Source organism: Pipistrellus kuhlii, unplaced genomic scaffold, assembly GCF_014108245.1.
Source record: "Pipistrellus kuhlii isolate mPipKuh1 unplaced genomic scaffold, mPipKuh1.p scaffold_m20_p_10, whole genome shotgun sequence".
NCBI lineage: Eukaryota > Metazoa > Chordata > Mammalia > Chiroptera > Vespertilionidae > Pipistrellus > Pipistrellus kuhlii.
In genome coordinates, this window is record NW_023425405.1 from 32,296,260 (window position 1) to 32,349,399 (window position 53,140).

Sequence of the window (53,140 nt, forward strand, 5' to 3'; positions counted from 1 at the left end):
ATAGAATTCAACTAACTATATATTTCAAGGTATAATTACAAGGTAAGGACAAAATGATTTATGGTTTAGAAGAGGCTGGTAACATAAATAATATAAACAAAAATAGGAATGTCATGGAACTTTACCACCTGCTACAATATTTTATTGAAGGCTTTTAGAAGAATTCAAATAACAGTCAGGTATAATCACTACTCTTACAAGCCAGCCAGTTCAATTATAAAAGTATTTTATAATATATATTTAAGATGCAAACAGTATTGTTTACTATATGTCTATGGATGGAAGTTGAATGGGAAAATATAAACTTTTCCAACTCCATCCAAAGGAATTTTAGTATATCAATCTCATTTTAGATCACATTGTGAAAAATATTAAGTTGAAACAATTTATTAAAATACCCATTTTAAAGTTGCTTTTATTGTATAAAAATGACAAACAATATCTCTGAAAAGTAACTTCTCAGCCTTCTGTAAAATATTCTGAGTAATAAGATAGGAAAATGCCTAGATGAGAACACTTATGTCACTATGTTGCAGTCTGTGTAGTTTTGCATGGCTGATTGATAGTAATTAGTTTGTCAACCTCTATGATTATGAATTGATGTCCAAAAGTAAATTTAACCAATGGTTAAGCCTTTCTACTCAACCAAACATTTCCAAGGAGTCTCTTTGGAATCAATGATGTTAAGATCTGTTTATATAAAGAGCTTGCTTTCTAGCTGATGGATGAAAGATTTTTAAAAAAATTTCCTCTATTGTGGCAAAATATACCATACCACTTACCAATGTCCCTCCCCCAGTCCTTGGCAACCACCATTCTATTTTCTGTCTATGAACTTGACTGCTCCAGGTACTTCATTTAAATAGAATCACAGAGTATTTGCCCTTGTGTCTGGCTTATTTTACTTAGCATGTCTGCAGGATTTATTCACATCTGTAGTTTGTACCAGAATATCATTCCCTTTGAAAGCTGAATAATATTCCATTGTATGTATTATATATATACCATCTTTTATTGGGTTTCTTCCACATTGTAGCTATTTCGAATAATGCAGCTGTGAACAGGGGTACAGAAAGATTCATTCTCATAACCAGCATTCATGCCAGGCATGCAGTGCCCCTCTCCCAGCTTATCCATATTATTTTCTAAAGACAATAAACATTATAAAATTCTCAGTTAACTCCTCTTTAACAAAAAGGAATGTTCTGTTGTTGACAATGAGATGTCTGCTTCATTTAGTGTTTCTGTCTGGGAGCAATGCCTTCCCCAATATAAATTCAGAGCCAGAGCCACAACATTTATTTTTGCAGCAAAAGTATTGAGCCTCACATCATCCTCTTTCCCAATACTATTTCTATGAATCCCCTCAAAAAGATGTATAGGGAAAGAACAAGGCTTTCACCTAGCAAAACATACACAGGCCAAGGAATTCAGATGTTACATAAATGTGTGTTTTTCAGTAGAAGCACTCTATTTTATACTGCATACTGTAACAGGGCAACGCTGAAAAGGGTACATCCTTCTCTGTATGTAAAAGATCCACCCATGTTTTGTGCATCATGAATAATTCTTTCCCCCAGGATGGGTTAATGCTTCTATTTTTGGAAACAGGTTTTTAAATTTAAAATGGCAATTTCTCTTTCAAATAACATAATTATAAGTGATTTTTAAAGTAACTCATGTATGTGTTTGGGTACCTCCTGTCTTTAGCACCATGGTGCCCACTCCAAGCCTCAATCCTCCAAATCTATAGGTGGAACTCTCCTGAACCCTGGCACCCAAGGTGTCCAGGACTACCTCTGTTGACCCCTTCGACTCTGCGGGCAAAGTGAATAAGGGGCACTAGAAGGAGACCGCCAGAGAAAGACTAGGTGAAGTTTATTTAATAACATAATGCAGAATCCGTGTGTGTGTGTGTGTGGGGGTGTGTTTTTTTGTTTGCTTTTTTTATGGTAGGGGCTCCCTCTGCAGAGACCACTACACAACTGAAGACAACTTCAGATTGGAGACCATCCCCAATGCAACCCTGGGAGTCATGTGACCTTGTGCTAAAGGATTCTAAGTCCCTGGTCACCTCTGGCCCACTAAGGGAGCTCTGGGCATCATTGCTCAGTAAATACACGATGACTGACACCATGTGTTTGGTAAATATCTAAATATCTCCCTTCCTAACCTGGCACAGAAGTAAAGGGAGAGAAGGGCTATGGTTGCAACACTCTCTACTGGCTCCTCCCACCCTTCATCTCTGAGGCAACTTCTGAGAATGTTCGCCTTTGGGGGAGCAAATAGCAAACAAGCAACTGGATTAGCAGATAAGACTTCTCTTATTGGAGGTCCATCTGAGCAGTTCCTAGGATTATCACGTTTTCCTAAAGCATTTGTTCCAACAGCGAGACACAGGTGCCACGCTATATCCCTGGAGCTAATCCCTGGGGTGTGTCCTACTTGCTGCAGGCACCTGAGATCCCACCGCAGGGACCCGCGGGGGGGGGGGGGGGGGGGGGGGCAGGTGGGGCGTGGCTTCTGGGCAGGTGGCTGGGCTTGGAGGGAGGAGTCACCAGGCTCGCGCCTCAGTCCCTGAAAAGGTCGGCTGCACCCCAAAAGCGAGGACAAGCAGGGACCCTGAAAGCCGAGGAAGAGAAACAGACTAAGCAAGACCTGCGGGGGTGCCCCATCCTCCCCGCACCCACAGCGGGGGTTCTGCAGGGCTTTTGTCCCTGCTGTGGCAGCAGCGATGCCTGGCGGAGCTTGGGCGCTGGCGCTGGCACTGATGCTCCTTGAGGCGGGGAATGGTCAGCCAGGTAGGGCGCGGGCGGACCAGAGCGCAGGGGCGCTGTCTGGACCTTTGGGGAGGGGGCTTCCCCGTGGCACGTGGGGAATTCCATGCACATTTATGGCTGTATCGGTATTTGTCCCTCGCCGACTTCCGCTGTCCATCCGCTGTCTTTGGTCATTTACAGCCTGGGTGTTCGTTAGTAATCCTTGGGAGGTGGTTATCTCCTCTGCTATAATACTTTAAGATCCCCGGCTCTGTTTTGGTTCCTTTGTTTGCTTCCTGTTGATATCTTGCTCCGTAAAGTCCCTTTAATTTAATATAAGAAACTTTCCCCAGGCTTGTCAGGTATCCTAACAGCATTGGATGGGAATGTTCAGAAGAGAGTTCAGCTCTAAACTGCGCGATTTCTATCCCACTTCCATCCCACAGCCGGGAATAATTAATAAACACCTTATTCCTATCAAAAATCAACAACTTAAGTTTGGTGGTGATATTTTTGTATAGCTGTCAGAATCCGTTCTGCTACCGTACCAGTAAGAGATCTCTATAGAAATAGCGCCTCCCACTTCTTTATCCACGACAAAGAAAAGTTTAAAATACACTGACGTTAAAACAAAATAGACTTTCCACTGAAGACCAAAGTCCAAAGACTGAAGCGCTTCCAGGCTGGAGCTGAAACATCCAAGGCCTCTGGCAGGAGTAGGGCAGAGCAGACCCGTGCTGCGGCTGCCTAAATAAATTCTCCCTCTTCACCACCCCCCAAAGTGGGGATTCCTGTCGGCCTCTGAATTGGCGCCAACCTTCCCACCAACCATCCCAACAGCGGTGCTCTGAAGCCAGGAGCAGATCTGACTCAGTCCTGAAACCAACTCCTCTGGCCATGAACGACGCCTGTGCTGGAGTGTCTTCCTGGCGGCACCTAAGGATGTGGGAGCTGTAGGTTGTGACTAATCGATTGAACGTTACAGCACCCTGTTAGTTGATTATTATTATTATTATCCCTGAAGTTCAGAGAAGTTAAAAGTCACTTTCAAGGCCAGGCAGCCTATGGATGGGAAAGCCTCGGGTGAAGTCCCAGTTGAGGAATGCTGGTGGCAAACTCTCTCTGGATAAGCCTGTTTTTTCAGCCTCAGATGAGCCTTCACTGTTTGTAGATGGAAAGGCAGGAGGGGGTTATTGGTGAGACATTTGTTTGGAAGCCTTCAGTCTTGGGTAGAGGTACAATATGAGGATGAGAGTCTAGAATTAACGATCGTCTTCCCTTATGGGAATACTGTGTGTGTGATTCAGAATTGTGGTAAGAAAGCAAAATAGATTTAGCAAACCAATACCTCTCTATTGGACATTGCTTTCCAAACGTTCGTGTTGTTGCAGAAACCATAATCCTATTTTGAAAGCCAGAAGCTTAATAATTTTTTATTTATCCTTGATTTTGGAGCTTCAAGGTAGTTTTTCTCTTCCCCACATCTTTGGGGAGGTTGTAAGACTTAAAAGTTCACAAATATTCTAAATTAATATAGGGCAATCAATATACCAAAGATTTTATAATTATAACCTCAGATATTATAAAGTTTCTCTCTTTTGGTGTTAAGCATATTCATCTCTTGAAGAATTTAATTATTTTTAACATATTTATCAAACAATTATGAATCTTTAAAAAATGCTAGTCTTGGCCATTGTATTAAACCAAAAAACAATATAATACAAGTTACCTTGTATCTACAAACAAAACTTGAAAACCAAGTGCATATTGTATTATTATATATCTATTATTTGTATCTTGACACATTCTCCCAAAGTATTTGAAATCCAAGTATTGCAGAATCTATTATATAATACTTAGCTGCTTTAAATTATGTTAGGAAGCTGAACCCGTTTGGCTCAAGTGGATAGAGCATTGGTCTGCAGACTGAAGGGTCCCAGGTTCGATTCTGGTCAAGGGCATGTACAATACATTGGTTGCAGGCACATCCCCGGTGGCAGCTGGTCAATGTTTCTCTCTCATTGATGTTTCTAGCTCACTATTCCTCTCCCTTCCTTTCTGTAAACTATCAATAAAATATATTAAAAAAATAATAAATATGTACCTTGGTTGCGGGCACATCCCCGGTAAGGGGTGTGCAGGAGGCAGCTGGTCCATGATTCTCTCTCATCGATGTTTCTAGCTCTCTATTCTGCTCTCTTCCTCTGTGTAAAAAATCAATAAAAAAAATTTTTTTAAAGGAGATTTGGTGGGAGGGGGGAGGAGTGGATTATGACATAACCAATCTCTCTATATAAAAGCCTAATATGCTAATTGTTCCTCTAACCATTCGACGAGAGTCTATGACACACACTGACCACCAGGGGGCAGATGCTCCAACCTGTAGGTAAGCTTGCTGGTGGGGTCCGGCCGATTGGAACTGGGTGAGACAGGGCTGGACACACCTAGAGCCCTCCTGAGGTCTCTCCATGGCCCCGATCATACACCTGTGGGGTCCCTTAGCCTGGCCTGCATCCTCTCACATTCTAGGACCCCTCAGGGGGTGTTGGACAGCTGGTTTCTGCCCAATCCCCATAGGCCAGGCAGAGGGACCCCACCAGTACACAAATCTGTGCACCAGGCCACTAGTTTAAAATATAAGCTATTCTTAATTACATAAATTAAGAAGTTTCCTCTAAATAAATATTAAATAAAAACAAACATATATTCCTGTTTAAATACTATGCATTTTTAGTGTTATTGGTATCATACATCATTCCTACATCCATCACATTTTTAACTTTGCATTAGAAAATAATTCTTCAAAACTGCAAAATCAGAGAACATGTGGGAACTACAGGAGCACTTAGGAAGGAGAAACACTATACAAAATAAAGATGGAGGTATTGACTTTTTCACCAACACAAAATTCTATTGCAAGGAGATCAGAGAAAATATTTCAATAATTCATGCAAACCTCGCCAGTAATATCTGTTTAAACATCTTCCTTAGTTTCTAATCAGGTGCAAAATTCTGGTATTGACAAGATGGTACTGACAAGATCTTAGAACTATTTCAAAGTTACATATACAGCATATCCCCTGATTTCTATCCACACACACTTTATAAAATATTTATGTTAGCAGATTGAGATTATCAAAGCCACGAGAGCCTTTTAGACCAAAATTTTCTTGGGAAATTTAAAACTGATGGAGCAAGATACAAAAGAGAAGAGGAACTTTTGGACTCATTTCTAAAATATTTTACTAAAAAAATTTAGGGAGAAATTTTATCTTTAAAGACAATGCCTTTCATACAGTTTAATTGTTATACAAGCAAATAACAAGGAAGGAAATTACAATAATTTTTATAAACTATACTTGTGAGATTTACTTGCAAGTTAATATCTCTAGTTTTTTGTGCTACTTTTTAAGTTCGGAAACTGATGTTGTTTTATAAACAGTTCTGTAGCATGAAATTATATAATAGAGTTTTATTCAGTTAGATCATTTTTTTTCACAGTGAATACTTTAATAATGACTGAGTTTTTCTTTCACATTTCTATTTCATAGATATCGTCTTTATTATAGTGTTTTCCTTCAACAAATATAATATTTAATGTTTGGAGATTTTCTACCTACAGTGTCAACAAGATACTCTGGTATCCAAATAAGGAAAATTTCTGTGTTTCTTATTATTTGGGAATCAGGAGCCTCAAAGAAGATCTGAATTTCTCAAATTATTCTATTTCCGCTGTCTCCTCTATGCTGTGAATAGGAGATTTCTATTCTCTCTTAGTGGGTTTGAGAGAAAAGGTATCTTCGAGGCCACCTGCTGCTCAGAAAATGATTTCTCTAATATAGGGGTGTCGAACTCAATCAGAGAAGGGGCCAAAATCTAAAATCCAGCCTAAATCACGGGCTGAATGGTTTACTGAACAGTCATAAACTGTCATTGTGATGGAAACGCAGCGGAGTGCAGTGATGACAGCGCGGTGCAGGCCACATTGCAAGGCCTGGCGGGACGGATTTGGCCCGCGGGCCTTGTGTTTGACACATGTGCTCTAATACAACTAAAGAATTCTCCCTTTCTCCTTGGTCTTTTCTTGTTCCTCCCTTAAAACTGTTCCTGTCTATCCTTTCCTGTGCTTAGTAATAAAAAATGACTTCAATAGTCAACTATTAATCAAACTATTTTAACGAAGACCACACTTACATAAAAACACTTATCTTTCCATCCTAGCTCAGGAGTGCTCTCCAGGGGGACACCGGTTACTTGAGAGCCCTCACAGAAGTGTCCATTTTGACTCATTGTTCCTCCAGCAGTCAGCCCCTCAAGACCTGATATGTGACCATTCCCTTGCTGCTGGATGGTATCGATTTGTCATCTTTGACAGACCTGCTGAGATGCCAACCAAATGTGTCGAGGTATTCCAACTCACTAAGAACTGTATGTGCTTGTTCTTACATGTGTTTTTTTTTTTCATGATAGGATTGAATCTTATTGCACCCATTTATTTCCAATGCTGAATTATTATTTTAATTTGGTGTCAAGATTTAATTAATCTGAAGTGTTCCATGTTCCCTTGTGCCATGCCAGCATAGCCAAGGGTTCGGTGAGCCTGATATATTTTTTTTTGGGGGGGGGGGGGGGGGGACGGGAGGAGACGGCGAACGATTTAGAAAAGACAGACAAAGAGATCTGTGCCTGGCTAAGGCCACAGAGAAAGATCCAGATGGCAAGCTGAGCCTTTATTTTATAGCTAGAGGTAAACAAGGTAGTGGTCACCATAGTTACAATGTTCTTGTGAGTTTCACTTGTTTTGACAGCACTTGCTGCATCTCCCACAGCCCATTAGCTACCCAGATAAAGGGGTAGGCTGGGCTGAGGGAACCCCCACTCTGTGCACAAATTTTGTGCACCGGGCCCCTAGTTATGTAATAAAGATAGTAATAGTTTATGCTATGCTCATGCAGTCCACCAAGTGATTTTACCTACAGTATCTTATATAATTTTTACAGCAATTCTAGAATACAGTCAATCATTGCTATTTGCATCATACAGTGCAGGACACATATATTCTTAGACATAACACTCCTAGAGTCACCCAGCTAGCAGGTCAGCCAGCCGTTTTGATCATAGTCATCATTCTCCAATACTCATGTACTTAAATACAAGTAACCCGAAACCTGCTTCTGTTCCTGTCAGTCTTAAATAGAGGCTCATTCTCCTTATTGTAACTTACATTTTGTGAACTATGAAGAAACAGGAATTATTTTCCCTTTTAAGCATGTAACTAATATGAGAAAAACTCAGGAAAGATATTAAAATTTTAAGTTGTGACACTGTAGCTGTCTTATTTTCTCCTTTTCATTTATTTGCTTGCCACATTTGTGACATTTCACTTGCAATAAACTAAAAAATAAACCAGAATTTGAAAGTAAAAACTGAGGAAATTCACTATGTCCTTAAAGATTTGTGTTCTTTTGGTTCTATATTTTAGTTCTTTGGCTAAATTAACTATAACTGATTCCCAAACCTCACACAAAGGTGAAGAACTGGCTCTTTTCCTGGATATCAGCTGTGCCCCATGGGGAAGTGTTCTCTGTCCCCATTCTTTCATACACTCTCCAACCTCGTCAGTCTCAGGACTGCTCTGCTGGAGAACAGACAGAACTTACTTTTTGTCTACAGGACAATAAAAATCTGTGTAAATAAATTTCTATTTATAAGGTTTTAAGTAACTCGTGTGCATTTTAAAAACTTAGAAAATAAAGGACAGGTAATAAAATAGCATTCATTGATAATCCACCTACATATTCTACCATTAACATCTTGCTATTATTCCCTCTATTTTGTTTTGTCAAGTTCGTGCTATATGTTCAGTTACATAACACGATTATTTTCCACTTACAGCTACAGCATTAACATTTTCCTATTACTAAAATTATATAGTTTAAAAATAATATTATGTCACATGTACACCATATTTATTTAAACCATTATCATATGTATGTACTTTCAGACTTTTGCTATAATAAACAATTATGCAATTAGCAAATGTGCATATAAATCATTGTTTGATTTCAGTCTTTTCGAGTTTTTTAAATACATAAATTGTTTTTTTAAATATGCTAATTTTTAATTCTAGTGGCAATAAAAATATTTTTCTAGTATTAAATATTCTCATGTATTCATTAGACATATGTACTTATTCTTTAAATTATGTTTGTGTTTTTTTCCTCATCTGTAATTTTAGGATCTTTAAATGGTTATTAAGTGGTTAAAATACAATAAGAAATATAGTAAGGTAATAATAATAATTAAATGCTATAACAGTCTAAATATAGTGCTATTAAGTAATTTTTCTCTTTAACTCCTTTGTCTTATAATTATTAAATTATTATTTAATATAACTATCAAAATTCCTTTATGATTTTTCTTGCTTTTAAGCATGGGAAAATAATTACATTAATAATTATTGAGACATAACTGTGTATAAGTTGTGCTATATACATTTTTTTATTTACTCTTCACAGCAGTATGAGGTGGGTACTACAATTCACCTAATACAAAAGCAAAGGTGTTTAGTGCCCATGGTCATGCCTTTAGTAAGTGCCCAGTTTTTCCCAAATCATATAGTTTCATATTTTTCCTGGGTTAGTTTTCTATTTAATTCTGTTTTCCATCTGAAACTGGTTTTGATAATCGGCTTCAAGTGAGGCACTAACTTCATTTCCCCCCAATTGCCAACCAATTGTTTTTACCAGATTTCAAACAACCCCTTTCTTCTCCCCTGATTTTTTGATTCCTCCTGAACTATACATTAACTTCTTACATATACTGTTTCCAGCAATTTTTCAAAAAAAATCTCCAGTGTCAGTTCATCTTTGTGCTATATGTTAAGATGATTTCAGACTGACTTATATTATCTTAGAATATACTAAGTTATCTGACACCAAATTTCTCTTGTTGATAATACAAATGCAGCAAATCGAATAAAGGTATTTAAATCAAATAAAATTATATTAATTATGAGGAATCTACCTTTAAGTGTACTATTCCATAAAGTTACTTTTTCTTTTATAGTACAGGTTATTTGATTTAAAAAAAAATATGATTGATAATTAAATATTTTAAAAGTTGTTTTAAAGAAAATGTAAAATCGCTTTATCTGCCAAGTATAAAAATAAAATGAATTTTCAACTTTTGTTTTCTCTGATGCAAAAGATGAACCACTGTGGAACACAGGCTCCAATCTGGCTGTCTCTGAGAGATTCAGAAACAATGCCTGCACCGGGGGAGCTCAAGCAACTGACTGCTTGTGCCACGTGGCAATTTTTGCTGAGCGCTACTAAAGACTGCTGTCTTTTTCACATCCCAGTGTCTGTCAGAAACTGTGGACAATTTTTTGTGTACTTACTACAACCCACTCAGGGGTGTATGGGATATTGTGCAGAAGGTAAGAATACATGGGTAATACACATGAACTGGTAATAGTGGCACAATTTTTTGTGTACGTTGATGAGTTTATGCCATTTTCCAGATGGTTTGTATGGAGCTAATGCAATGCTCAAGAGATTTGATCTACCATGATTGCTCCAGTGAAGCTAAATTTCTGGTTTAAACTGGCCAGCTTTGTTTAGGATTTTTTGCCAAGATCTTAAAATACTAAAAACAGTCAGTTGAAAGCATCAAAGATTAACATACAATAAAAAGCAATAACAAAGGTTAACATACAATAATAATATTTTGCCTCAAAAGCCACAACTCCAGTCTAATCAAGAGCAAATTCATATGTAGGAAACTGAAAATGCTGGAACATACTGGTATAAACCAGTGTTATTAAAGTAGGCAAATACTTGCAAGTAATAATAATTATAAGAGTAACAACTATGAACATTTTCATCCTGTGGTTGTTGGATTTTTCAAACTAGGAAACCCCAAATAACACAGCTACAGCAAAACAGTGGCAAAGAGTATACATACAATTAAAAATTGCAATTAATGGTATGGATAAAAAGATCAAAATTTTCTGTAAATGAGAATACTTGAGGTGAGAAAAAGATGAAATTTATAATGAGGTGTCACCAGAGAAAGCCTCTTTTGAGAAGAGGGCATTAATACTGAGAGTTTGAGGATAAACAACCCAATTGAAAGTCAGATTGGATTAAAAAAAAAAAAATAAGGCCCCAATTACAGACTGCCCAGACAAACCTGGAAAACCAAGGGTCATTTTCTAATGATAAAAGGGTCAATTCAACAACAGGACATAACAATTACAAATCCTTATGTACCTAAAAACAGAGAATCAAAATACATGAAGCAAAACATAGATATTTAAGAATAGACAAATCTACAGTTAATGTGTTGGAAATCAACACCCATCGGATAATAATTAATTGAATATGTAGAAACAAAAACAACAAAAGAGGAAATTACCCTGTTTCCCAGAAAATAAGACAGTGTCTTATATTAATTTTTTCTCCCAAAGTTGCGCTAGGTCTTATTTTCAGGGGATGTTTTATCTTTCCATGCGCTAGGTCTTATTTTCAGAGGATGTCTTATTTTCGGGGAAACACGATAGAAAAAGTATCAGCCAACATGATCCACAAGACCTTTAGAGAAGATTCTACAAAAAAATAACATCAATATTTTTGTAAGTGCACATGAAACATTTACCAAGATAGATCACATCTGGGCCCCAATTTTAAAACGTTAGAATATCACAAAAGTTTGAATTTAATTTAAAGAAAGCCCACCAAATATCTATATTGGAAAAATAAAAAAATTCATAAACAGAAAAAAAACTCAGCCTATACACATAAAGGAACTAGAAGAAAAAGCACAAATAAGACCCTGAGTAGGCAGACAAAAGGAAATAATGATCAGAGTGAAAGCCAATGAAGCAGAATATACAAAACAGAAAATTAAAAAAAAATCAAAAGTTGTTTTTTTGAGAAATTCAATAAAATTAATATTTTAGCAATCTTATCTGTGGAAAAAAAAGATCAGTATCAGGAATAAAAGAGATTCAACTACATTCTACAGATATTACAATGACAAAGAATATAGTGAAGAACTCTGCCAATACATACGACAACTTAAATAAAATGAACAAATTTCTTGAAATACACAGAAAAGCAAAACTAACTCAAAAAATTAGATAACCTATTAAAGAAACTGTTTTTCTAATTAAAATCTATCCTACTAAAAATTAAAACAACAAAACTCTACCATACTCCCCCCAAGTTTACATAGATGGCTTGGGAAATCTTCTAAACATTTAAAAAAGAAAAAAATACCAATTTTTATACACTTCTTTCAGAGAAATAAAGAGAAGTGACTACTAAACTATTGTCAGGTTAGCATTATTCTGAAACTAAAACCAGATATAGGCATTACAGGAAAAGTATGGAATAACATTCCTCAAGAATATAAATGCAAATTACTTAATCATCTATTTCAAAAGTTCAATACTGAAAAAAAGGTCAACCTACAGAATCATTTATAACTCTTTATACTAGCAATAAATAATCAGAAATGTCATGTAAAATATCAATAATATTACCAAACACAGGGTGTCTCCCCAAAAATGTAAACACACTTTGAATAATTATGACTTCCAATGGGTTAAATCTGAAAAGAAAGAAACATTCATCTATCAGCTGTTCAAATGTTTATACATTTTTGGAACACCATATATATGAAATATTTAGCAATAAGTATGGAAAATATGTACAAGAACTATAAAGTTAAAACTATAAAATTTTGCTAACAGAAATTATAGAAGTCATAAAATAATGGAGCAATGACCCATGTTCATGAAATGAAGAGTCAATGTTAAGATGTCAATTCTCTTCAAAATGATTTATGGTTCCAAAACAGTCCTAATCAATATCCCAGCAAGATTTTCGTATGGGAATTGACAAGTTCATACTAAAATTTATATGGAAATAGAAAGTACCCATAATCCCTAAACTACTTTGACAAGAAAAAAAGTTGGTTAATTTACATTATCTGATTGAGACTTATTCTAAAGCTATAGGAATCTACAGAGTGTTGCGTTTGCATCAAGATACACAAATAGGCCAATGGAGAAGAGAGTGTACAGCCATAGCCGGTTCGGCTCAGTGGATAGAGCATCAGCCTGCTGACCAAAGGGTCCTGTGTTCAATTTCAGTCAAGGGCACATACCTGTTGCAGGCTTCTCCCCAGTCCTGGCCCTGGTCAGGGCACCTTCAGGCGGCAACCGATTGATATGGTTTTCTAGCATTGATATTTCTCTTTATCTTTCCTTCTCTCTTCCACTCTTTCTAAAATTAATGGGAAAATATCCTCTGGTGAGGATTAAAACAAAATTAAAAAAATAGTAAAATAAATAAAATTTATTATTTAATACAGACTAACATTTAGAAGACAATATAAGTTATAATTGTTTTAAAATACAACCCCAAATTATCTCAATTTGATTTCATCCTGAAGAAGGGAAAAAATTATTATGAAAAAATAAAATGTTTTAGTCTGTATTAAAATATACTTCTCTAAAGATTTGTCATTTCAAATATATTTATATCTTTATGCTCAATGGATAAATTTAAAAACCTCAACCTTTTACAGCTATTTCTGATGCAAAATTAAACCCATGTGGCCCTGATGAAATAGAAATTGAAGGTGACTGTGTTCGTAAGTATCAGATTTTATTTTTAATAATTTATTTATAAACTAATAATTTCAACAAGTTTTTAAGTTTTGTGATTTAGTTTAGATATTGATTTATGCTAATATTTGACAACTCCTCAGTCTAGTGGATATCAAAAATAAAAATCACTTTATCATGCATTTAAAAAATAGCAGTTGAGTTAGCAAAAATGCAGAACAGGGATGTTCATGCCCTACAAATGTGTATATATTGGTAGTCATTTTATGAGAAAAATTGGCAATTGAAGTTTTTATATTTATATTGGTTATTTGTACTTTTATAATGACATATTTTAAAAAAATTAATTTTCAAGAATTACTTTTCTCATTTTTCAGTTCTTATTTCTAATAATTTCTACAGATAGTCTCTCTGTTTAAAAATAAATTCAACTTCTTCCTAGCTTATTTAAGAAGAAAATTTTACTCAGATACATTTTTAAAATATGAATATATACTAATTAGTCATCTATTATTTCCTTCAAGTTTTAATATGATGATTTGGCTTAATGTCTAAAATGTTTGAAAAAATATTTATTATTTAGATTAATTTGTTATTGGAGTTTTGTAATTTGATATCTAACAAAATAACACTTTAAGATATCTGAAATTACATGTTTCCCCACTCCTTAGCTCACCTTTAGGTTAAATTTCTCAGAATTTTTCAAAATGGACATCACAGAACTAAAAACTAACATTTTAATTATAAAAAATTATCATGTATACCATAGAAAAATATCTCTACATTTTAGGATATTTAAAAAATCTTACTTTTAAAATTTATTACTCAGATATTTTTTCTCTTTTCTGAAACAACAGAACAAATTTAAAAATTTATTTAGGAACATTTCATTATTTTTTATATTTACAAAATCTTTATTGTTGAAAGTATTACATATATCCCTCTCCCTCCTTTTTTAGGAACATTTTAGATTCCCAGATTTAATCTTGCAAATGTCCAGAGATAAATATCTGAGTTTCTGGAGGAATCTTCAAACATTTTTAACACCAAAAAAAAAGAAAAAAGAAAAAAGAAAAAAATGAATAAGACTATTTTTCAACACTGGTGTATTTCACTAAGATAGTATAATCACTCTCATAAGGAACAGCTCTTTCAACCCAGAGTAATAGCAAGTTGAGTTATAAATTATAAGAGTAAAATAGTTAAGTAATTTAATTTACATTATGGTGACCAGTTTTTTTTTGTAACAAAAAATTATAATGTATGTATATATACACAATGGAATATTATGCTGCAGTAAAAAAAAAAAAAAAGGAAGTGTTACCATTTGCAACAGCATAGATGGAGCATTACACTAAGAAAAATAAGCCAGTCAGAGAAAGATAAATATCATATGATCTCAACTCATTTGTGGAATGAACAACATAAACTGATGAATAAGCACAGATCCAGAGATAAGCATCTATCAGACTATCAAACCTCAGAGGAAAGGGAGGGGAGGATGGGGGTAAAGGAGGAGAGATCAACCAAAGGACTCGTATGCATGCATATAAGCCTAACCAACAGACACAGACACTAGGGGAGTGAGTGGGGGTGGGGTGGGAGGAGCAATGTGGGGATAAGGACACATGTAATACCTTAATCTAGGGGTGTCGAACTCAATCAGAGAAGGGGCCAAAATCTAAAATCCAGCCTAAATGGCGGGCTGAATGGTTTACTGAACAGTCATAAACTGTCATTGTGATGGAAACGCAGCAGAGTGCAGTGATGACAGCGCGGTGCGGGCCACATTGCAAGGTCTGGCGGGACGGATTTGGCCCGCGGGCCTTGTGTTTGACACATGTGCCTTAATAAATAAAGAAAAAAAGCAAACAGAAAATATTTTATTTTAAAAATTATAATGTAGAAAACCTTGTTTTGTTTGTTCCATCTTTTAGAAAAGGTAATAGCTGAAAAGGTAAATTACCTTTTTTTGTTCAAAAGCTTGACTTTTCTAGTTAGACATATTCACTATAAATTAATATAAGCTTGATATGCTGAAGAATTTCCCTATCAATATTTATGTGATTATGGATCAAAATAAGAATGTATTATTTTGCTGATTGCTAGAGAATATTTTTCTAAATGTATTTTCTAATATAAAATCCTGAGTTACAGTCTTTGTGAGCTGTTCCCATAAGCCAGTCTCTCTTTTTCAAGATGTCCAACTGCAAATTATTCATTTCTCCCACCAGGACAGCTGTCTGCCTCATTGCCACCACCACCTCCAGGAAGACCCCAGATAGTGGTGGAGCTGATTGAGTCCAGGGTTTTCTGTAGGTGTGCTGTTGATGTTTCCCCTACGAACAACTCCGTGGGATTTATTATAGCTTGGTCTAGGCTTTCTTCTCAAGACGTCAGGGAGGAACTGAAGCAAGAGACCACCATTCAGGCATTCTCTCTGTTAGAAATGGATGGCATAAATCTTAGACTTGGAGATAGGGTATGTTCAAAAGTAGTTGGGTTTTTTTTATTTGCATGAATGTATTGCAAACCTGCATTTTTAAATCCTATCCTAAAAATAGTGTTTGCCCCCATAATATAAAGCACTAATGTTTCTTTTCTTTTTTCCTTGGTAAAAATTTTCATGTGCCAAATCCAGTGATAATTGGATGAGTCAGAAATCTTAGTAACTATGAGTATCTGAATCTAGCAATTTTCTGATTATTATCAATGAACCTTTGTAACTTAATGTCTTTTTCTTAAATTGATATATTTTTATTCTAGAAATGTTTTTATTTTTTCAATGATTATATCACTTATCTTTTAAATATATATTAAATACAAATTCTACAATACTTTAATTTGTTTAGGTTTGAATATTTTATAGAGATAAAATTATTTCTCAATGTTAAGGTTTTTAAAAAATATTTTTATTGTTTATAATATTACAGCTATCTTCCATTTCTACCCCTTTCTCCCCTTCTCCCAGCCCCTACTCACCTTCCAGGTCATCACTACTCTACTGCTCATGTCAATGGCTAAGCAAGTTTTTAAATTATTATCTCTTATGTGTTAGCAAAAATTGAAATTAAGTACTTAAACATAATAATTTACACATATTTTCTCCATAACGTTATTGCTAAATGATTATTTGTTAACTCTATTTATAGATATTCTGTACAGCTTCTATCTTTTTCTTGGAGAAACCACAAGTAAAAAGTTTAGCTACTGAAAGTCAAGAATTTTTTGCAGGCATTAAGGTATGTAGCCATGGGGATGGATCAGAAAGAGTATTCCTCTGGAACTGTATTTTTCATACTTTGATTTGGGGATTCTGGTTATAGAACCTCATCACAATCTGATATTGGGACCTCAGGGTCTGTATTTTTGAATAATAGCCCCAATAATTCTAATGAAGAGCAAATTTTGAGGGCCCCTGTTAATGAACTAAAGTTGGAATATACTTACTTTTTTCCAGAAATAGCTCAAATTAAAATAAAACAAAAGTTCTATCCTCATAATTTATTCCATTGTGTAAGTAAAAGTTAGAATATCAATATTTAGTCAGCATGTATTTTGGGAGGCAGGTGACTAGAGCCTGGCTAGAGTAGAATTGGCCCAGAAATCTAGACTTCATTAATTGCAAAAATTTCAATATCCAAACAGGCAGTGCCTATAGTCACTACTGGTAGCACTGGGGTTCAAGAACTGATAAGCTATTCCAGCAGATGACAGGGAATCCAGAGTGGTAGAAGGAGGGGGCAGTACCACGAGGCCTAGGCAGGCAACTGCTGCGCACCTTCTGAGGTCTCAGCTATAGTCCTGGAGTTTGAGCTGGACTCATCTCTAGTTCAAGAACAAGAAGGGTAAGTGACAGATGGTAAGAATAGGATTCAGTACCAGTTCAAAGGCTGTTCTTGAATAAAGTCCGTTTATACACAACAGGGACCAGGGAAAAGAGTGTGAAGAGTGAACTAACTTGTCAGAGTAGCACAGTCACAGTGGGAGGGGAAGTGGAGCTCAGACCTTGGGAACACAGAACCTTTGGATCTACATTGGTGAGGACACAGCAGACTCTGAGGAACCGCAGTCAGCTCTCAGGAACTGTTTCTAGGCTAACCGAGAGAGTATTCTGTACTAAGAACCATCTGTTATGAAAACTAGCCAAGAACCAAGACAGCATAAAAGCTTCCTGCCTCAAAAAAGGATGCACCCATAAACCAGGATAGAATTCAGTACTCAGCAACTCCAACCATGGAAAGTAGGAGCTGAGAAATAAGCAGAAGGTTGCGATATTTCAGGTGACAATGATGTTTTGATTTATGAGTTAAAAATACTTAATTTCTAATTTATATTAGGGATAATATTAATGCCTAAGGATTAACAGACTCTTCCATTAGTGTGTCAGTAAACATTAGCAAGCAAGTGGAAGGATATAGGAATCTTTGTTTCCTGCATTCTCCAGTGTCCACCACAGAACCAGAATCATTAAGGCAGGCTCCAGATTGACTACAATGTGTTAGAGAACTAAATACCCAACTCAGAGCCGTACAGCAACTCCATGGAATTTTCTGTGTGTTGCTGATGTCTTTAAGGGTTTGGTTTTAATTGATCTTGTGTAATTAAAAAATTCCAGTGCTTACGTTATTTCTACCTGTTTAGAAAAAACACCTTTCAAAATTATTATATCATAGAACTAAATCCCATTTTTACAATACATGACTGCTTTACATATTTTCTTGTATCAGTTACAACCCGAAATGAGTACTATATCAGAAGATGGAAAAGAATATCAGTTGAGGATAGAGAGCACAATTCCTGTCGTTTGTCCTGAATTCAGTGAGCTTGATCAGGAATGTAAAATCTCATTAAGACTGAAAACTGTTGATCAAGGTAATACACTAAATCCATTCAATTTTATTATTGGATTTCAAGTAATAACTAATGCTTTTTTCCTCTAGAAAAAGTCATTGAAGTGTGCTCATAATTCATTGTGTTGCATGTTTACATCAAATTATAGCTCAATCATAACACTGAGCCAAATGTTCTGTGTTAATCAATTGATTACATATTTTGGTTGGTATATCGTAAGAAAAATCCTCAATGTATTTTTTCTTTATAACATAGGTAAAGACCTGCTAGGTTTAAATTTGGCACTGTCTTCCTGTCACGTGGACCTTCTCCAGACAACGTCCTGTGCTAATGGAACCTGTAGCCATGCTCTTGTTTACTACACTGCTGTAACTGATTTCTCCCATGATGGAAACAGAGTTACAGACATTATAGTGGAACCTATAGTTAACGAGGATTTCCTATGGAACAGCTATACTCCAGACAGCATCCAGGTTGACAAATCACAAATATACCTTCAAAACTCAAGTTTTAAAAATGATATGTATATTTTATCACCATTACCTTGAAAACTATTCATTTCAAAAATTTTAAATGCTATTTTAATTTTAAAATAATTTTATTTTCAACAATATGATAAAAATAACTAATTTTTCCCAGATTGCTAAGCAATTTATTATATATATCAATAAATAACATTAATGATACTACTTACTGAAAATATTTTTGTTTTTAAGGTCAGAGTAAAGGATGTCCCAACTGCTTACTGCTATTCATTTACTGACCCACATATAATTACATTTGATGGCAGGTAATTTCCTTAAATTTTTTTTTAATAGTTTGTGTTCCTTTGAATTTTTTAAAATCATAATATTTTATTATTTCTTAGTCCTATACAATGAAAGATTAAAAAGGAAGGTATAGCCCTAACCGGTTTGGCTCAGTGGATAGAGCATCAGCCTGCAGACCAAAGGGTTCCAAGTTCAAATCCGGTCAAGGGTACATACTTTGGTCCTTGGTTGCAGGTTCCTCCCCAGCCCAGACCCTATGCAAGAGGCAACCAATTGATGTGCTTCTCTCACATGGATGTTTCTCTCTGTCTTTCCTTCTCTTCCATTCTCCCTAAAAATTAATGGAAAAATATCCTTGGGTGAGAATTAACCGATAAAAAATTTTAAAATATTTTTTAAAAAGGAAAGCATGCATAGACATCACTGGCTTATTTCAAAATACCAATTTACATGTGTGGGGTGGTTTTTCTTTAAAATCTAGTTCTTAGTAAATATATGAATTAGCTGTGAGACTGAATTTGTAAAAATGAAGGTTCTTACAAATACAATCATTTTATCTTGTCTATTTATTTTTAATAATGATTAAATTTTTTGCTCTAGACATATATACTGCATTGCATTTCTAGGTGATAACTAAAATAATCTTTAAGATTTAAGGCAAGATGATTAAACTAATATGTAATTGTTTTAAAATCTCACTTGTAATTCATGACAAGGTTACTCAGGGAAAAATCTATTGTAGTAATCATGAATACCTGAATAGTACCTCTGGATCTTAAAGTAAAATGGACAAAATTACCCCCAAAAAAAAGGAAAGAAAAAAAAAAAAGTAAGCCATCCTGCTACTACAATATTATCTGCATAGAAGGATTTAAATTCAGTTATACTGTTCTGGAGAATTCATGTTTTTAATAAGTCCCTAAAATGATATGAACACTTCATTATTGTCAAAATTTTCTTCATTATGCAAGGTACACTTATTCTATTTTAAAAAGTATAATGTGATTACTATTAGTAAGATTATACAATGTTAGTGCATAGATGCAGATTCCCTCCAATAATGAACAGTACTCCAAAAGTTCGAACCCGTACACAAAGTTGTAGAAACCAATCCCACAGGCAAGAATCCTTTGTGGTTATAATGAAAAACAGAAGTTTTAAATGGAAGAACCTCAGAAAAGCATAGCGGTGACTAATTTTATCCACTATAATCCAACAAGATCAATTGTGCAACAACAACTAAGTAACAAACCATGCTCTGCATGCTGGGGTGGGGGTTTGGCAGTGATAAGATAAACAGACATACTCTACCTTATCTTTGTATAGATGAAGAGAGATATATACAGTTAATATATAAAATATACAGTGTATCTGAGAAAGATAGGCAGTAGGAAAAAAACAAAGGAGGGATAGAAAGAGAAGGCTGGAAGCAGGGGTTGACAGAGCATTGCTTAGAAGCAGAAGATCAGTGAGAGAGATTTAGGTGTTTATCACTACTTGTCTCCTTCAAGGCTCTACAAAATATATATATATACATACATACTCATGATAAATAAACCTATTAGAAAAATAGATTTTTCATTTTTGCAGCAAAGCGTATTGAATGCATATAAATAAATTGAGCACACATTTTTGGTTTATAACATACTGTTGTGATATTTTATACCAATTCTTCATGCAGTTGGTTTTTGTTATTAGGGTATACGATAATTTCAAGACTGGAACGTTTATGCTTTACAAGAGTATGTCACGTGATTTTGAAGTCCATGTACGCCAATGGGACTGTGGAAGCCTTCACTATCCTGTGTCATGTAACTGCGGGTTTGTTGCCAAAGAAGAAGGTGATGTAGTTACTTTTGATATGTGCGGTGGCCAGCTACATGAATCGCAGCCGTATTTATTTCTAAAGAGCCAACATGAAACCAGCAATATCAAGATAAGTGAATCTTATTTAGGAAGAAAAGTCACAGTATGTATGATTATTAAAAGTATTTTTTCTACAGAATTTGGATTTATTCTGAATCTATTTGCATCTCTATTAATTTAAAAACTATCATTTTCAACATTAGGGTTTTGTGTGCTTTTTTCAAGAAAATACATTTAGAGTAACACTGATCTTATGAGAAGTAAAATTTTTTTCATGTACCACACACAAATTGACAAAACAATAGTTAAAACTGTCAAACTGAACTTCCTTATTTAAAATTTCATTATAACTTGGTGGATGATTCATAGAAATATTCTTGGCAATGCCTAATATGTGATATATTTATTAGCCATACTTGAAATATGTAACTAAGAATAAATATTTGGGAATAGCTAGTCAATTTTTGAAATGAATACAGATGGTCCTACCTCAGAAATAGGCTGGTAGACATGGAAGAGAATAGAAAATCAAGAGACATCAAAGAGTGTATAGTCATTAATTTCCATCACTAATGCACACCAATTAAAATGAGCAAATAATATAAATTCATAAAAGAAATAAAATTGATAAATATGTCCAAAAGTACAAATAACCAATATAAATATAAAAACTTCAATTTCATTAGTGATCAAAGAAATGCAGTTCCTATATTTCTCATATAATACTGGCAAGATTTCCAGAGAACATATGTAATATATGTAATGTATATGTAAACTGAACCCAAGCATGTCATTTTTCAAGAATAAAATAATTAAGGATTGCAGAACCCCACATAATATCTCTCCTTTTGAGAGGGAAAAGTTACAATCAATCAGTGATGAGTAAAAGCATTTAACCAAAACCCCAAATATAGCAATGTCACATAACAGACCCACTTTGTAGTGATGAAAATGTTGGAATAGGTGTGTATTTATTGACAGGAAAGAAATTAATGAAATATAGGAAAGGTTTTCCAAGAATATGCACCAAGACCCTAAAATCAGCCACCTCAGATTGAGTAGCAATATGAAATAGCCTTGCTTTTAAAATAATACCATGTTTTCTAAAAAGAAAAACTGAAATTTTTAAATCTAAAAAATACAAGGGGACCAGAATGGACACAGTCAAGAAACAGGGTGGCATCAACAAAATAGATGTAAGTTTTTAAATGTAAAAACAAAATAAACGGGATAATAGAGTTAGAGGAACAGACATACATGGCGTATCTTCAGTGGTTTTTGAAGAGAGAATTCTCAACATGTACATCCAAGTCCCTGATCCGGGAGGGTGAGACTTCTGTGTGGAGGATCATAGGTGACATAGGCTACTAGGATGATTCAACAAACCCCTTCTCTCATTCCAACTCCCCTAGCAATGTTCTGATTATATCAATAATTTGGCTTCTGATTCTATTTGCCTACTGGCAGTAAGAGAATGCTGATTAGGAATATGTATCCTTCTGGAATTACATTTACAAGTGTAAATCAATTACTCATCAATCTAAGTCTACTATCAGAGACATTACTTGGCAAAATTATACTCAACATAAATAGCTGTTTTAATTGCACAAAATGTCTCATCTAGTTTAAGTTATTTTTAAAAAGAGTTTAAACAAAATATCTCCATAAAAAGACCAATGTGGGAATCAAATTTCAAATCAGCAAAAGGCAAAAACCCATTATTTTCACAGATAGTATTAAGAGGAAAGGTATAGTCTAAGGAAAAGCAATGTTTTATTTTCCTTTTATATTGAGAGAATCAATGAATTTATTTTCTTACATAATAGTTTTTTCATAATCTGCATTGAATATTACTTATTCTTTTTTATAAGTTTATCTTTGTTGTTGAAAGCATTAGATGTCCTCCTTTTTAAAGGACTCCATATTATTTGAAATGACTTCTTTCTGTATTTCAGATCTGGTTTTCTTCTGGAGCCTTTATCCGTGCCGATCTTGGTGATTGGGGCATGAGTCTAACTCTCAGAGCCCCAAGTGTAGATTACAGGAACACTTTGGGACTTTGTGGTACCTTTGATGAAAAACCCGAAAATGATTTCCATGACAAAAATGGGAACAAAATTGATCAAACTTTTAATAGCTGTTTTGCTTTTATTAATGAATGGAGGTAAGAAAGTAAATTAATATTTGACTTAAAACGAGTGATGACTCAATACTCTATTTTTTTGTAAGTCCTTTCCAGGGGTGGGGTGGGGGCTGTTTTTGTTCAAATTACCTTTTTGTTTTCCATCTGGAAGGATTTTCCCAGGAAAAAGCATGTTCGACACAATGCCCATAACTCTACCATCACCTGGAAAACTACCCTATTGTAGCTGCTCCTTGGACACCACTTCACTGTACCCGTCTTCTCATCGTCCGGCCCATGTTTCTCAAGCAGACGTGGCTTCCGACTGCAAAGTCCTCACACGTGTCAAATTCTCTTCCTTGATACCAGAACTGGATGTCACTTCTAAATATATTAACTCAGAAGCTCTTGTCGGAGAGATAAACAAGCATACCTCTCGAGAAGAAAATAATTCAAATTTCTTTCCTCAAGACAAAAAGCACGTGAACCTACCCAAACTGGATTTAAATTTACAAAAATATCCTAAGAATGAGAAACAAGTTGTACCAAAAACTTTGGACAAAGGGGTACAGACACGGGACCAGGACAGACACAGTCAAGAAACAGGGCGGCATCGACAAAACAGATGGAGACGGCAAAGCTTTTATGAGTTTCTTCCTTTGCTTGCTTTCCAGAGTCTCAGCCAGAATGATGCAAAAGAGCTTCCGTATTTTTTCCCTGAGGACCATACTAAGGATGTCCAGCAAGAGTTTGTCCCCACGTGGCCTACGCCCTCTGGCCTCACGGAACACAGCACGTTGGAACTGTGTCAGCGGACGCTAGCCAACTCCAGCCTGGGAAGGCACTGCCTTCCCTTTCTTGGCACGAGACTAGATGGTGTCATAGATATGTGTGTTAAGGATGTTCTCCTAAAAGATGATCTCAGCTGGGCAGGAGCAGGAGTGGCCCTTTTAGAAAACGAATGTGAAAGGAGAATTTTGGAAGAGGGTAAATATAACACAGAAGAATATGGCAAATCGATTGAAGACATTCTCTTAGTGTTAAGATGCCCCAACTTATGCAGCGGCAATGGGCAGTGTATGCAATGGGGATGCATGTGTCCCCCAGGCTTTGGTTCCTATGACTGCAGTGAGTCACGTGGTAAGTAAATACTCTTCAACTGCAATATTGTGAATGTCGTTTAATTATGAAAAATAACTTTGTTCTTTTTACCATCAGTATTTTAGCAGGATTGTAAAGATAATATAGGGAGAAAAACAAATTATATTAACTAATCCTATATGATAAAAGGCTAATATGCAAATTGTCCCTTTGACCAGGAGTTCAACCTGGAATTCAACCAGGAGTTCAACCAGGGGGCAGTGCCAGCTGGCCAACTGCCCACAGCCCCTCCCCCCAGCCGGCCTGATCCAATCGGCCCCAATTGGGGCAGGCTGGCCAGACACCACCTGTGCACAAATTTGTGCACCAGGCCTCTAGTTCATTATTAATTTTCCAAAAGAGTTGCATCTTATTCAGAGTAAAAGGTAAAGCACAGCCCTAGCTGGTTTGGCTCAGGGGATACAGTGTGGCCTGTAGACCAATGGTTTTATTCTGTTTAAGGGTACATATCTGGTTTGCAGGATCGATCCCCAAAGTGGGGTGTGCTTTTCTCCCATTATTGATGTTTCTATCTCTCTCCCCTTCTCTCTTCTTCTCTAATACATACATACATATATATATATATATATATATATATATATATATATATATATATATATGTTTAAAAGCTGAAGCACATACAATAACCTGTAAGGTACAACATGATCTCGCACACAATATTTGTCAAAACTTATCCCCTGTTGTTATCACCCTCACTCATTCCATTCCACCCACTTTGTTCTCGTGCTGTTCCTTGCAAATTCAAGGTTCTCTTGACCTCGGGAACTTGGCACACAGCTGGTCCCTCTACTAGCAGAGATCAAGTTTTTCTAGAACTCAAATTTAGTTTTCTTAAGACTATGTTTATATTTTGCTAATTATACTAATTTGCTTATTTTTTTCTCTAACTTATCTACATGGAACTATTTTATCTCAATATATTAGAGAAAGAAGTTTTTAAAGTCAATTTGGTTCCATTAACAGATAAACCAATAACTCCTGATTTTCCTCCTATCAGATGTTCCTAGCTCAGTAAATGCAAACTCCGTTCCTCTCATTGCTCACATTAAAAATCTGGAGTCATCTTGCACAGCCAGTGTGGCTCTATGGTTGAGCGTCAACCCTTGACCCAGGAGGTCATGGTTTGATTCTCAGTCAAGGGCACATGCCCTAGTAGTGGCTCATGCAGGAGGCAACCAAACGATGTGTTTCTCTCACATCAGTATTTCTGTCTTTTCCTCTCTCTTCCACTCTCCCTAAGAGCAAAACAAAATAAAAAACAGGTTTACAGTTGTTAAGTATATAAACCACAGTTTATTCTTGTGTTATTATTTATTATTTTCCATAAAAACAACTGTAAACTACAGTTGCTCCACTCCGTATATAGCATATATACTCTGACTTAATGGGTTTCAGTATAATAGCAGGGAATATGACAGGTAATCACATAGTTCAGTATGGTGTTCTGTGTCTTTTGATAGAAGTGGTTAGAATAGTAGGAATCATGTCTACCTGGAGGGATAATAAAAAGTTTTCAAAAGGCAGTGTCACCACAGCTAAATTTGATCCAGAAAGACAAAGGCATTTGAGGTAGAGGAAAGAGCAGGAGCAAAAGTACAGAGGCGTCACACACACAAACATCACCGCACACTCTGGGCTCTGTTGGTATGCCTGTAGTCTAGGGAGAGGGTCCTGGCTGCAACCGGGGTTGAAGCTAGAGAGGTAGCCAGTGTCCAGACCACTAAAACACTGTGAGAAACAGGATAAGGTTTACATTTTAAAAAGTCTGTTTAAGAGCAGTATGGAGGATGGATCACTTGCAGGAAAAGAACTGTCTAAGTCTGAAGATGGGAAGAAGGGTTAAACCAATATCACAAATATATACAGGAAAAGACATGAAGATATTCTGACCTAAGGTGAGGAGATAACAAATGAAAATGACACTAAAGAAGCAAACTGATAATACTTGGTCAATAATTAAAATGAAGAGTGGGTTTTAAATTTTATCATGTGTTTTCAATTTTATTTGTTAACTTGCTATGATTCCTGTTAACATTCCCTTAGACCACATGTGTCAAACACAAGGCCCGTGGGCCAAATCCGTCCCGCCAGGCCTTGCAATGTGGCCCGCACCACGCTGTCATCACTGCACTCCGCTGCATTTCCATCACAATGACAGTTTATGACTGTTCAGTAAACCATTCGGCCCACGATTTAGGCTGGATTTTAGATTTTGGCCCCTTCTCTGATTGAGTTCGACACCCCTACCTTAGACAAACTTATTCAAAATGCTTTAATGTATCAAATTACATTTTTAACATTATTTTATATTATTTTTATTAGTATCTTAATGTAATTATGAAATATAATAACACTGATAGATATACAAGTCTATGTAATCTCAATGCAGTATTATATAACCACGGAGCTACATTTGATTTGCTATTTCATTTAAATTTTTATGCATATTTATAAATAATATTTACTATAGGATTATGCCTCTCTGATCAAATGTCTAGAAACTTTTCATCTCTTTCTGTGCATTGCAACAATTTGGAAAATATTCTTTCCTTGATTATTTGGTACAAGTTTTCCCAATAGACCATCTGTCCTGACATCATCTTGGGAAGTGATTTTAGATTATTTTATCTTTCTTTCATGATAATTATTATTTCAACTATATTCTATCACTTCTTGGGTCAATTTAGTCATTTACATTTTATTTAAAAATAATTCTTTCATCAAGATTTCAAATTCTTATTTAAAATCACATGTAGTCTTCTTATATAATTTAAAATTATCCTCATCTATATAGCTTTTTCTCTTTTCTTATGTTCACAGTTGTTTAGTTGTATCTTCCCACTGTTTTTATCTGGACAGAACTTGACAAAGGTTCTCTATTGTTTTTTTTCATTGGCTTTTTTCATATAATCATTTAGATTTGCTTCTCTGTTTCCTGTCTGTTAATAACTCTTGTTTGACTTTTTGATTTGTAATGGTACTTTACATGTTCTTAAAATTATCTTCTTTATCTCAGTGGCTTGTTTTTATCTATGTTGTCTTTTTATGCAGAAATATTAAAATTTTATGTAGTCAAATACAGGTATTTTTTTATTACAGCTTTTATTTATAGCTTCCAAGGATCTCCTAACTTCTAAATTATGCATAGAATCTCTTCAATTTTCTTATTCGATATATCTAGTCATTATTTATATTATTTTATATTTTACATTTAGTTCTTAGTCCATCTGGAATTTATGTGTGAGTTAGAGGCCCTATATATTTTTCCTCCAGAAAAATAAGCAGTTATGTGTATAACCTATACTTTCACACTGGACTTTAATACCATGTTTTTATATTAAATTAAAATATACGTTGAGATATATTTCTGAGCTTTCTCTTATGTTTTTATTACTTAATGGTATTTTTCTATGCTAATAATACATTACTTTGATTAGTTTAACTTTATAATACACTTCAATATTGCTAAGGTAAATAGGCCCTTACAATTCAATTTTGTAATTTTTCAATATTTCTGATGCATACTTTAACATGAACCCTAAGGTTTATTATATTACATTTCAAAAGAAAACAGTAGATTTTATTAATGTGCATTTGCTAATATATTCTCCTCCCTTCATTTCTTCTGCTATGTTTTTCATAATCTGAAATTAATTCCAATTCTTCTCTACTTCTTCCTTCAATTCAATACCAGAAACTGCCCTAAGAAGACTGGGGAGGGGGGAGGAGCAGACTTCAGGGCACAAAGACAGGACAAGAGGACACTAACTTGTCTCAGGTTTTTATTAATTGACCTGAGGATAGATCCAGGATCCTCTTGTTCAAAGTGATAACTACTTTGTTCTTATTTTTGTTTTGGGCTATATTTGGTACACTCTTGTTTCTGTATTAGTTTAAAACCCTATGATTTCTGTTTTATGAAATCCTCAAAATTATCAAAATATTTCATTGCCCTTATTTCTGCTTAACAGTTATATTATGATTATTTTTTATTGTTGCTTATGATTTGTCTTCTTATGTCTTTTTCTTGACTAGTTTTGATTTGACTCCCCTTTTTTCATATTGTAAGGGGTTTGAGAAGTGTTGTGCCTAAAGACAATGCAAAAATCAACCCTAAATCAACAGTAGAAAGGATAAAAGAGAAACATGTCTAGTCACTGCTTAAAATTACCCATATTCTAAAATGTTATATTTTTCACACCAAAGAAACTTTTAGAAGAGTTACTGGATAAGGAAAACAAAGTACCTTGGAAGAGAGAAAAAATGACAACCCATCTTTACAAAGAACACACACAAAACTGTTTAATTCCTACTTGGGCAATCAATAAAGATGAAGGTATAAAATACTTTTTTGTCACAACAATAAAATGACTAGAGCCACCGTTCTCCTTTGCCTCTCATACAAAACAGTATTTATATAATTATCAATTGATTTTTCTATAAGCATTCATTTTCTTTCCTTACCTTTCCAGGCAAAAAAAAAAAAAAAAAATTATCCCCTCTTCTATGCTCTTATAGATACCATAGCTGCCACTTTCATAGTAATAATCGCAGATCATTAAAATAAGTTGCTCACATGCCTATATCCTTAACAACACAGAATTTCTCAGGGATGGAGCTGGGCTTTCTTTTGCTCTGAGCCTACTGTGTATTAGGTAGTAATAAATGTTTGTTGACTATTTCTAACTCTTAATAAAATTATTAGTTATTGTCTTCTAATTGTTATATTATGTATTCAAAAAGATTATAAGTCTACTGAAAGCAGGAGTTGTGGGATGACTCCTCATTACTGCACAGCTCCTCATACAGTGTTATACATGCAATAGATATTAAATGAAAGAATGAATTATTGTGGGCAGAGCAGAACTTTAAAAAATATTATTGACTAACATTTATTTTTTTCCTGGTTGTTTAGAAACAAATTCTCAGTCACCATCAACAGAGCATTTACTAACTGGTGCAAGTTTTACCCATAGTCCAGTTACCACCAAAACCAGCAACATCTCGTATTTCTCATTAATACCAGTTACAACTCGAATGAATAATTCAGAGGCAATTTCTCAACAGATGTCAGGTTTTAAACATGCGGCTCATACTCTGAACACAAATCTCAGTCTGGGGGAACTAGAAGTTACTATGGACAATTGCAGTTCTATATGCATTAACCCCAACCGCTCCCGTGATGAAGTAAAAGACATTACCCAGGGCACCATCCAAACAGAGACAGGAGGATATAATTACCAACTTACCACGTCTGCCCAAGGTTACACACAGCACAAGGATGGGTTTGCAGCATCAGTTAGTAGAGCCATCACTATTTTGCCAGAAAAGCCCGAGTCAACCAAAATATCAACTTGTGCAGAATCGCCATGCTTTCTGGGTGTTTCCTGTGTGCCAACCACCGATGGTCACTTCCGATGTGGACGCTGCCCCCTGGGATATTACGGAGATGGTATCAATTGCAGAGGTAGTATGAAAACTCTTCAAAGAAAACTATGGAGTTCACATTCGAGTAGTTAAGAAGATATGCTTTTTATTTATTAATCTCTATTTATTCCATTTATTTCAATAATTTCTATTTTATTTATTTGTTTGTATCCTTAATATTTCAAAAACTTAACATGGGCATTTCTGAGTTATTTTTAAAAAGTATTAATATTAAATAGGATTATAACTATATAATATAAATGTATTTATTGAGTACCTACTGTGGTCCATGGTCTATGGAAACTTTCTGTATCAATTTTGTCATATAATCCACAAGGACCCCATAAATTGGGTATTATTTTCTCGTTATACAGATGAGAAATCAGAGCCTTAGAGGGCTAACTGCTTTTCCTGGAATTAAGCAGCTAAAAGATAAAACTAGGATGTGAATTACATTGTGGTCATGGTTCTTTTCAGCTCTCAATATGCCTTTAGCCCTTTAACTTACTATTTCTGACATATGTGCATAAATGAGGTTTCTCTGTAATTTCTACAGCTCTTGAGAATAAAGCAAATTGGAAATCACATTAATCTTGAGGGGGAAAAAAAGCATTTATTTCTTTACACAATTATTAGCATTGTTTTCTCTGATGCAAAGCAAATATTTTTTTGGGTGGGGGCAGTTAGGCGTCTATCAAGCTGGCAGTGGAGTGGTTAGGGGATAATCAGGCTGGCCAGCAGAAGCAGTTAGAGGCAATCAAGCAGAAACAGGCGAGTGGTTGGGAGCCAGCAGTCCTGAATTGAGAGAGAGATGTCTGACCACCCATAAACGGGTGGTCAGACATTCCTCAAAGTGTCCCAGATTGGATTTGGTTGGGCTGAGGGACAGCCTCCCCCCCCCCCCCCGCACGAATTTCATGCACCTGGCCTCTAGTTGACAAATAAAACAAAACAACCTCATGCATTGCAGTCTTCAGAAGTGTTAAATGCCTAATTAGAATAGATCAGGTAGTTATAGAAGCTTAAGGAATACAAACCTATAACCTTATGATGTGTTCCTGGCATCTTGCTCTTTGAAATTCTAATTATCTTTGCCTTTCACCAACATTTACCTGATTAGTACCTGACATTTCATTGCCCTCATCCCATTTATGGTTAGTCACCATCTCTAACATAGATTTTACTATGGGAGGGATTACTCATATGGTTTTTCTTTCTTATCCTCAGGTATTCCAGTAGTAAAACAAATATAAGGGGGAAAATAATTTCATGGATAAATGTAGTGGTTATTGTTTAGTAATAGTGTCAAATTTCAGAAAATTTTACTTTTATGACCAAGCCTATAAGCAACATGTACATACTGTATCAACATTTTACCCTTCATTTTTGCAGCCATTTGTAGACACCCATGTGGAAAAGGGAGGGAGTGTGTTGCCCCAAACATATGTAAATGTAAACCTGGTTACACTGGCTCTAACTGCCAAACTGGTAGGTATAGCACTCATCAGTTTGCATGATTAATTTAATTGATAATTGTTATTTCTAAGCATGGGCTTTATTTTATATAGCTATATGTCATCCTGATTGCAAAAACCATGGAAAATGTATTAGACCTAACATTTGTGAATGTACCCCAGGATTTGGTGGAGCAACTTGTGAAGAAGGTAATCATTCAAATTAAAAATTGGATAAAAAAGCGAATTTTTAAATGATAGTTTTTTCTGTATACATATTAATATATTCATTAATGCTTGTGAGGGAGTCAAAGTTTTTAATGTTTATTTAAAATCATTATTTGAAGATTTAAAAAATAAATTTCTAAAATCAGAAAACTGAAGAGCAATATCTTATTTGTTCTTGGTAAAATTATCTTCAGGAATAATTTTTTGAGATTTAGTTATAAGTTATCAGAGCCCTACAAACATTTTACCTTCAAACACAGGACATTTGATTATTGAAGGACTTGTCAAACATAGTTTCAAAGAATTGTGAAATACCAAATAGTTAGAAGATGTCAGGTGGTAAGAATAAATTTAAAAAGTGACTTTTAGAAACATGGCTATATAGACCAGCCAGCATGGCTTAGTGGTTGAGCATCGACTTATGAACCAGGAGGCCACGGTTCGATTCCCCACCAGGGCACAGGCCCAGGCTGTGGGCTCTGGGCTCAAGTCTGAGTGTGGGACGTGTAAGAGGCAGCAAATCAATGATCCCCTCTCATCATTAATATTTCTACCTCTCTCCCCCTTTTCCTTCCTCTCTGAAATCAATACAAATATATTTTAAAAAGTAAAGAAATAAAAGCATGTCTATAGCCATTTAATTTTACTGTCTTAATGGAAATATTAAGTAGAGAGTTTAAAAATGATATTCCTAAAGTGGATATTTTAAAAAACAAATTTGTTATTTTAAAAATAACAGATGTTGATAGATGGTAATGTAATCATTAATAAAGTAGAGCCATATTAAATGCTTTCATAACAAGGTACAAATTAACAAATTAAATCTAGAATAAACCAACAGAAACAGTCAATATCAATAGCATATGAAAATAATTATGGGAAATATAAGTGTTCTATTCGTGAGCTAGAATGCATATGTCCAAGTAACACTTTCCAGAAGAAAGCTAAGATCAAATGTAATCTTAATTATATCAGTTGATTGTAAGTTTTATAAACTAAGACATGCCAATGATTTGTGGGTGTTTTTAGAGCATGAACTCATAGTGAATCCCACAGAACCAAATTTCATAGTAAAAGATAAATGATGATATAATGGGCTCTTACAAAAAGCTTTCATTGTAACTGTACTTTATAAACAAAAACTGACTTTTTTTTTTAAATTGTGAGCTGACTTAATAACACAATCTGTGTCTGCAGAATATTGTAGCCCTCCTTGTCAACATGGTGGCACCTGCTTGGCTAGAAACCTCTGTACTTGTCCTTATGGTTTTGTGGGACCAAGGTGCAAAACAAGTAAGCAAAGCTCCTGGGGACTCATATAACAAAACTAGTAGCCCTGTGCACAAATCCGTGCACCAATAGCTCTTTGTGGGGCCTGGCAGCTCTGCACCACTGCCTAGAGGCTCTCTGCAGCCCAGAGGCCCATTTGCAGCTGGATGCAGAATGCTTGCCTTGTCAACGAAGTAAGCAACCCACCAGGCTGTTCATGCTGCCCGGTCTCAGTGGCCACCCCCTCTCCCTGGACTGGGGGACTCCTGCGCCACCATCTTGTGACTATGGGAGCCACCATCTTTTTGATGGAGTGATGGTTAATTTGCATATTGCCCTTTTATTAGATAGGACTGCTCCTTTGAATAGTTGATGGCTTTAATGCTAATTGGTATAAACCCAAACTCCATGGGGGAAAAAAAATCACACATTTGTGATTTATTATGACAGTTACCATTCAGCATAATACTGAGAGTATCGGGTGCCAAAACTAAATTAAAAGTTTCTTATGAGCAATTCTTTTTTTTGGCCTTATTCATGACCATTTCTCCATTTTTTTTTTTTTTTTTTAGATGACAGAAATTCAATTTGTTGAATGACATATAAATTACCTCATTTAATTTATGCCTGTGATTACTTTCATTAGTAAGTAATAATTTTTCCAAATGGCCATTGCTTGTTTAACATTCAGCTCAATGGTTTCCTACTTTTCCCATATCTATCAGCAAAATAAGTTAAAATTAACATAACTTGATGTGAGAAATGGAGACCTTGTAAAATCAAAGGCAATTTTATTTTTATCTTTCTTTCTGATCTTATTCATTAAAGATGTAATAGGTAGTAATGAGCTAACCAGGTAATGGGCAATGATATGACCAATTCCAAGCCTAATCTACCTTTTTTAATTTGTGTCCTATGATCTTAGTGGTTTGTAACAAACACTGTGAAAATGGAGGTGAATGCCTTACACCAGATGTTTGCCAGTGCAAGCCTGGCTGGTATGGACCCACCTGCAGTACAGGTGAAATAAAAAATATTTTCAATAAATGTCAGTTAAAATAAAATTTAAATATGTCAATGTCCTAAAGACTTGCACCCCAAAACATAAAACTAATCTTTTAAGAATGGTATGAAGTTTTTATTGCAGAGATATTTTTAAAAACCTATCGTCTTCATTCTTTTTCTTCTTATATGAAACCATAGGCTGTTTAATGGCTTTATTGTCAACCAACCTAACCAATTTTTTTTATGCTTTTATATTTTCTTTGTCCACTTGCCTCATGGTGGAGAGAAACATATCTGCGTTGCATCTTCTAGACCTCAAACTGTTGTGGGATTTTTTAAAAATCAGACATTCTAGTTCATTAAACATTCAAGCAATTTTGAGTTAAGTGGGCACCATCAAATGAATTCATTTATCACCAAATCAGGCTTACTTCTTGGCAGCAGTGTGTACAATTATCTATGTTTAATCTAATACATTGTATTCTAATGACTTTTTACAACATAGATTTAATTCAACATTTATATCGATAGCTTGCCAACTATGTGCGAAGCATAATGCAAAGGGAAAACAAAGATCAATTTGATTTTGCCCTGCTTTTAAGGAGTATATCATTAATGAAGGGGAACAGGATTGTATTATTAAAAAGACTCTGATACAAGTTGAATTATAATAAGTTATGTAATTAATGTACAGTTTCTTGGAAGCAGAGAAGAGGAATATTAATTTTGGCAAGTCAGTATGGAGGGAAAAGGGTTTCATTCATGTGGGGTATAAAACAAAAAGGAACAAATGAACAAACAAACAAACTTGCAGATACAGACAACAGAACAGTGGTTACCAGAGGGGAAGGAGGTTGGGGAAGAATGAAAAGTAAAGGGTGTCAAGTATATGGTGATGGGAGGAGACTAAACTTTGGGTGGTGAGCACACAATGCAGTATTCAGATGTTGTATTATTAACTTGAAATTTATACTAGTATGTTATTAACCCACTACATTAGTTTTTAAAAAGAAAAATGTAATTGGGGATACCTTTTAAAATGAAACAAAGATAAAGAAGCAAAAACAAAGATTGTTTTATAGTGTGCAGTGTTCCTTCTAAATTGGGAAGGATACTTAAAGAGGTCCACATGGCCACTTGTACTTGAGCAAATTACAGACCATCCTGTTTGAGCTTTTGAATTGCCTTCTCCCAACTTCCAGTCTTTCTTTCAGCTTAACAAAGGCATTCTGAATTCTAACCAGCCTCCATAGTCTTAGCTTGGTATTATCTGTAAGCTTGATGAACAGACTTTCAAAACTATTACCCAATTATTTTATTCCTCTTATATTTGGCAAATTCTAACTAATTATAAGTTATGGGTTTAATTTGCAGTAAAAATAAAATATTTCATTATGCACTATTTTGCACTTTCATGCAGCTTTCATTTTTAAAAAATAATAAAACTTTTATGATCTTTCTCCTCCCTGCTGTTCATTAGCTTTGTGTGACCCTGTTTGCCTCAATGGTGGTTCCTGTAATAAGCCAAACACTTGCCACTGTCCAAATGGATTCTTTGGTGCACAGTGTCAGAATGGTAATTATTCTTTCTTTATAAATAAGAAAGCTAAGCGGGAATTAGACATAAACAGAGATCTGAGTAAATACAATGAGACAAATTCCAAAGGGAAGATGCTATTTCATTTGTTTTCTCTATTTCTTATGATGTTGCAAGTTTGGCCACTAAAGGACAACTTCATAGAAACGTATCAGAGTTATGATGAACAATGATTATATCTATTCAGCATATATTAGGCTCACAACTATGGCAGCTGTCTGTGCAGTTTTATAGAACCAGGGTGTAAAAAAATAAGCAAAGTTTTCTTGCAGTCTATTATAATGAAATGGTGTCATTTTGTTGCCTTCACAGCAAAAACATTTGATTTTTGCTCAATTTAATGTTCACTTTTACCTCATGATCTCTCTTGACTTTAGTTTTATTTAACATTTATGAAGAACCAGATGCGCACAGCACAATGCAAGGTGATATGTGAACATAAATTTGCATAATTTCCCCTTTATAGCCTGTTATTTTAATACTTTCCCTCATAATGTTAATGCTGTGGGTTTTTTCAGAATAGTGGGCATGCCTGAAGCAGTCAGTGTAGATATGAATTAATATCAATAAATGAAATTTAAAATGCATCTTCCAAGCTTCATAATTTTTAGCTAATGCAAAGTATAGGGTAGATTTTTAGTAAAAGCTTGACGGAACATGTCATAACTTAATTCTTAAAATGTATACTTTCTTTTGTCTTGTTACACTTTGATTTTATTCCAATTTTTAATTTGGATGTTGGCTAGAAGTATTAGGTGGCAACTGAGGCAAAGAAAAAGAGCATAATTTCAATACTAGATATATGCACATTGGAAAGGAATTCCTATAATTCAAATTTCCTATAAGAAACCAAATAGCAAAAGAGAAGAAAATAAAGACAGAGATAAGGCAAATCTTGAAAATTAGGAGACTATATTGAAGCCCATGTTTATGAGTTATAGGTATGATGTTGAGTGGAGAATGTAAGAAAGGAAATGAAAAGCTTACATCTCTTATATTACTTTTTAATTTTATTTTCTAAAATTTTTTAAAATATATTTTTATTGATTTCAGAAAGGAAGGGAGATGGAAAGAAAGAAGTATCAATGATGAGAGATATCAATGATCAACTGCCTCCTGCAGGCCCCTTACTGGGGATCGAGCCCAAAACCTAGGCATGTGCCCTGACCGGGAATGGAACCGTTACCTCCTAGTTCATAGGAAGAAGCTCAATCACTGAGCCACACTGGCCGGGCAATTCTCTAAAATGTATATGCATGCCATGGCTGGTTTGCTCAGTGGATAGAGCATCAGCCTGTAGACTGCAAGGTCCCAGGTTCAATTCTAGTAAAGGATACATGTCGGGGTTATGCTCTTGATTCCCAGTAGGGGGCATGGAGGAGGCAGCCAATCAATGATTCTCTCTCATCATTCATGTTTCTATCTCTCCCTCTTCCTTTCTCTCTGAAATCAATAAAAAATATTTTTTTAAATTAAATTAAATTAAATTAATATGTCAATCGTTAACTGGGAAAGAGGAAAATCTCTAAATTACCAAGTAGAACTAAAAAGTATATATAGCCCAGCTGCTGTGGCTCAGTAAATAGGAATAATCTTATATTGCATAAAGATTAAGAAGCAGAAAATATGAGTATTTCTCCCTAATAAAAAATAGCAATAGCCCTAGCCTAGGGGTGTCGAACTCAATCAGAGAAGGGGCCAAAATCTAAAATCCAGCCTAAATCGCGGGCCGAATGGTTTACTGAACAGTCATAAACTGTCATTGTGATGGAAACGCAGCGGAGTGCAGTGATGACAGCGCAGTGCGGGCCACATTGCAAGGCCTGGCGGGACGGATTTGGCCCGCGGGCCTTGTGTTTGACACATGTGCCTAGCAGTTTATAGCTCTAAGAATTGTATTTTGATTTAGAAGGGGTGATTTTAGTACTCGTAGTTGTGATCTTTTATTTTAATAGCACATCTCTCTGCCTTATGGCCCCGCAGGTAACAAGCACACGATGCAATATGTAATATACAACAACTGAATGTGTAATATTCTCAGATTGCTGCCATATATTCTTTTAGCTATCTGTCACCCTCCCTGTGAGAATGGTGGCCGCTGCGTGAGAAAGAATGTGTGCACCTGTCGTGGAGGATACACTGGTAGGAGATGCCAAAAAAGTAAGACACCACTACTTGTATTTGCCAACTACAGGTAAACCAAACACCTTAAAGAGCTAAACTATTCCTATTTAAGGCCTGACATTTCATCTTTTTTACCTTAAGGTATCTGTGATCCCATGTGCATGAATGGAGGGAAATGTGTGGGACCAAACATTTGCTCTTGTCCTTCTGGTTGGAGAGGGAAACACTGCAACACACGTAAGAGGAATACTCAGTGCTAACACCTCTATCATCTTGTGAATATGAATTCGAATTTAAGACAATCATTTTCCTTGTTTTTATTTTTGCTTTATTTGTTTCTATTTTAAGTGACATCTTTTCTTTTTTTAAAAAAAAAATGGGAATCTGAGTAAAATGCCAAGTCCTTTCAACTTATTCTTTCGATTTAGCAGAGGAAGCAGATATAGGGTATTTTACAGTCTGTCCACTATGATTGCCAGGATAAAGAGCTAGCCTTGAAGTCATGGTCTTCTGGTTTTAAACAGGAGTCAGGAGAAGGTTTTTAAAAATTACTAATTCTATGGTCCCATCTCAGACCAATCAAGTTAGAACCTCCCAAGGTGAGGTGCCACTGCTTTCAAACTGGATTAGTGTTTTAAATGATAGCAGCTCTCCTCATTCAAATATTATTTTTTTTCCGGTTTAAAAAATATTAGTTAAAATGAGCAGCTATGATAACATATTGGTCAAAGAGAAAAATGAGAAGTAATATGATGTCTAATAATTGGAGGAAAGTTAAATCACGATGCACTCTATCAATGGAACATTATACAACCATTAAAATCAAGAATAAGCAGTGACATTGGAAATATTCTGGGTAAAATGTTAAGGGAAAAGATGCTTTCATCACTGACTTTTCACTGTCCTTGTTTTTCTCTAGTGGACATTTTTGTGTTTAATGATAGGATTTATTTAGTAAATCATATTTATGACTTGTTTATGTTTCTTTTTGCAGCTATCTGCATTCAGAAGTGTAAAAATGGTGGTCAATGCATTGCTCCCAGTATATGCCATTGTCCTGCCTCCTGGGAAGGAATGCAGTGTCAAATACGTAAGCCTACAGCATTCATTTTCTATGATAGATTCTGAATCTCAATCTGTTACATTGATCAGCCAGAGAGCAGGGAAGAACCAAACAGCCATCTTGGGTTTCCCATAGCCCCTGCTATTTGTTTAATTTACAACCATTGTTTATCCATACAATATACCCTAGAAGTTTTCATCACTAATTTTACGAAGCTTCCCATGCAATTTCAAATATTTTGAGGTATTCCGGGGGCCCTTTGGAAATACCTCCAAGTTATTCCTACATATATTGAGATTTTAATCCCTTAAAACTCAATTTCTAGCACTATTCAGGGGGCCCAGCGGCCATCATCATGCCACAAAACCAGAATACTGAGTTACACCGGAAGCTCTATGGATAGTGTTTGGATCACCATGAGAAAAAGAGAAAGAAGGATGATCGAGAGGCTCATGTATGTTCAAAAAAGGCAAAAAAAAACACACAAAAAAACCAAAAACGATTGATCTGAAGGCTAAGCTCTACCATAAATGGCACCATGCTGAGAAAACACAAATGAAAAAGACTATCAAGATGCATGAAAAGCGAAACACCAAACAAAAGAATGACGAAAAGACTCCGCAAGGAGCAGCACCTGAGTATCTGCTGGACAGAGAGGGACAGTCCCGAGCTAAAGTACTTCCCAATATGATTAAACAAAAAGGAAAAGAGAAAGCGGGAAAATGGGAAGTCCCTCTGCCCAAAGTTTGTGCCCAGGGAGAAACAGGTATTGGAACAGGAAAGAGAAAGAAAAAAGCATGGAAGAGGATGGTTACTGAAGTCTGCTTTGTTGGAGGTACCGTAACTTTACTTGAAAACCACCTAAATATGAAAGAGTCATTAGGTCAATGGTTTCAAGAAGGCCCATGTAACACATCCTGATCTGAAAGCTACCTTTTGCTTGCCAATACTTGATGTGAAGAAGAATCCCTACTCCCCACTTCATACAACTTTGGGTGTTATTACCAAAGGTGCCGTCATCCAGGTGAACGTGAATGAGTTGGGCCTTGTGACACTAGGAGGCAAGGTTATTTGGGGAAAATAAGCCCAGGTTCCCAATAGTCCTGAAAATCATGGTTGTATAAATGCAGTCTCCCTGGTTTGATAGCAGTTTCATTGAAGTCACTCTGTAATTGTTGAAGACTGTGCACCAATCAGGAAAATTGCTTTACTGTGATGTTTCTGAGTGCTATCAAACAGCTTATATGTCTGCAGTCATCAAGAGAATTATTTTTCTGTTATAAAGAACATTAAAATGGCCCAGTTTACAAACTGGTCTTTATTTGGGGGTCTGTTTATCACTTAGATGCTCATGAAATAGAATGATTAAAAAAGCAATTATAGCAAAAACAACAACAAAAACTCAATTTCTAATAAAAATTAAATAATTAGCATCTTTTGGTGTGGACATTTTATAACCTCTAGAAACATTATTTACAGACCTAAAAGTCAATTACTAACATGGAATTATTTTTTTAAAACTGGACAAAACAAATGTCTGTTTTACTTGAACCAACAAAGTTAAGGTAGCTTTTATTTACTAAGGATTAATCTTAGATCACATGAACTTGGAAAGCATTTGAGTTAGCTTCTATATTTCTGAGACTTTTAGAATATCCAAATCTTAAGCCCTCACCTTTGAATTTTTTTAAAAAATATATATATTTTATTGATTTTTTACAGAGAAGAAAGGAGAGGGATAGAGAGTTAGAAACATTGATGAGAGAGAATCATCGATCAGCTGCCTCTTGCACACCCCCTACTAAGGATGTGCCTGCAACCAAGGTACATGCCCAAGACTGGAATCGAACCTGGGACCTTTCAGTCCGCAGGCGGATGCTCTATCCACTGAGCCAAACTGGTTTCGGCTCACCTTTGAATTTTTAACAATACCATCCAGAAGCAGAAAATTATCTCACATTTACAACATGGACAGACATAAACAGAAACCGCTTGGCCATTAGAATAACTCACTAGCTTATAAAAGGACAATTTATATTGTAAATTCCATGACAAGTCAAGTTCCAAAGGACCATCCCTCTTTTAAAATTAGGACAGCCCTGGCCAGCATGGTTCAGTGGTTAGAGCATCAGCCTTCACACCAGAGGGTTGTGATTTGATTCAGGGTGAAAGGCATGTACCTTGGGTTGCAGATCCAATCCCCCTCCCCCCCCCCCCCCCCCACCGTGTGGGAAGCAACCAATCTATGTTTCTTTTTTTATTATTATTTAAAGTATTTCATGCCCCAACCAATCAATGGTTCTATGTCACATTGAAATTGGTGAGAACTTAAAAAAATTAAAAGTAGGACAGAAAATTTTTTAAAATAGGTTTTTATTGATTTTTAGAGAGAGGAAGGGTAAAGGAGAGATAGAAACAACCATGAGAGAGAAACATTGATCAGCTGCCTTCTGCATGCTTCCTACTGGCTTTCAAAGCCCCATCCTGGGCATGTATGTGCCCTGATCAATTTGTGCATGAATCGACACTCAACCACGGACCTACACTGGCAGGGCAGTACGGACTTTTCTAATCCTCAAAGAACTGGGTTAACACCTAGATGATGTCATAGTTGAAGTAAGTCCTCTTTTTGAAGCCTGGAAAGACCAATACATTTTTCTATTCATTCTGCCTAACATTATAGCCAGCTTTTTCTAATTGTGCACAGGGAAGTTAATTTAGAACTATCAATGGATTCTCATTTCAGCTATGTTAGTGGTTTTTTGTGTGTATGTGTGTGTGTGTGTGTGTGTGTGTGTGTGGGTTTTTTTTTGTTTTTTTTTTAATATATGTATTTATGGTGACCTCCTGGTCCATCACCGTCGGGGCCAGCCACGATAGGGTTAAGGAGAGGCTGATGGTGGTGTGCCATATTAGCCTCGGGGGCATGATTTCCCAGGATAATTTTGAGATCTGCAGGTCTAACGCAATTTTGGAGACAACCAGCCCTATATGCATGTCTCCAGACAAGCCAAATGCGGTGGGTACCATTTAGCCCTGCCTTACGCCCTAGAGGTAGCTCTTTCTCAGGCCAATTCCACAAAAACTCTTAGTCACCTAAGAATACTGAATACCGAATATCGGGGCAAGGGCCAGCCAGAACTTACCTGCTGCCTTGGAGCCACCCTGCTTCCCGAGGCACCGCCCATTCGGGAACCCTTCCCCTGGGGGCACCGGGCCCTTCCCCAGCTCTTCCCCTGGGGACACCCGGCCCCTTCCCCAGCCCTTCCTCTGGGAGCACCAAGCCCCTTCCCGAGCCCTTCCCCTGGGAGCACCGGGCCCCTTCCCCAGCCCTTCCCCTGGGGGCACCAAGCCCCTTCCCCAGCCCTTTCTCTGGGAGCACCAAGCCCCTTCCCTAGCCCTTCCTCTGGGAGCACCAAGCCCCTTCCCCAGCCCTTCCCCTGGGGGCATCCGGCCCCTTCCCCAGCCCTTCCTCTAGGAGCACCAAGCCCCTTCCCCAGCCCTTCCTCTGGGAGCACCAAGCCCCTTCCCCAGCCCTTCCCCTGGGAGCACCAAGCCCCTTCCCCAGCCCTTCCCCTGGGGGCACCCGGCCCCTCCCCCAGCCCTTCCCCTGGGGGCACCGGGCCCTTCCCCAGCCCTTCCCCTGGGGGCACCAAGCCCCTCCCCCAGCCCTTTCCCTGGGGGCACCAAGCCCCTTCCCCAGCCCTTCCCCTGGGAGCACCCGGCCCCTCCCCCAGCCCTTCCCCTGGGGGCACCTGCCCCTTCCCCAGCCCTTCCCCTGGGGACACCGGGCCCCTTACCCAGCCCTTCCCCTGGGGGCACCCGGCCCCTCCCCCAACCCTTCCCCTGGGGGCACCCGGCCCCTTCCCCTGGGGGCACCGGGCCCTTCCCCAGCCCTTCCCCTGGGAGCACCCGGCCCCTCCCCCAGCCCTTCCCCTGGGGGCACCTGCCCCTTACCCAGCCCTTCCCCTGGGGGCACCCGGCCCCTCCCCCAACCCTTCCCCTGGGAGCACCAAACCCCTTCCCCAGCCCTTCCCCTGGGAGCACCGGGCCCTTCCCCAGCCCTTCCCCTGGGGGCACCGTCCAGGGGCTGCCACCCTGGGTTGGCTGTGAACTCTCTGCAGGCCCCGCGGAGCCCACGTCTGCTACTCGAGGTGCAGAGGGTGACGTTTAAACACCACCATCCTTTGGCCATCTGGGCGGGGAAACAAGTGTCCTCTCTCCTCGGGAAGGGAGAGTTGGGTCTCCATGGACCCAGCCAAACTTTGGTTTAGACTCGCAGTGAGCAAGCCAATGAAAAGGCCGGATTAAAAGCAGCACCTTTTTTCCTTTCCCGGGGGTATCTCATCCCTATTCCCCTGAGGGTGTTTGAAGAACTGCGTACAAGAAGCCACGGTACTCAGAGCACAGAGGCCTGGAATTCCGAGAGAAACTCACCAGGCTCGCTGGAAGGGAACCGGAAGCTGGCCCGATTCTTCGATCCTGACGCACCACTCACTGCGTGCAGGCCACGTGGCCTAAGAAACGTGCAAGCCACGTGACATGCAGTCCACGTGATGGAAGGAATGTGCAGGCCACGTGGCAGAAGGAACCTCCAGGCCTGCAGAGAATTTTTACAGCTTCTTTGAGCCAAACTGATGACATGTGCAAGGGGCGGGGGGGGGGGGGGGGGGGGGGGGGGGGGGGGGGGGGGGGGGGGGTGCTGGGGGCAATGTGTCAAATGCTCCTCTATTATGTGTATCTTTTAAAAATCCCCTCCTCAAAATGCCTTATTTCCAACTATCCAGAAACTATCTAAATATTTTTTTAAAATATATTTTATTGATTTTTACAGAGAGGAAGAGAGAGGGATAGAGAGCTAGAAACATCGATGAAAGAGAAACATCGACCAGCTGCCTCCTGCACACCCCCTCTGGAGATGTGCCCAAAACCAGTGTACATGCCCCTGACCAGAATCGAACGTGGGACCCTTCAGTCCGCAGTCCGACGCTCTACCACTGAGCCAAACCGGTTTCGGCAAGAAACTATCTAAATATTGATAACACTTTTAAAAAATATATTTTCATTGATTTCAGAGAGGAAGGAGATGGAGTGAGAGATGGAAACATCAATCATGAGAGAGAATCATTGATCGGCTGCCTCCTGCCTTGGATTAAGTAGACAACTCAGGCATGTGCCTTGATGGAATCGAACCATGACTTCCTGGTTCACAGGTCAATGCTCAACTACTGAGCCATGCCAGCCCGACTTGATGACATTATTTGAACAAGATGTCCTACTGCCTTTTTTCAGGAAAATTGTTTAGTAAGTATTCCAATCCATGATGTCTGGGAGGTGAACAGTGTTTCCTTAGCTGTATGGCATGTGCATTACACAACCTGCCTGGCCATTCACGCCACATATGAAGAGGAATTGGATTGTCTGGCATTTGGGCAGGAATGTGGAGGTGGCTTTCTCCCAGATGGAAGTGCCTGCAGGGATCATTGTTCCTGTGCTTGGATTTCCCTGGTTGGTCGCAGGGCTGACTGGCAGCCATTTCTGTTTGCTCTACCCAGGTGATGCCCTGAAAACCCACCTCATCCAATTTACCCACCCACGATCTCCCACGTTGTGAGGAGCAGCTTTTGCATCTGAATGGACTCTCCTTACTCAGGGTAAAATCTGTCAAACAAACTACAGCTGGGACAGGGAGCCCCAAACCAGTTATAAAAGGCCCCAAAACCAACACCAGCACCAGCCTGCATTGCTTCACAGATGGGCCTCCTCTGGGCACTCCCAAACCCAATAAAAGAGGAGGAATCTTCAGATCTCTCTGTATCTCCTGCTTGGTGACCCCAGGCAGTGGTTGCCTTTACTTTTTCATGGAGACCCTAGAGCTAGTGGACCCAGTGGTCAGTGTCAGACCATACCAGATTACAACTCTTCACATCCATAGCAACACACTTAAGGGGAAGATTCAGTGGGCTGCAAAGTCCCACTGAAGCAAGTCCTGCTCCATAGGGGTGTCTCCTGCACAGCAGCTCTCCCACTGTAGTCACAGTTGGTCCTCACAGCCAATTGATCTGGAGGTCAGTTCCTCCCAGTGACACCAATAATAATCAAGTCTCAACTACAACAAGACTGTGTACACAGCCCACAAAGGAGTGCACCTAAAGTGTCTTCCTCAGATGATTTTGAAGGCTGAGTCACTGCACCTTATAGGATACGTACTATACAAGGTGACTCAATCAACTCAAGGAGACATAGCAGCTCTACCCAATATATAGAAACAAACACATGGAAGCAGTCAAAACGTGGAGACAAAGAAACATGTCACAAATGAAAGGAAAGGAAGAAAGCAAATTACTGGATATAGAATTCAAAATCATGGATATAAGGTTATTTGAGGATATTCTAGAAACTTCCAAGGGACTTAGTGAGATTTTCAAGGATCTTAGTGAGAATGCCAAAAAAGTGGAAAAGGATCAGTCAGAAATCAAGCATACACTTACTGAAATAAAGAATAATATATAGGGATTCAGCAGTACACTAGAGGATCCTGAGAATCAAATCAACAATTTGAAAATATGAGGAAGCAAAAAACACCCAACTAGAAGAGCACAAAGAAAAAGTAATCCAAAAATATAATGATAGTGTAAGGAACCTCTAGGACAACTTCAAGCATATCAACATTCACATTATGGAGGTGCCAGAAGAAGAGAAAGAGCGAGATGTTGAAAATGTATTTGAAGAAATAATGACAGAAAACTCCTACCTGGTGAAAGAAATAGACTTACAAGTGCAGGAAGCACAGAGTCCCAAACAAAAGAAAACCATAAAGGACCATACCAAGATACATCCTAATTAAAATGCCAAGGGCTAAAGATAAAAAGAAAATCTTAAAAGCAGCAAAAGAAAAGCAAGGATTTATAAGGATTAAGTTGATTATGGCTCCAGACTCTTCGTGGTCCCTCAGCATTGAGCAATCAGCCGGCCAGTAGGACCTTTGTGGGTTCTAGGCATGTGTGTCTTCTCAGACCCCTTTCTCCACTTAAATACATTAAAAATTATATTCTACAAGATGGATTGGTATGTTCACGTCACACGTTAAAACCTTTTCTTTGACCTGGAAGTTCATTTTTACTTCTGACTTTAAAAGAGATTAAAATGTCCCCATGAGCCTTTAAAAGTATTGTGGACCCTAGACACTGTGTCCCCGGGGCCCAATCAGAAAGGTGGCCACTGTGAACACTCAGAGAGAATGAAAGGAAGACAAACTAGATAGCATTTCCGTTTATATTTTTATTGTAAGCACAGCCCTCGCCCTCATATGGAACTAATTTTAACCTCAGTGGTAAAACTTTTGTGAAATTAGCAGATATTTGCCTGCAGATGGTGCTAGATACTCAGCTCCAGGGGAAGGGGCCTGAAATGAAAAATCCAACTTTGGAAATGGAGCATATTAAACATTTAGTGCAAACATGACATCTTTTCAAAAATAAAATTCTTCCTTGACACAGGATGGGTCTTTTCTGTGAGCTTAGAAGTCTTTGTTACCCCTAGTGGTTAATCAATAACTGTAGCCACTTGACTGAGCACAGTTAATAATTCCTATTTGTGCCAGTAAAGGGATGCTACTTTTATTTGAAGATCTGGTGCCTTCCTCAATATAGATGAGATTAAAATTGCTGTGAATGGCATTAAGATAAGCAGAAACCTTCTGTTTTTCATATAAACATTGAATTTGAAAATTAAAACAGCCAATACTTTCAGGTAGTTCAAAATGATATATTTTTTTCCTTGTTACTGACAAATAATCATAAATCAAAAGGCAGCATAGCCTGAGAGGAAAAAAAAATCTTTTTAGAAAAATATATTTTTATTGAGTTCAGAGAGGAAGTGAGCGATACAAACATCAATGATGAAAGAGAATCATTGATTCTCTGCCTCCTACATGCCCCTTACTGGGGATTATGTGCCCTTGACCAGAATCAAACCTTGGATCCTTCAGTCCCAAGACCAACACTCTATCCACTGAGCCAAACCAGCTAGAGCAGTGGTCAGCAAACTCATTAGTCAACAGAGCCAAATATCAATGGTACAACGATTGAAATTTCTTTTGAGAGCCAAATTTTTTAAACTTAAACTTCTTCTAACACCACTTCTTCAAAACAGACTCGCCCAGTCCATGGTATTTTGTGGAAGAGCCACACTCAAGGGGCCAAAGAGCCGCATTTGGCTCGAGAGCCGCAGTTTGCCAACCACAGAGTTAGGGCAAGAAAAAAGTCTTGGTAAAGGATAATGCTTTCCTCAATATGCTCTTTCTTGGCACCATGATTTTATTTGAAATAAAGAGGGTTCCATAGCTATACATCTTGTACATGGCAATGCCTGGAGAACCTTTGACCTGAGACATCATGAACTTGAAAAAAATACTAAGACTTCCTGAACACAAACATTATAGTGAGAATAATCCCAATTTACAATAGCTAAGTAAATAAATATAAAGATGAAACGTTTACAGAGTGAATTCTGCTATTCAGCTTTCATCTTCCTCACCAAGGATTCAGTGGGAATCAGTGCTAGTGTGGCCTAGCAGTAATTAGCCTTATGGTCTAGATTGAATTCTCATTCTGGGATCTCAGGATCTCCATCTGCATTTCCTTCACTACTATTTAAGCTGAGATGTTCCTCTCTGGTTGAGGATTCTGATAGGAACTTCTTAAGATTTGCCTTTTTCCATGGCCCCAATTTGAGATTTTAGCCACCAAGACCTGCCCTTTATTTCTAGGGAAGACTTTGATGATGCCTCCTAAATAGCTAATGGAGATGGCAGCTGCCAATGGCTCATCCCTTACTCTCACTGCTTTTTGCCACACCAGTGTTCTCTGCTGATGCTTTCTCACTGGTGATTGACAATTTCTTAGGACTGCGGAAATGGAAATGGACAGGATTTTTTTTTTTTTTTTAATCCCTTCTTGTGATAAAAAGCAATTCTTTCTTTGGAGTTGACCTGAAACCTATCCCTCCATATCAAGCAATTCAGCCATTTTTAGTGCAATGCCATAAACATACCCTGCTACAGCATTAAAACTGAAATAAGTAAAGCATTAGACATGAAAATTACAGTATAGTCTGACCTCATTTCCTACACAGTGGCCTACATAGAAGAGTAGAATGGTTCAATCTAGGATAAAAGTTACAAGGCAGCAGCAAAGCTAGGCCAAAAATATGAGCACCTTCTCGGAGAAAATGCATCAGGCTTCACATGGGTCTGACAAATATTTAAAAAGAAGCGTTTTCATTATTTTTTCCCCTATAACAGAAGAAATAACTGTAGGAAATGGAAATTGGCATTGCCAGAGCATAAAACCTGAATTGTTCGTTTTAAGGGTTGGCATATGGCTGTGTGCTTAGCTCTGCAGAGAGATGTTTCTAGAGCCATATGGTTGAATCAAGAAGGGCAATGGGCTAGAGCAGACTGAAGGCAGTTTACAGTTAATGATAAAGTCCTGATGCATAATATATTTGAAAAAGCTTCCAATCTTAAATGCTCATTAAAAAGGAGGCAGCCAAGAAATACCCTGGTGTTATTTTTCTCCTGTAATGAGAAAACAAAGATGATAGGCACAGCACTACCTGTGAGCTCTTCTTAAATGATCTACCTTCCAACTACTTGAAACCAAACTATTAAAGAGAAAATTCCTATTCTAAGTGTTTTACCTCCATGATAGACTTCCCGGTGGGTAAAAACCTCTGCTAAAACACAAAAATCCTTTACCAGTCCATGGGAGCAGACAGATTACAGGCTCAGCCAGTGCATCTCACTAAGCACAACTGAGACAATGTTCTAGAAAGAGAGTTAGGCTCTCCAACCCTCAGGGAAAACTAAAATGACAAGCATGGATGACACTAAAATGAATAATCAGTTTGTAACTTCTGATGGACTATTCATGTTGAAAATATTACAGATGAGGTTTTTACCTAATTAGGCCCCAAGCTCTTTGTAAAACCCTCATTGCAACTAATTAAGGTGATTGCTGCTCATTATTTTTTTTAAAAGCAAATTCTTGTTTATATGTACAAAACGGCCAGAGAAAAATAAACACTCTTACACTTCCATATTATGGTTTTTATGCTAAAATAAATAAAATATTTAAAACGATTTTTGAGCTGTGCATTTGAGTTGAAATTGGCATACTGTTATGAATTCTTTAGTTAATCTGTAATAATAATTGAATTGACAATGAAGATTAAAGTCAAGATTTGTAACCTCTTATTGAGGCCCAAATATAAAGTGTTATAACATCCACTATTAAGAGCAGCGCTATGAAATTCCTACCTGTAAGTAGGAATTTTGAAAGATACAGCAATTTAAGGGAGGATATCAAAAATTTAAATAATACTCTCTGATATATTACTCTTCTAATAATTCATTTTAATTATTAGAAGAATAATTTCAGGACCAAGAGTTTATTTGGACATTTTAAAAAATACTAGAAAATAAAAAATAATACATAAAATATTTAAATAATATCAACAGAAAAATAAATTATTATAGATCCAGCTATGTAATTTTTATACAGTCAATAAAACTGTGATTCATGTAGAGTTGTGTCATATAAATACAGCTATTTACTGTTGAAAAGGCAAATTTCTAGACCATTTTAAAATGTGTATGTGTTTGCATATGTGTAAACACATGGATGTTTTTAATAACAGAACATTTCTAAAAAAACAAACATTAAGTTTTTTAAATTTGTTACCTCAGGTAAGTGGAATTAGGAACTGAGGGTTGATTTAAATTGATTTTACTTAATACTTCATATATATTTGTACTGCTTAAAATTGTATAGTAGTCATAAGTTATTTTGTAATTTATGTTTTTGTAGACTCTCCCATTTGCCTTCAACAATGAAGCTTTCTTAAAATACCAATTAAGAGAAATTCAGAATAATAGAAATTAAAAATCAAAGAACCGCTGAAAAGGGGCAATAAAATTAATATAAAAATTTGTGTCATTTTCATAAAATGTTTGTTGTGAAACTTATAATTATACTCTTTTTGAGTAAATGATTTTGCTTTTTGAGTACTGCATATATATTTAAGTAGGAAACCAGTGAATTTAAGTTAATGAGAATGGTTTACAGTCCCATGAATGTTATCATAAGATTAAAATTAATTGGTCAGAATTTTCATGAGGCCAAACTGGACAGGTAATCAGTCATAGGCTAATGTTATTAGCTTGATTCATGTTATCAAACTGTATTTCTGATAGTACCAGGCAATGGAATAGATGGGATAGAAATATTACATATCAAAATAATGGAATCAAGTTCTTTTGTTTGCATTAATTCTAATATTTAGAGGTCACATTTATAGCAAAGAAGTTTATTGAGTAATTGAAACACAAAACTCACATTTGCCTAAATTTATGAAAGCAAAGACACCACAAAATAATGTTTCTTCTTATAAGTTCAGAAAATGCCTTTAATGTGAAAAATTTGGAAGCTTTAAAAGACTGAATTTAAAATGAATTCATTAACATTTTACCTTAGAAATAGAATTAAAGCACACTATTCATTTGACATATATAATCCAAAGTGTAAAGGAATGAAGTGACCTTCCCCAGAATTCATAAATCAGATGAAATTCAATGGCTAATTTTCAATAGTAGGAAATAATGTTATTAAGGGTCAGTCTTAAATATATACAGATTTGTTTTGTTTCAGAAGATGAACTCTTTTTTTTCATTTTGAAAAATATATATATTTTATATATACAAAGGAAAATAATGTTGTATGTATCTCTAAAGTGAAAAAGCTTACCAAAATGAAACCTACAATTCAATCATACAATTCAGAAATATGCCAATACCAACCTCTAGGCTCTTCTTATAATCCTGCTTCTCTCTACCCCAAACTACTATCCACTATTTTGTTTTTATTGCCTGTGCTAGGCAACCTCTAAGATAGTCCCCAATGACTACCACTTTCAGTTATTCACACCCTTATGTATCAATAGTCCCATTGCTTTGAGGGAGAACTGGATTTAGTGATTCACTTTTAACAAATAGAATGTGACAGAAGTAATGACTGTCACTTTGGAAATTAGGTTATAAAATTATCAGAGCTCTTCTCTCTCTCTCTCTCTCTCTCTCTCTCTCTCTCTCTCTCTCTCTCTCTCTCTCTCTCTCTCTCTCTCTCCACTATCCTCTTACTCTATCCTGCTTGCTCTGAAGAAAGTCATTTGCCCAAGAGGTCAAGTTTATCTATGAAAAGATCTATGTTTTGCCAAGAACTGAGGAAGGTCTCCAGCCAAACCAGGAAGAACCGAGGCCCTCAGTCCAACAGCCCAGGAGGAACCGAATCTTAGAGATCTAAGCCCGGGAGAAGGGAGTTGTCAGGACACTTATTCCCTCACTCTAACTGAATAGTACTAATGTTTTTACTTCTTTGGGAAGCTGGGCTTTATTCTTTTATTTATGAAAGACACAGAAGCAAAGCGTATTTTTCCTTAAACTGCCATGGGACAACCCATGGGTCTGGGCTGCCTGACATCACTACTTGAGCCAATTACGCAGAGACAGAGTAGAATCCTAGATGAGCCTTTATTCCAATTCCACCAGAAGAATGGAGAGCAGTGGGGCATCCACAAAAATCTGCTCTGCAAAGGACAGAGATTACCTGGGGAAGCAGGAATTACAGGCATGGGGAAGAAGGCTGCTGGGAGTTGGGACTGGACTCCATTGTTTGGGCCACAAAGTTGTTAACCTTTCCCTGTTAATTGGCAGTTCTTGAATGAGAATGGACCGCATTCCAAGGTTGACTCCCAGGTCCTAGGAGTGAACAACTCCCATCCAAGTTAGAAAGTCCTTTCTTTAACCAGAACAAGGCAATAGAGACTGACAGAGCACCATTAATATTTTTTATAACTATAGCTAGACCCCAATATTCTATTTTTGTTCCTAACAAAACAAGACTGAATTGAATTCTTCAGAATCATGAGCAATTCCCAAATAAAACAGGAAAAACAAATCTTTTTGCTTCACCTTAATATTGCCATGCTAATCATCACGAGTAGTTTATGTGAAATTGCTTCAAGAATATTAAAGATAAATAAGCAAACCCTTTTCTACTCTAAATAAAAGGGGCAGAGCAATTGTCTAAATGTAGCACCTCTGGTAACAGAACGGACATTGTTGAATGGAATGGAGAATCTCATAAAAAAGAAAAAAAAATGTTTAGAGATTTGGCCTAATGTGATCATGTTACAGAATTTACCAGGCAACTGAAAAATATACAGGGAGTACTCAGAGATCCAGGAAAAACCCATTTATTTTCAGACTAGTTTATTTTCAGATGTACTAGTTCGCTGACTCAGGGTTTCAGTTCTCCAAATCCCTGAGTGAATATGGTGGAAGCTTTTCTTTATACCCTTTGGTTTCTTTGTCCCTCAAATTATTGATCAGACTTCCAGACCTTTCTTGGGCTTTGGGAAAAGCCCTGTGTGTTGGGATGGGGGACGTGAACCACATCCAAAGGTCTGGCCTGGTAGCAGAACTGCAGGGTTTGTATATGGTTCATGGTTTCTGATCTCTGTAAAATGGGAGTATTCTGGGAAACAGGTTCTGCAAGATAGGACAGACATCGATGGAGTTAATTATCGGCTAGCAAGAGTATGTGTTAGAAGGCAGGTTACTGGCACAGATTCAGATTGCTAGCCCCCCTAAAAATGTTTTATATTCCCCATTAAAAATAAAGCTTTCGGAAAAAGAAAAAGACTACTGAAAAGTGAATTAATAATCCATAATGTTTTTTCTTACTGATGTAAGAGATGGATGCCAATCACAAAAATGCTTTGCTAATTTTGTATACAGTTTTATTTCTTATTTATAGGTAATTACTTTATTTTAATGACATATTGTACATAAAATAAAAAAAAAATTGACAGTTAAGAAAGAAGAACAGAATAAAAATAAGTGGAAGAAACTAGTTACACACCATAAAGGAAAGCTGTCCCATTAGCACAAAACTTCTTCACCCCGTCATTATAATAATAGAGGAATATGCAAATTAGCCAGGACACTATAACTTCATGACCAAATAGCAGAGACCCGAGGATGCATGGCGCCTGGCTGGGGCGGGGGACCTCAGGCTGTGTCCTCCACCTGGCTGGGCTTGATGGGGGACCTCAGGCCACACCTCCCACCCAGCAGGGCTTGTTGAGGGACCTGTGCCCCCCACCTGGAAAGGCTTGACAGGGGTGGGGCCATCCAGGTCTGGGTCTTCTGCATTTGGGAAGTGTGTGTGGGTGGTGGATAGGGACTTGACTCTAGGTCCCTAGGTGCACCCAAGACTGTAATAGGAGAGAGCTTTTCATACACATTTTACTAATTTTCTTTCATCTCTGATACTTCTATTATAGAGAAAGAGCTATAGCAATATTAAAATATCTCCTCTAATTAATTCCCTTTTAAGGTGCATGAATTTTGTGCACCGGGCCACTAGTATTTTATAAACACTCCCTGACCACCTACTTTTAATGCATACGAGAATGGCACTGCAGTAGTCCAGGTTCATTTTTAGGTTTCCTGGAAAGTGCAGTGAAACTGAAGCATGCATATGCTTGTTTCTTCATTCTCAACATGCCTACTTTTAGTTATTAGTAGGAAAGCTTAACCAACTACCCTGGTCTACCCAATGATTATTTCAACAAACATAACCTGTCAGAGTCTCACCCAGGTCCTTGGAGTTTGTCCACTCCAAAGCATCTCTAACCAGTCTCTCTTGGGCTTTCATTCTGACCCGACTGTGCTTTTAA

The 53,140-nt window shown here is 37.0% G+C and overlaps 1 protein-coding gene and 1 pseudogene across 1 annotated transcript; both read left to right on the forward strand.

Annotated features, from left to right (window-relative positions):
• The first annotated feature begins 2,363 nt into the window (after nt 1–2,363).
• VWDE (von Willebrand factor D and EGF domains) lies at nt 2,364–38,669 on the forward strand. Its single transcript, XM_045578672.1, has 21 exons — nt 2,364–2,801; nt 6,981–7,165; nt 9,969–10,200; nt 13,359–13,424; nt 15,633–15,880; nt 16,551–16,640; nt 18,129–18,273; nt 18,508–18,725; nt 18,969–19,042; nt 20,721–20,991; nt 22,844–23,052; nt 23,183–24,156; nt 29,198–29,638; nt 30,946–31,086; nt 31,167–31,262; nt 32,478–32,573; nt 33,475–33,570; nt 35,035–35,130; nt 37,216–37,311; nt 37,417–37,512; nt 38,270–38,669. The coding sequence occupies exons 1-21, from the start codon at nt 2,735–2,737 to the stop codon at nt 38,401–38,403; spliced, it is 4,071 nt and encodes a 1,356-aa protein (XP_045434628.1). The 5' UTR covers nt 2,364–2,734; the 3' UTR covers nt 38,404–38,669.
• Nucleotides 38,670–38,693: 24 nt separating this feature from the next.
• On the forward strand, nt 38,694–39,644 carry LOC118714244 (annotated as a pseudogene).
• Nucleotides 39,645–53,140: the final 13,496 nt, after the last annotated feature.

Excerpts from the sequence above, each read along its gene's own strand:
- VWDE (XM_045578672.1), top strand. The coding sequence starts at position 2,735 with ATGCCTGGCGGAGCTTGGGCGCTGGCGCTGGCACTGATGCTCCTTGAG. Across the intron at positions 10,201-13,358 it reads TATGGGATATTGTGCAGAAG|CTATTTCTGATGCAAAATTA; the intron begins GTAAGAATACAT and ends AACCTTTTACAG. Across the intron at positions 33,571-35,034 it reads TGGACCCACCTGCAGTACAG|CTTTGTGTGACCCTGTTTGC; the intron begins GTGAAATAAAAA and ends GCTGTTCATTAG.